We start from the raw sequence: 63,835 nt of genomic DNA, 5'->3' as shown, positions 1-63,835 counted from the left end.
TTCTGAGCGTGATCCGTTATCTTCTGCTGGCATCTGGGCATTTAGTCAGATTTCCCTGGGTGTTCGACCCCACAGGTTGAAAGATTTTTCTGTGCAATCTCTGGATTCTGTTTTTCTTATCCTGTCCAGTAGGTGGTGTCTACGGGTTCCACCAGTTAAAGTTGCTGTGGGTCCTTTAACTCTGGAAAATTCTCGCCGTAGGGGAGGTTCGGCAGCCGAAGTGTCTTGGAAGAGTGCCAGCCGGCCTGGGGTTCCGAATGTGGGGAGGGTCGCCGGCCGCCGCAGCACGGGAGAGCGTCCGGCCAAATTAGCTAGTCGGCCCGGGGCGCCAAGTGTGGCGGGAGGGCGCCAGCTGTCGCAGCCCACGAGAGTGCACTGTTCCCAGCCGGACGGGGGAGTCACGTGTTTGGAAGGGATCTCCCGGTCACTGTTCTCCGCAGTCTGGGGATTTCCGACCCAACTATCTCAGTTGGTCCGGGGGGCCTCGCATGATGGGGGCACCAGCCGCCGCGGCCTAAGAGGACCGCCTGTCCAATTCTACTAGCTGGCCTGGGAAGGTGGAAGGGAGGGACTCCGGTCACTTGCCGTCCCACCCAGGAAAGCCCGTGCCCCTTGGTGATCTTACTGGAGCTGGTTCTCCCAGATAGTCAGCCGTTCCAGGATGGGGTATGCCGTCCCTTTGATCTCCCTCGTGGCTCCGGGAGCTGCTCTGTATTATCTCCACTCCCCCAGTAGCTGTTCTGGAGGAGGAAAGGTGAGGGTGGCAAGGCTGTCGAGGCTGGTGGCGGAGGAGCCGGTGAAGGCAGAAGAGGGTGGGCCGGCGGACAAAAGAGGGGAGAGGAGGGTGGGCGGGTCTGCTGCTGTGGGGCGTGGGCCCATAAGTTTTTATATGATGCATTTTCATTTTCAACCACCTCAAGATATTTCCTAATTTTCCCCTGTCTTCTTTAATCAGTTAGTTGTTGAACAGTACATTAATTTGTGCATATTTGTGAATTTTCCATTTCTCCCACAGTTTTGACTTATGGATTCATTATATTGTGTTTGGAGAAGACATATTTTATGATTTCAATATTTTTTTAAATTTATTGAGACTTGTTTTGTGATCTAGTATATGGCCTATCCTGGAGAATGATCCTTGTATACTAATAAAGTGTGTTTATTTAGTCTTTGTTTGGGTGAAGGGTTCTGCGTATGTTTGTTAGTTCTAGTTGGTTTAGAGTATTGTTTAAATGTTCTGTTTCCTTACTGATCTTCAGTCTACATGTTCTATGCATTATTGGATGTGGTATGTGGAAGTTTCCTACCAATAATGTAGAACTGTTTATTTCTCCCTTCAAATTTGTTAACATTAGCTTAATATATTTTGAGGCTCTGCCATTAGAAGTAGATATATTTATAATTGTTGGGTTTTTTGCTGAATTGACCAAATTATCTCTATGTAAGCCTATTTTATTTGATGTTAGTATAGGTATTTCATCTGTCTATTGGATACTATTTATTTAGTATATTTTCCTTTAATTGTCAAACATTTTTTTCCTTGAATTTCAGGTGAGTCTTTCATAAACATCATATAATTAGGCCATGCTTTTTTTTTATCCATTCTGCCAATTCCTGCCTTTAGAACAGTTCAATCCATTTACATGTCAAGTAAATAACTACTGTTAATGCAGAACTTTCTTATGCTATTTTCCTATTTTGTCTTTTCAAGTTATATATTTTTTTCCTTAATTCTTTTATTGCTGCTTACTTTCATATTTGTTTTATTTTTTATTATATATTTTTAGTCACTTCTCAGTTTTTTCTGTATGTATTTTCATATATGTAATTTGTGGCTACCATTTAACACCTGAATTTGTAGCTAGAATTAAGAATCTTAAATCTACAACAATCACACTTGATATATCAACTTAACATCAATAGCATACACATACAATGTTCTTATGCACCTCCATTTCCCCACTTTTTTTATTTCACTTGTTGTAACTTCTAACTTTGACTAGGTTATGTCCACAACCACAGGTTTATCATTACTTTTATTATTTTTCATTTTACCACCATAAGAAGAAAAACAGTGGAATAAAATACAAAAAAACCCTACAATACAATAGTACTGGCATTTTTAATTATCAATACCTTGACTCTACCAGAGTTCTTTTTATTTCTTTGTGCTGCTTCAATCCACTGTGTATTGCCCTTTCCTTTCATTCTGAAGAGCTCCCTTTCACATTTCTTGTAGAGTAGATCTAATGCTGACAAACTCCCTCAGTTTTTGCTTAAGTGGGACCATTTTAATCTCTCCCTCATTTTTGAAATAATGTGTTACCAGATATACAATTCTCAGTTGGCAATTGTTTTCTTTCAACACTTTAAATATTTCATTCCACTGCCTTCTTGCCTCCATAGTTTATGATGAAAAATTGGTGCTTAATCCTGGGGGGATTTCTTTGTACATAACTCTGTTTTCTTCTTGCAACTTTCACAAGTCTCTCATTTTCTTTGACACTAGACAGTTTGATTACTATGTGTCTGGTATGGTTCTTTTTCAAGTCATCCTGCTTGGAGTGCATTGTGACTCTTGAGTGTACATAGTCATGCCTTCTATTAAATTTAGGTGGTTTTCTGCCATTATTTCTTTTGCCCTTTTCTCTTTTCTTCTCTTTCTGAGACTCCCATCACACATATATCAGTTTGGTTGATGATGTCTCATAGGTATCTTAGGCTCTGTTTTCTTTAATAAATTTCTTTTTCGTTCTGCTCTTCAATCTGAATCATTTTAATTATCTTGTGTCTAAAACCAATGATTCTCTCTTTTACCAGCAAAAATCTACTGTTGAAAGCCTCTAAGCAATTTTTTTTATTTCAGTTACTGCATTCTTCAACCCCAGTACTTCCATTTCATTCCTATTGATAATCCCAAAGAGATTCTGATATTGTTCATTCAAGGTTTCCCTTCTACACATTAGCTCTTTATCTGTTTTCTTTATCTTCTTGAGCATATCATGGATAATTTTAAAAACCTTTTTCCAATATGTCCAAAGTCTGGGCCTCTTCACTGATAGTTCCTGAATTTTTGTCATCTTCCTTTGGATGGGCCATCATTTTATATTCTTTGTTTGTCTTGTAATATTTTAATATACTCAATATAATTTAATAATTGTAAATTTTAGTTCTGCAATTTAGTCTCTCAGCTGTCTGTTCCCTAAGTTTTTATTCAGTTAATGATAGAGATTTCCTTGAGTGCTTAGAGATAACAAAAACAAAGAAACCAAATAAAAAATTACCTTCCATGGACTTTTAAAATTGACTCGGCTTTGATGGGTCCTTAGAGATTAACCTTCCTATAAAGAAGATAAACCCAAGATAAATATGAAGGGCTCGGTTATTTATGATTTATCTAATCCTGAGAGAAACCATGTAGAGTGTTTCTTTTCCTGGTCTTTGCATTATTGGTGCTTGAGGAATCCCCCATTTAAAGTTGATAGGTGTTGGAATGCTTTTCTCCACTTCCTTTTTTTTTTTTTTTTTTTTTTTTTTTAGACAGAGAGAAGGAAGGAAGGATAGAAGGAAGGAAGAGAGGAAGAAAGGGAAACATCTTTTAAACATTTTCTTGTTTTATTGTATTTTGTTTCTCCGTTTTCGTTACATGGGCTGGGGCCGGGAATCGAACCGAGGTCCTCCGGCATAGCAGGCAAGCACTTTGCCCGCTGAGCCACCGCGGCCCGCCCTCCACTTCCTTTTAAATGGGCTTGCACCCCCTGCTGTGTGCTCTATCATAGGATACAATGTACGTAGTTCTTTCCCCAAGTCACTTTGAGTTTGTTGTTTCTTAGCTGCTGTATTTGCCTGCAAGCTCCTTCTCTGCTTTGGACAAATTCTGGAAGGGTAAGCCCTAGACATTTTTCCTGCTTCAGTCTTTACAGCTTCCATCACATAGATTGGCACTAACATATAAGCAGCCCAGTTTGTGCATAAGGATTCTTCTACTCCTTCAGAAACAGGGACAGGAACTTACAATAAGAGTGTAGGCTAGCTCTATGCCATGCCGAAGAAGGGTTGGAGAAGTGGCTAGCAAGGACACTCTGAGCTTTACCTACCACTTTTCAGGCTGATTGTTATTGATTAAACACTTACCGAATTACTGAAACCTTTTAACTGTTTTCCAGAGTTTTGAGAAAATTGGCTCCGTCAGTTTACAGTACCTTGGGGCATCTTATACCTCTATCCTGGTTGAATGGAAGAAAAAAAAATCAATACTTTTGGAAGGAATATAACAGAAACCAAATTCTATATAAAATTATATTCTCAAACTTAGTATATAATTCAAAATTATTTGATATGCACATGTAACTAGGAAAATGTGAACCAATCTCAAGGAAAAAGGAAAATAACAAAGACCAACAATAACATAATATATATATATATATAAACAGATTTTTAAAACATATATCACAACTATGTTCAATAGTGGAAAGAAAAATAGTTAACAACAGGCTTGCAACACAAGAAAAAAAGGAAATGTTAGCAGGTAAATAGAAACAATGAAATAAAAACAATAGTAATTTTAGGAAAGAAGTAGAAACTATTACAAAAATTGAATGGAAACTTCACAAATGAAAAATAGAAAACCTGAAATAAAAATTCACTGGTGGAAATATAGGCAGAATGGAGATGAAAGAACAAGTCAGTGAAAACAATGAGAGATCAATAGGCATTATTCAATATTGGGGGGAATACAATAAAACCTCAGGGACAAGTGAAACTATATAAAACCTGCCTATGATATTTTGACTTGTAGTCTCAGAAGTAGAGCAGAGAAAGAATGGTGCAGAAAATATTTTAGAAAATATTTGCAAACATGATTAAACACATATTTACAGATTAAAAATTCTAGCAAATATCAAGCAAAGTACATATTAAAAAATCTTACTAAGACATTCTTAGTAAAATGGGTAAAAGCCATAGATATAGAGAAAAGCTTTAAAAAAGCCAGAGAAGAAGAACACATTTTGCATGGGGCAGATAATTATTCAAATAACTGCTGACTTCTCATCAGAAACTATGAAGGCCAGAAAACAGTGAAAGAGAGTAGAGCGTATAAGGACAGGGAACTCGGAGGAGACTTTTTTGGGAAAGAGACAACCATGTGATGTAGGTGGACACTGAGGTGTGAATTGTTAGCAAGCCACCACCAGAATCCTAGACTTCAGTGAAAACATGATCCTGCTGATACCTTGATTTTGAGCTTATAGCCTCTAAAACTGGGAGACAATAAATTCCTGTTAAGTCAACCAATATTCAATATTTGTTATAGCAGCCATAGCAAACTAAGACACAAATGCACTGCTTACAAAAGTTTTCAAAAAGAACAAAATTGAAGGATATACATAACCTAATTTCAAGATTTCTACAAAGCCAAAATAGTCATAATACTGTGATACTGACATAAGGTTTGAAAAATAGATTAAATGGATAGGATATGTATTCCAGAAACAGGCTAACAATTATATGGCATTTTACTTTTGATAATGCATGAGGAAAATGGATGAAGAAAAGTCTGTTTCAAAAAATGGTGCTGGAATATATCTGGATATCTATGTGGGGAAAAATGAACCTTACAACATATGCAAAAATTAGTTTGAAATAGATTCTAGACCTAAATGTAAATGTTAAAATGTTAGATCTTTAAAAGGTAAAATTTAGGTTTAGGTGATTGAATTTTAGATAGGTCATAGGATATAACTGATAAGTTAGACAATAAATTAAAAGCTTCCATCAAAATAAATGATTAAGAAAAAGCACAGGCAACAACAAACTGGAAGAAGATAGTAATAATACATACATCTGGCAAAAGATTACATCCAGAATATATAAAAAGTCATACTCACAGAATGACTATGATAAAAACAAATGACAACATGAAATGTTTACAAAAAAATGTAGAGCAACTGGGATTTCATACATCGTTGGTGAAAGTATAAACTCATTCAATTACTTTGGAAAACTTTCTCATGATTTCAAACTAAAAAATTTACTCCTAGGTATTTTTCCAACAATAATGAAATTAAGATGAGAAAAACTTTGTAAAGGAATTTTTACCCAATCTTTGTTTATAATAAGTAAGCAACTAGGTATAGTCTAAATGCCAAAAAAAAAAAAAAAAAGAAATGAGAATTGATATATTAACTGCAAATATGATTATAGGGCAACAAAGCATTCTGCCTACCGCATTGATATTCACTGTTTTGTTCTCTACCACCCTATTTGTATACGTTGGAAAAAAGAGGTTCGTAGTAATATCTGCCTTATCTAACCATAAATTTGTTATGAGGTACAAATAAAATAATGGGTAATAAATTGCTATGTAACTTGGTATTTAAGTAAAACTCAGACTACTGTTATGTTTTATAGTTAAAAGGTATTTGTTTTGTTGTTGTTGTTTTTCACATGGGCAGGCACCAGGAAGCGAATCTGGGTCTCCGGCATGACAGGCGAGAACTCTGCCTGTTGAGCCGCCAGGGCCCACCCTGTTAAAAGGTTTTGAACAAGATATTTGTTAAATTTGAAAAAGATTTATTTATTGGATTTAAAGTAAATTTTTAAATTTAATTTTTGACTTCTTCAATCTTATCCTTTCCCACTATCCTCAATACAACTTATGTCTCAGCCACGATCATCTTTTAATCCTCGAAAGGCCCTTCACACACACACATGCTCTCAGCTCTTGGGCACCCTATTCTCTGTGTCTGAAACATATTTCCTTCCCTTCCTTGGCTTTCTAAATTCTTCCCCTTTCTTCCTACTACTAGTTTAGCACCCTTCAGAAAACTTGACTTCTTTGGGTATGCCTTGCACCCAAAACTGAATTAAATTGTGTCTCCATGCTGCGTACTTCATATTTGTTGATTAAATAAATGAGATATTTATTTTCTCTATCTTCATACTTTATTCAAAATATTTTTTATTCTCTCTTTTCCGTGCTTGACTGTGAAGTCTGTGAAGGCAGGAACCTTGGCTGTCTCGCCCACCACTGTATACGCAATGCTTAGAACAAGACCAGAAGTCGTGGCTTCCCAGTGAATATTTATAAAATGAATTACTGAATGAGGACAATCAGAATTCTCTGAGCATCAGAATTGAAATTCAGGGTCTCCCACTGCTAGTGCAAGTCTTGCAAATGTTTTGTTATCCTGGATAAATCTTTCCTATGAGGTACCTAGCTAATCTTTTCTGCCTTAGCCAATTTCCCAAAATGTTCTCTCTGGCTTAGAAATACTTGTTTACTGCCTGATCCTTTCTGCCTTGTCTGGTCTTGATTTCGTATTTGACAAATAGAAAGTATTTGCCAAAACCATCTTGCAAAGCTGGATTTCTAGGTCTGGACTCTTCTCATCAGCCATGGAGAATTACCTCATATCTCGCTCTCAATTTTCCCAGGATATTTTTTGAAATAACAAAAAATAAAGCAAGACTTACCCATCACCATCCAGTGATATGACATCTTTATTAGAGTTCTTATTTATTTTTAATCTTTTCCCTTAAGCATTTAAACTCCCTCACATTACATCCTATTATATTCTATTATTGTAATTGTCCACTGAATAAATAAAGAAAATCACAGGATTGTCCCTAATATAAACACAATGAATATGCATTAGAGACAGATGTAAACTCTAACCATGCAGCTGCAGCTCACACAGAACAACATGGGGTGGGGAAATGCCAGGATGATCCAGCTTTAGGAAATGACTGACAAAACCACAAATAATCATTGCAGGGTAATCATGGCTCAGGGGCTGCTCCACACAATTGTTGGCATAGCTGCCTATGAAGATATGATTATAAGACAACAAAGTCCATGCAGCTGGACTCACAATAGACTTGAATTCTTTGCCGAAAATTAGTTAACTGTTGGCAGCTCTTAAATCCAAAGTAAATGAGGAAAGAAAGAAGATTTATTTTTTTAAGCTTATATAAAAGCAGTCCAACCACATTTTTGTGGCTTAGGCTGAGAAATGGAGCAAGATAGTTCAGAAGAGTGTTCCAATCTCTGGTTCCCAAGTATCTTCCTCTTATATAAATATGGTGGGGAATTGGGGTCTCCCCCAACTGGAAGTCATGATTAAAGCAACCTGTCAATGTACCTTATCTTCTCATGCAACCTTACTGACTCCAGCTTGAGATATATTTACCTTGGAATCTCTGAATATACTTGATCTGAATTGAAAAAGAAGTGACCATATAAGAAGTCTCCTAAACAATTTTTATATTGAAACAATGACATTATCTTGGAGTCCACAAATTTTGACAATGTTCTTCCTCAAAGTGTGATAAGTAAGTCAATTATATCAGAATTACCAATTATTTCTGAAGTGCACAGGTTCAGATTCCTAATCTAGTCCCAGTGAACTCTAATCTCTGGGAGTAGAGCCTATCATTTTGCATTTTAACAAGCACCTGTAAATACTCAAAGACTCACTGAAGGTTATGAAGCATTACAAACTGAACCCACTAATGGGCTTCAAAGGACTCTCAAATCTACCAAATTGAATGTAAAAATTTTATGCAGTTGCTGGGTGGGCCACCATGAATCAGCAGGCAGAGTTCTTGCCTGCCATGCTGGAGACTCAGGTTCAATTCCCAGTGCCTGACCAGGAAAAAAGAAAAAGAGAGGAAATTTTGTGCTGTTGCTGAAGAGAAGATCCATGGCTTTCATGAGAATTTCATAGGTGTTTGGGGTCCCCAAAATGTTCTTATTTGTGAAAAACAGAATTTAGTCTGGTGGTTTCAGTTCCAGTTATGGTGAAGTAGATTTTATTCAGTTAAACAAGCAACAATAACAGACTTTGAACAAAATAGAAATCAAACAGGAAAACTATATTAAGGAATACAAGAATGACCTAACTATGAGAGAGATGATCTTTAGATTAAAGGAAAGCCACAAGATTCACATTTGTATGTTGATTATTCTGAAGGTCCTCCCCCAATCTATTAATGAAAAGCCTCAGTACTACGGCCTGATGAGACAAAGGATGGTATTTAGCTGGAGAGTGAGAAAGGAGATCTTAGGAAAGAGAGAGCCAATGTAAGTGCAGGGGGTGCCCCAAAATATGCATATAAAAATCTCCTCAAATACTTGGCTACCTCTAATTGCATGCATGCATTAGTGTGTTGGAGGAAAATACCAACTAGAAGGCAAAAAATTCTGGACAGACATTTCAGCTAACGACCACCACAGAAAAGAGACAGTTTGGATTTGAAGTCCTGCAAAGTAGGAGTGGTAATAAATATATTGACTTTCTATTGAAACCCTAAGTGTACCACACTTTACAAGTAAAAACCATGTTCCAGGATTTATGTATTTTTCTAGAACTAAGAACAATACCAAAATACACCTCCCCTAAAAATGCCTAAAACTAAACATAGAAGTTCAAGGTGATATACAGACAGTGGTAAGTTAGAAATACATGTGTTTGTGTTGTACACACACATATATTTCTCTCCTCTCATATATATATATATATGCAAACCCTACAGAATCAACTAAAAAGTAAAACAACCATCAATAGCTAATAAGCCAGCAGTGGAGATAAAGTAGAAGCATTTAAAAGGGTTCATTTGCTCAAAAAAGAAAACAAAAATGTAGATCAATACCCAACCATATCAACAATTACACTAAATGTAAATGGGCTAAAAATTTTCAGTTAAAACATAGGATCAGATTTTATTAAAATTTTTCAAGAGCCAAGCTGAAGGATATGTCATAAAATATGTATTTTAAATATGAAAACATAAACAGGTTAATAGTAAATGATGGGGAGAAAGATAGCATATACAAAGTCTATACCTTAGAAAGTTGTGATGGCTATATTATTATCAGTTGATGTGGGCTTCAGAGGAAGAAATATTATGAGGGATAGAGTGGACTATTTGATAATATTAAAGGGGTGCATTTTAACAGGAAGGGATAGCAATTCTAATTTTATATGCATCTATTAACAGAACCTCAAAATACCTAAAGCAAAAACCGATAGAAAAGCACATTAACATTGTGCTTGGAGATTTCAGCAATCCTTTCCCATTAATTAATAGAACAAGTACAAAAATTATCAATAAAGGTGTTGAAGGCTTGAATAAATGCAATAAACACATTTCACCTAACTGAAATTTATAGAACATTTTACCGACCAATAGTGGGTACATATTCTTTTCAAGTGCTCATAATTCACCAAGATAGACCAAATTCTGGGCCATACAATAAGTATAATTAAATTTAAAAACAATGAAATCATACAGGGAGCCTTCTCTGAGCCCAGTGGAATTAAATTAGAAAAAAAGGATGCAAAATGTTGGGAAAATCTCCAAAGTTTTGGAAATTAAATAGCAAAATTCTATATAATATTATGAATCAAAAAATAAACCACAAGGGAAATTATATAATATTTGAATTGGATGAAAATGAAATATCTCACATTAAAATTTATGAAAAATTTATAAAATTTATAAATTTAGTCTTCTAATGCAAAATTGGAGGAAAATGTATAGCAGTAAATGTTATTTACATGTAGTAAATGTTCTAGCAATGGAAACAAAATACTTAAGTCATTGATCTAAGTGTTACCTATAAGATAAAAAAAATAAGAGAAACATAACTCTAAAATAAGCAAAATGGAAGAAATATAAAAGGTCAGAAAAGAAATCAATGAAATAGAACACAAGCAGTAGAGAAAAACCAATTAAAGAAAAGCTTGTTCATTGTAATATTAATAAAATTGATAAACTTCTAGCTATATTTATCAAGAGAAAAATAGAAAGCATGAATTAGCAAGAAAAAGAGAGGATATTACTATAGATTTAGGAGTAATTAAAATAGTAGTAAGGAAAGATGATCAACATTATGTCAATAAATTTAAAAATTTAGATAAAATGAGCAAATTCCCTGAAAGACACCAACTACTGAACTTCACACAAGAAAAAATAGATAATCTGAATAATGTCATATCTATTACAAAAATATAATTCATCAATAAAAACTTTCCCACAAATAAATGCAAGGCCTAGATGACTACACCATTGACTTGTAACAACTATTTAAAACAAAAAATATTATTACTGCAAAAGTTTTTCTAGAAATAGAGGAGGAGAAAAATACATTTCAATTATGCCAGCAAGATCATTATAACAAAATCAGACAAAGATATTACTAAAAAAGAAAATTCAGATTAACATTATGCACAAATATAGATGCAAAAATTTTAACCAAATTTTAGAAAATAGAGTTCAACAACATATAAAAAAGAAAACACATTCTGATCAAGTGAGAAAATCAGTCCAATTTCAATAAAAATGATGGTATCTTATTTGTGGAAACTGATAATATGACTAAAAATTTAGTAGGCCAAGAAAACAGACAAACAGTCCTTTGTTTTGAAAAAGGGCAAAGTTGAAGGACTCACACTACCTGATTCCAAGATTGCAAAAATTCTATGAAATTAGTACAATGTGATAATGCTTAATAAAACACATACAAATCAATGGCACATACTATGGGGTAGAGCATAAATAAATCCACAAATATATAGTCATTTGGCTTTCAACAAAAATGCCAACATAATTCAGTGAGTAAAGGATTGTGTTTTTAAAAAAACGACTCTGGAAAAACTGGAAATGCATAAGAGAAAAAATGATAAACTTGACCCTTTCATCATATCATATATATAATTTAACTGGAAATGCCCTTAAACATAAGAGTTAAAATGATAAAAGTTCCCTGGAGAAAACAGCAGAAGTTTTTGTGACCTTGTATTCATTAGGCAAAGTTTTTTTGTTTAAGACACAAAAAGCATGAACTATAAAAGAAAACATTTACAAATAGAACTTTCTCAAAGTTAAAAATGTTTTGCACTTCAAAAGAATTGTTAAGATGAAAAGGCAGGACAGAAACTGGGAAAAATATTTATAAATGGTATATCTGATAAAGGAATTGTGTACAGAAAATGTAATGAATATTTCAACTCAATTTAAATAGACAAAGTTTTAATATAGTAAAGATTCAATAGATCTTTTATTAAAGATGATTTATGAATGACATGCAAGTACACAGAAAGATGACCAACATCTTTAGTCATTCGGAAAATGAAAATTGAAACCACAGTGAATAAACTACAAACCACTGAAATGTCTAAAATTAAGAAGACTGTCAAATCAAATATTGGCAGGGATTTGGAGGAACTGGATCTCATATTACTGATGGAAATGAAAAATAGTGCACAAACTTTAAAAGACAGTTTGCAAGTTTTTTTGTGAGGTTAAATATCTATTTAGCAAATCCATTACTTGGTATTTTCCCAAGAGAAATGAAAACATTTGCACACACAAAGACTTGCATATAAAACATCTTTAATAATAATAGATTCAAACGAGAAGCAATTCAAATATAAAATTTGTGGTAAATGCACACAAAGAAATCATTCTCAGCAATAAAAGGGAATGAAATTGTATAGAAATATAAAATTTCCATCAACAAAAAAGTTCATTTGTACTCCCTTGCAGTCAGTATTCTCTCTCTACACTTAGTCTCAGGTGACCACTGATCTGCATCATGTATTTAAAGTTTTATCTTTTCTGGAATTTTTTATAAATGAAATTTTAATAGCACATAGCCTTTTGTGTCTTTTCATATGGCATACACAAAACAACAGATATGAAGCTGAAAAGCAAATACTAAGCATTGGAAAGCTGACATGGCTAAATTGCTATCAGACAAAATAAACATCAAGACAAAAAATATTTCCACAGAGAAAGAGGATGGCTTTATAATGATAAAAGGATTGCCTCATCAAGAAGACAAAATACTACTGAAAGTGTTTGAACCTAATAGTTCTAAAATACATTAAGCAAAAATTGACAAAAATAAGGGAATGAAGAATATTCTGCAATAATAGTTGGAGATTTTAACATCCTTTTCTCAGAAATTGATGGAATAAATAGGAAAAATCAGTAGCTATTTAAAAGACTTAAATCACTATAAATCAATTTGACCTGATTGGCATTTATACATTACTATAACTAACAAATGCAGAATACACATTATTTTCAAATGTTCATTAACAGTTACCAAATAGACTACATATCAGGCATAAGAGAAGTATTAATACATTTCAAAAAATTGAAATCACAGTTCACTGAACAAAACAAAATTAAATTAGAAATCAATTTGATTGAAATATCTATAAAATCTACAAATATTTATAAATTAAACAACACATTTTTAAATAACTCATTACCAAATTTAAAAAGAAATCACAAAGAATATTGCAAAATATTTCCAATTGGATAATAATGAACAATATATCAAAATTAGTGGGAGCCTGCTAGAGCAGTGCTTACCAGAAAACATTTAGTTTTAAATGCTATTATTAGAAAAGAAACAATGTTTAAAATCAATAATCTAGATTTCTAGCTTAAGAAGGAAGCTAAGAGAATATTAACCCCCAAAATTGTAGATGGAAGGAAATACTAAAATAAGAACAGAACGAATAACATAGTAAACAAGTAAACAATAGAGAAAATAAACAAAACCAAAAGCTGTTTGAATAAAATTAACAATATGAATAAACCTTTGGCTGGACTAAAGTTTTTTTTTTTAAAAAAACTGCTGATATCAGGAATGCCTTAGGAAGCATAACTACAGTGTCTATCAATGTTTTAGAAATAAAGAAATATCATTAACATCTTGTCAAAAAATTCTACAATTTCAATAAAGTGAAAAAATTCCTTGAAGACCACAAATTATGAAAACAGACATAGGAAAAAACAGAAAAACTGAATAGTCCCATATCTAGTAAAGAAATTAGAATTTATAGTTAAAAATCTTCCAAGAGCAAAACTCCAAACCCAGTTATCCTCACTGGGAATTTTACCAACATTGAAGGATGAAACACCCATCTTAAACAAACTGTTTCATAAAATAGAGGAATGAAAAATACTTCCCAAGAAACTGTGTAAGGCAAACATAATTTTGACACATAGCATAAATATAATATAGATATTTCATGAAACGAGTAACTTCAGGCCAATGTTACTCATAAGCATAGATGCAAAATTCCATAATATTAGCAAAGCAATATGCATATATATGCAAAGCAATATATCAAGAGGATTATACATCATGGGTCAATGTCTGGAATTCAAGGCTTTATTATAACTGTTTATATTTGACCACAGTAACATAACAAAAAAAGAAAATCTATATTATCTTCTAAAAAGATACAGAAAAGACATTTGGCAATCTTTAATACCCATTTATGATAGAGTTGAGCAAAATAGAAATAGAAGGAAATTTTTTCAACTTTATAAAGAACGTACTAAAAGCATAGGTAATATCAGACATAATGGTAAAATGTTGAGCACTTTCCCCACTAATATCAGAAATAAGGTAAGGATATCTACTCTTACCATTTCTATTCTACTTCATTTTGAAGAAGTATAATAAAGCAAGATAAATTAATAGATAGATAGATAGATAGATAGATAGATAGATAGATAGATAGATAGATAAACAAACAAACCTCCATTACCACTTGACCTTACTCAAGTAATGGCTGTTACCCTTGCACATTCTTGCCTCTCCTCTCCTGACTAGTATAATCCCTATAAAGGGTCAATATCAAAAAAGCCAGAAAGAGTAATTATCATAAGCAACTTTAGCTTTTGGGATTGCCACATAAATGCCCCTAAAACAACCTAGCACGTAAGGCCTAGAAACCTTCTAGACTAGGGATAAGAAAAAAATAGAGAGTAAAACAAACCTTTAACGAATCTCAATAGATTATTCCCCTAATTTTATTTTATTCTCCAAGTTCTACTGCAATCTCAGCCTTCTAGTCAACGTGTTGTTGAAAAACTGCTCTTCTTTCTTTTCTTTCAACTTCCTTTGCACTGGAGTCTAAGAAAAACTTGTTTTCCCCCAAATGTAGACCTTGGTTTTGCCATGCAAGAAACCAATCACTGAGGGCACGAACATACCTTCAAATCTTTGAGTATTGGCAGCAACCAAGACTTCCTTGTTGACAGACCATTCTCTCTGGATCTTATAGTGTTTGCTCACAAACAGGGGCACTGGCTGCCTTTGTTCTAGATTATCTTTTCAACAATTATTTGTGTAGAGAAGAGCTGTGGTAGATAAAGATAATGTCTCCCTATGAATTAAATAGTAGGTTTGCTTGTTTAGCAGTATAATAAAAATATTGTCTCTCTCTGAAACAAAGGGCAGATTTTCTTACAACCTTGAAATATAGAGATGTTGTCTCTCTCTGGAGTATTGAGGAGACATGCATAAGGTCCAACATAAAAAAAATACGGGTTGCCTAAATTCAGAGTTTCTCTCCTGTTACACAACCTGCTGCACGTGCACACCCAACCCTATTTTCACATCTCTGTGGGAACTGATGATTAGGGAGCCCAGCACAAATCTAACACTCAGCTCCTGCTATTGCTATAAGTAATAATGTCTTTTATTTGTCCCAGGTGTCTCGTGTCTTCGGCTACATCCATGTAACTTCATCTGGAATACGTATTAGCAAATAAAGTATCAAGATCTATAAAATTCTTGGCACCCCTGTGCTCTATCTGCTGAGTAGGACTCCACCCCTAAACCCAATAGCAATATTTGTTCCAAACAAGTCTAATTTTGCCAAATTCCTTGCACATACCACGTGGGATCTGCCAGTAGCCTCTATAGGGTCAGGGACAGATTCCCACGTATCTTTATGCCAAAACTTGGTATTACTGGCTCTCAAGTTCTTCCTATCATCTCTAGATCTTGGTGCTGAGATTCCAGCATGTACACCTAAGAGAGCCCACATTTAGAAAAATTAAATGTATAAATAGTATTTGATTAATATCATATATTTTTTCAGTGTACTTAGCAAATTCCATAAAGGTACAAACTTTGATATAAATTAAATATCTATTTGCTTTATCTTTTAGGAGCAGGTAATTGTTCATTAAGATAGGGAGGTTAGAGTTTTTTTTACATAAATTATTTTCTAAACTCAAATTCTGCTTTCCACTTTTCTATATTTTCTTGTTTACCACCAGGTGCTCCTCCTCTTCTCTACGTATTATTTTATGACCCAAATGGATCATTGGCCATGATAGCTCTCTTTCTGCTCATGCACAAAACCCAAACCACCATATAACTATGTTCTGTGGCTCAGGTAATTTTCCAGGCTGCAGCTGCTATCCCCTCTTCTATCGAAATATTTTTGTTCACAAGTGGTTCACTGGTTGCTGTACTTCAGTCTCATACATAAATGCATATACGTATACAAGCATACATGCACATATATTACATACAAAAAGCACATTAATGTGTTCTGCAGACCTGTGACAGGAGGAAAGACCTGTCTCTAGGTCTATCTAATCTAGATCTGCAGGGTACCTTACCCAAGTTTGGTTCCTGCATCCAAAATCTCTATTTTCTGTAAAGAAGGAAAAAAAGAATTCATATCTTCTTGTGAAAACCATGAAATGTCTTAGTCATTTATCTGCTCTACTGCTCAATGGGATTGTGGCAGCTTGTTGTAGCAACCACACAAGATGGTAGAAGGTATAAAATCTGCTTAATTCCTCTTACTCCTTCCGCATCTCCCTCATAGCAGGATGTATGTCACAGATACTCCAGCCTCTCATAGCACAGGAAAGTTACCCATCAAAGTTTACTCAGCTCAGCATCCCAGTTCAAGTAAGACTAAAAAACCAGGTGAGGAGATCAACATGCAAAATGGAAAACAGACTCAGTGAAAGTTAACAACAGAAACAACAAAAGTCTAGGCTATAAAGCTCAAGAATCAAAAACACATCCTAATATTGAATTTGGATTGGGAGAGGGCAATTGAATTGGCTATATAAAGACCATCTCATACTCTCTTATAGAAAGATCCTTTTCCTCTCCAGTCCTTCTATGGCTCCTTCTAATTCTCTCTTACTCTCTTCTGCTATCCTCATTACATGCCATGTATACATACAGATCAGGGAGGTCACTTGATATAGAGATAAATTAAGTAATTTAGTTAAGTAATTAAATAATTAAGTAGGTCAATACCTTTCTCTCTCTATTTTTTTCTGTTGAGCTTTACTTGATTTGGTCTGAGACGAATTGTCATGGTTTTCAATGAAGCCAAAAGTTGGTCCAGTTAGGCTAGGAGATTGTTGGGACAGAGCCTCAGAAATGTTGAAGAGAGGGAGGCATTGGCATTGATGAATTGGATAAAGTCAATGCCAACAAAATTTTGGCAGTTTTGACGCTTTTTGAAAATACATACAAGACTAGGTTAACACAATCTTCAAACTAGAAAAAGTTGGGGCCAACTTGTCTCTGATATAATGTTCAAGAGGGATGGCACTTTTAACACTGAATTCCTATTTTAGCGTCATCTGACTTTTATTCAATTTAATTCAATTCAATTCAACTCTACAACATTTATTGAAAGTTACTTTGCCAAGCCACTGCAGTAAAAGACTTAAAGCATATATTATTCAGTATTTAAGATTGTTCTAGACATTAATAAAAATATCTGAAGTAAAGAAAGAATAGCTCTCAAGGCTTCTCTCACCATCTATGGTTTCTGCATCTGACTTTCGTAAGCATGAATAGAAAAAACTACAGTATGTCAGAGTTAGAGAGAGAAAGGATGAAGGAAGAAAGGCAGAGGAAGAAAGAGTAGGAAAGGAGCAAAATAAAATGGGGGACAGATGGAAGAGTAAGATATGCAAGTGGTTCAGGAGTCATATTGGTGAAGATATTATGAGCCCCACTTTTGCCATTTTTTAATGAGAAGTGACATGATGCATGGCAATGTCTGCTGAATAGAAGTTGAAAGATCCTATTTGTCTTGGACAAGCAAACTCACCTTCTTTAGTTTTTCTTAACACTAAAATTGCATGATATGACCTTAGAATTGTTCTGTGAGTCGAATCAAGGAGCATTGTAAAGAGTGCTTTATTTATCAAAGGTTTACATTTGAAACTACTTTATAGTGATGTCTACATGCTCTTTTATTTCAATGATTCTCTTCTGCAAGAACCCTTCCTCAAGGAGCATCTTGGATACCAATAAAGATATTTTACCTCTCAAAGACCAAGTTTCCTCATATATAATATAAGGAAGATAACATTAATTATATCATCAGGTTATAGTGGAATTAAATGTATGTTAAATAATTAGTCCATGTAGTATGTCTTTGATGAATGTTAGCTATTATTTACTTTTCTTCATTAGAAAACTTTGGAGAATAAAAATGTACTCATAGAGTATTGTGAGAATACATAAATATATCCATACAAATAGTAGGTTTTTTGTTTTGTTTTTATTTGTTTCTGGCATAGTCAACATCAAACAAAGTATATTTTACATGATAAGTTCTCAGTAGATATTTGCTGAGTGAATGTCATATTTAGAACTTCATCAAATACTATTTCTTATGTCATCTTTGTCTTCCTTTTAATATTCTTTTCACTCCCTGCTTCCCCTTTCTCTCCTCTCTCCAATGAGAGTCATATTTCCTTGTGAGGACAGGATCTTAATAGTTCTTACTCTTTCACTTTGCAAACACATCTAGAGCTATTCTCGCCAACTTCTTTGGATTGGTTCCCTGATTCCAGTCAAATCATATCCTCTCTTTCTCTATACCCTTTGCTTAGGTGATATTTTTTTTCAGTCCTAGGTTTCTTTAGGGGGCTCACTATTTGTGTTTGCTGATTAGATTAATTCAGATTCTCTTGCAAAATTGGTTTTGTACTGAGCTGGATTCAGAAGCCACTGTGGTCGTAAGTTTGCTCCAAGATATTGAACAATCATGGCTCTTAAGGAAGTGGGTAATTTCAATGCACAGGAAGATGAGTTGAAAGTCAGGACAGTTTTAATCAAAATACATTCAATGGAAAAATTTCAGCTATCTATTAAAAGTAAAGTATTTCTGCAGATATTCAGGTTGTGTCATTTCATGATGATAAAGTCTTGACCCACTGATTTGCAAATACACAAAGGAGATACTTTGAATTGAAAAAAAAAATGTTTTTTTTTTCCTATTGAAAGAGACTTAACGGTTTTATCAACAATTTATGTCTGCCACTCACCAGTGTCCAAGCTTTAAGCTTGTGTACAAAAGCCCTCCTTGGGCAATGTCTCAAGTTAATAGTTAAGCATTTTATGCATTGTCTATGAGGCTCTGTGAACTGTATTTTATGAGATGCAGTTGAAATTTGACTTAATCAATTGCTCCACTAAACTTACAGATTGTGGTAGAAATGTCACTGGTGAATTCAAGCACATAAAAAATGGAATTACCAGGTCAATTGTGCAAACACTAAGAATGCCCAAATCATGAAGAGGTAGACACAGGTAATATCCAGAACCCTGCTGAAAAGGTAAACAAAATGAAAACACATGCCTCAATTATAAATGAATAGGAAAAGATCAAGTACTAGAGGCAGATGATCGAGGTCAACTGAAAACTTTAAGGTGGGAAAGTACCATCCCTAATCCCCACCTACTAACTCATAATTCATCTCTGTAAAACAAGAAACAAAAGACTGAAGAATGAGACATATTGCAGCTCCCAGGTGTCTCCAATAACCTAGTAGAATGTTGGAAACAACATTTATTGATATAATTTATTAGCTGCCCCAGTCAGTACTCGCTTGAGGATTTCTATATATGAGACATAAAAGTGAGAGTGGAAGATAAAAGTACTTGACCAATTGGAAATGTAAAATAACATTTGTATAGCACACAAAATAAGACTGAGAAAGCATCATTATTCCATATTTTAAAAAGGAAGTGGAGCTGAGGAAGATAATGGGATGCCAACTCCCTCCAATAATTTCCTTCCTTGGTGACAACTCCTTGTCAAGTCATGGTTACCTCCTGCTCAAAGCACCATCAGTGAAAGTCTCAAGGCCCAGACAGGAAGCCTCCTCTGGTAAGGACTTTAGATACCACCCATAAAACAAACACTTCTGTTTATCATCCTGACAATGAATTTAATACACATAAATTACATTTGTTTATTTTAATAATATTTATCAAGTGCTTATTTTGGGTTCAGACATATTCTAAAAGATGGTGCTACAAAGATAAATTATATGTGACTTCTTTCCTTAGATAGCACATAATTTTGTGAGATAGTCATGTAGGCAGCTATTCTCATATAATTTAATAAGGACACTGACAGAGTTACACATTGTCACTGAAACATGTGACAAGTTTTGTGCCAGTTGAATGAAAAAGTAAAGGAAAATCTAATTGAAAAACGGATAATGGATATATATATAAATCTTTTCATGTAAATAACACCTTTATTCACAAATAAAAAGGCATTTCACAGGAACTACCACATCTTGGAATCCTAATTTTCTAATCAGATTTTTAAATCTAGAAAAAGTTTCCTTCAGACTTTGAGGCAAAAATCATTCGTCTATACTATTATTTTAAAAAACTTTAACATCTGTATGTGTCAGTATCCAAAGGAGGCCAGCTACCTGTTTTATAATTGATCTTGGAAAAGTAACTTGAAGGCAATATGAACCTCCTCATCTGTAAATTGAGCATTGTAATTTTTATTTCACTTAGGTCATTGTAAGGATTAAGGGCCATACAGTGCTGCAAATACTTACACATTATTTATTACTGCAACTTGGCAAATTATATATACAAGAAGAAAATGCTCAGGAATACCCTAATTTTCTTTAATTCATAAAGCTTCCATCCCTCTACTCATTGTTATTTCAGAGTTCCTGGATACCTATTGATTCTCAATTATTAACTCCAAACTTGAAATAAAACCATATAGGAAACTGTAAGCTTCCACTTTAAATGTAGAAAAATGGAAAGAATGATGCTCCTATCCCAACAACAAGAAAATCTAGATAATCTGCAAAAGTATAACTTTTGTTGAATCCATCAGAGAGCTGAAGTACAAGACAATCAACCAGCTTGATATCCAAGTGAAAACAAGGGTCTCCAAGGAAAGCAAGATGCAAACACCTGCTTACCAGAGTACAACACAGGCAGAAGAGAACTTAGGCACCATACAAGCTAGTAAGAAAAATTTAACTTAATTTTTAATTAATTATTAAAAGTCGAGTGTGGACTATAGTGAAAGTATAAAACTCTTGGCTTCCACAGGCACAAAACAATCTGCACCAATCATAGGCTTTCGACCTTGCCAGGTTATGACAAGGAAGAATGAGAAGCAGAGAGAGAGTATCCTGCAGAACCCTGGTGCAGGTCTGGGAGGGGCAGCATGGTTGTTGCTGCAGGAAAAGATCCCCACATGGATCCTTCTCTCTTATAAACCCTATGTAACAAAGGAGTTAAGTCACTGGGGAAAGGACAAGAGACCCTGACACTCTCCGTGTGAATATCCATGACTTTGGGGGAAAGGGAACAAAACTACATCCTTCTACATCTGGGCAAAGATAGGAAATTATCCTGAGCACAGACCATTAGAGGTCTCCTATTTATTGCTCAAGGAAGGAAAGGATCTCTGAGAAAGACCCAGAAAGATGAAGAATACAGGGTCTTCTTAGCACTGAAGGCAGGCAGAGCAAAAAGACTGGCGCAAACCAAATCCCTCAAAACAGCACTGAGTAAGATTTAACACCAGTCTTCAAAGGGAGAGGCAAGTGCACAGAGAAACAACTTTGAAGTACAGGCTCAGAGTGGTTGTTGAAAACTGAGACTGAAACAGGAACAAAAGAAAAACTCTTTAGCAATAAAGAGCACTTGCATTGGTTTGCTAAAGCTGCAAGAATGCAATATACCAGAAATGGATCGACTTTTGCAATGGAGTATATTCGTTCACAAATTTACAACTGTAAGTCCATGAAAATGCCCTGATTAAGGCATTAACAGGATGATATCTTCTCTCAAGAAAGACATCTGGGGTTCCTCTGTCACATGGGAAGACACCTGTTCAGAGTTCATCAGTCCCTTCTTGCCCAGGTGAAGCTTATGGTTTCAGTGGCTTTCTCTCTCAGCTCCCATGGGTCCTTTCTTAGCATCTCCAGAGTGTTTCTTTCTAAGTACTTTGGAAAGAAGAGGATGCCTTTTATCCTCTTCATAAAGGACTACAGTAAAAATTAACGCCCACCTTTAATGGGCTGGATCACATAACTATTGAAGTAGACTAACCAAAAGGTGCTACCACAATATGTCTGCCCTCACAACAATGGATTAAAAGAAGGTGGTCTTCTCTGGGGTGCATAACAGTTTTAAACCAACACAGCACCTTATCCCACTAAGTCAAAGAACAAATTGAAGCTGGTGGTACAGTCAAGGTAACCATACCAACAACAAAGCCAACTGAGATGGATTCCTGACTAGATTAGCTCGATCATCCACACTACATACCTAGCAGAAGAAGATATGTACTCATTTCATAAAATAAACACTATTTACTCTACCCTACACTGACCTACGCAGGATATTCTGCTTTCAACAAAAATTTATGAGCAGGAAAATAAGTAAAATAAGTAGTAAAAAAACCCCACATTATTAAGAGATATAGTAATCACTAAAACTATATGACTGGGATGTTGGACCTATCAAATGGGAATAAGTAACTATGACTAACATAGTAAAGGCTCTAGTGGAATGGGCGATACTATATATAAATAGATGGAGATTTTCAGTAGAGAATGGATGCTATAAGTATTAAATGGTAATGCAATAAATAAATAGAACATATGCTAATGTATATAAAGAATGTCTCTAACAGGACATAAGTGAACTTAAATTTCAATAGATGAAATTGAAAAATGAAACCATACAAAGATGATTTATATAGATGAAACACTGAAATACAAAGCTGAAAGAGAAGAAGAATACATAGTTGAATACTGAAGAGCTATGAGATAATATCACACAGTCTGATATATGTATTATTTAAATCCTAGAATAAGAAGGGAGAAGAATAAAATAGAAAAAATGTTTGAACCTCAGAGTTCACACGGCGAGCTAAATCTAAATATGTGCACACCCTCAACAAACACACAGACATATTATATTCAAAATGTTGAAAACTAAAGATTAAAAGAAAATTTCGGCAACCAGACCAAAAATAAAACAAAACAAAACAGAACTATACATTGTCTACAGAGGAACAAAAAGAACCACGAGGAGACATCTCATCAGAAATTATGTAAGTGTAAAAAATAGGTGGTGATATCTTTCAGGTGCTGAAAGAAAGAAAATGTCCACCAAGAATAATACACCCACTGAAGATATCTTCTGAAATGAAGAGGAATTAAAAACCTTACTGGAAAAACAAAAATTAGGAAAATTCATTATTAAGAAGGCTCTATTGCAAGAACTCTTGAATTTTTCAGTCTGAAGGACTGTCATACTGGAGAGAAACCTGGAACTCAACAAAGAAATGAAGAATTCTGGAAATAGTATGAATAAAAGTAAACAAAAATTCATTGTTCCTTTTAAAAATTGTTTTACATTAAGATTATCTATAGAAAAAATAGTAAATAATGTTTATAGCACATGTAAAAGTGGAACATATGAAAGCAGTGGTAGAAAGGAAGACAGTGAGGTATTGTAAATATGGTCTTTAAGGTGTACTGTACTGTTTGTGAAGTGGTATATTATTTAGAGGTAGACTATGATTAACTAAGTATGCTTATTTTAAACTGTGGGACAACCTGTAAATATTTTTCAACAAGAGACATTTTTGATAAGTCAAAAGTGCACATGAAATGGAATTAAAAACAATACTCAATAATAAATAAGGTAGGAAAGAGATTAAAAGGAACAAAAAGCTAATGGGATAAAAAGAAAACACCTAGGAAGATGGTAGATTTTAATCCAAATATATCAATATTGTGTTAAATGTAAATGATCTAAACACATCAATTAAAAAAGATAAAGATAGCAGATAAGATTTTAAAAGTCAATACCCAACTACTTTTCCATTAAAAACACACTTTTAATACGACACACATAGATTAAAAATAAAAGAATGTAAAATATGCATATCATGCAACATTAATAAAAAAGTGCTGAAGAGAATATATTACCATCAAACAGAGTACAATTTAGAACAAAGACTATTACCAAGGTTAAAGAAGGATATTACATAATGATAATAATAGTCAAGTCTCAAGAGGCTATAACAATCCTAGAAATGCAGGTGCTTAAAACAGCTTAAAAATGCATGAAACAAGAACAGATAGAACAGAAAGAAGAAAATCCATGATTAATACTTGGAGACTTCAAAGCTCCTCTCTCAGTAGTAAAGACAACGAGTAGAAAGTCAGTAATATATAGAAAACTTCAACAACACTGTGAATCATGGTGATCTAATGACATTTGTAGGAATCCTCACCCAATAAAGAACATAATTTCTTTTCAAGTGCACATGGAACATTCAAACTTTCACCACAAAAGGTCATATTCTGTGTTATATAAAAGACCATAACAAATTTAAAAGAATTGAAATCATACAAAGCAGATTCTCTAGTATTATTATAATTAAACTAGAAATCAATAACAGAAATATATCTGGAAAATCCCCAAATATTTGGACATTAATCCCATGGGTCAAGAAAAATTCACAAGGTAAATTAGAAAATATTTGAATATACATAGAGGGAGCATTAAATGTCTGTATCAGAAAAGAAGAAATGTTTCATGATCTTAGATTTCACCTTAAGAAACCAGGAAAAGAAGAGCAAATTAAACAAGAGCAAACAGAAAGAAGACATAACGGAGATAAAGGCAGAACAAAAAAGAAATAGAAAAGAGAAAAACAATAGAGAAAATTCAACGAAATCAAGAGCTGGCTCTTTTAAGTGGTAAATAAAATGGGTAAAATTCTAATCAGAATAACTATGAAAAAAATTATAACCATCAGGACAGAAACAGATATGATTACTGACCTATAATAAATGGACCAATTCCATAAAAGACACAAACTACCAAAATGATTAAAAATAAATTTGTAACCAAAATACTCCTATATCTAGTAAATAAATTGAATTCATAGTTCAAAACTTTTGAATATGAAAAATCCCATCCCTGGATAACTTCACTGGTGAATTCTACCAAAATTTTAAGAAATTAGTACAACTTATTCATAGAGGGAATCTTCCTAATGTATCTTATGAGGCAAACATTACTCTGTTACCAAAACCAGCCAAAGACATATAACATAGTTCTGAACGATGAAAGACTAAAATAATTTCCTCCTGAGATCAGGAACAAAATAAGGATGGCTGCTTCAACACTACCTACTATCAACAATTACATAGAAGATCCTAGTCAGTACTTTAAGGCAAGAAAAATAAATGAAAAGAAAATAGCTTAGAAAGGATAAAACTGTCTTTATCTGCAGAAGGCATGATTATCTTCTCAAAAGTCTTAGAACTAATAAGTGAGTTGAACAAGATTATGGGATAAAAAAACAATGTGCAAAAATCAATTATAGTTCTAATATACTTGCAATGGACAATTGAAAGTCAATTTTTTAACTTTTTAAATTGTATAATATAACCTATATACAAAACAAAGAAAAAAGCAATAGTTTTCAAAACATTCTTCAATAAGTAGTTACAGGACAGATCCCAGAGTTTGTCATGGGCTCCCCTACCATCATTTCAGATTTTTCCTTCTAGCTGCTCCAGAACACTGGAGGCTAGAAGGAATATATATATATATATATCTTTCACTTTTTTGCGTGAAAAATAACATATATAGTAAAAAAATAAATAAATTTCAAAGCACAGCACAACAATTAGTTGTAGAACAGATTTCAGAGTTTGGATGGGTTACATTCCACCATTTTAGGATTTTACTCCTAGCTGTTCTAAGATACTGGAGACTAAAGGAAATATCAATGCAATCATTCAGCAATCATACTCATTTGTTAAACCCTACCTTCTCTGTATAACTCCATCATCACCTTTGATCTTTCTATCCCATTCTTTAGGGGTATTTGGGCTATGGCCAATCTAAATTTTTCATGTTGGAAGGGGCTGTCAATATTATGGGATAGGGAGATGGAACCACTGATATTCTGGAGAGGCTGGTTCCTCTAGGTCAGAAATTAAATTTTTAAAGTTACAATTATAACAGTGTCAATGAACTGAAACACTTAAATATAAAATCTTTAAAAATACATGAATTATAATTATTTTGAAAACTATAAAATACTGATAAAAGAAATCAAAGAAAACCTAAAGAAACAATATAAATACCATGTTTTGAAAGAGTCAATATTATTAAGGCATTAATTCTTCCAAAACTGATTTATAGATTTAATGCTGTCTCAGTCAAAATCCCAGGAAAATTTTTTGAGAAATGGATAACCACTTTTAAAATTTCCAGAGAAATATAAAGAAGCCAGAATAATCAAAACAGTTATAAAAAATGTGAAGTTCTCACATTATCAGATTTCAAGATTTAATATAAAAGTATAATAATTAGTATAGCATTGGCAAAAATGTGAACATTTAGATGAACTAGCATAGAGTCTAAAAATAGACATGCACATATATGGTCAAATGATTTTTCACAAGGGTGCAAAGAAAATTCAAAGGAGAGAGGATAGGCTCGTCAAGAATTGATGCTGTAACAACTGGAGGTCAATATTAAGAAAAATAACATTGACACACATTTCAATACTAACACAAAAATTAACTAAAAAACATCATAGACCTCAGTGCAAAATGTAAAGTATAAAATTTTTAGACAAAAACACAGGAAAAAATTTTTTCTAAACTTAAGTTCGGTATTGTATCTAAGATCTTATATATCTAAGCATGATACACAAAAGAAAAATCTGACCCATAGGACTTTATCAAAATTAAGGACAGCTGCTCTTAGAAATTGTTAAAGGAATCACCATACAAGCTAGAAGACTAGGAGAAAATATTTGCAAAGCACATGTCCAATAAAGGACTTGTATCTAAAACACATTTTAAAAAAACACTTAAAACTTAATGAGAAAGCAAATAATTTTTTAAATGTGCAAAAGGTTTGAAAAAGACTCTTCATTAAAGAAGATATATGGATGGAAAATAAGCACATGAAAAGATGTTCATCTTCATTAGTTATTAAGGAAATGCAAATTAAAACCATAATAAAATACCACTACATCATTTTACAGTGCTAAAGCAAAACAAAATAAAACTGATTAAACCAAATGGTGGTGAGGATTTGAAGTAACAGAAATCCTCATACACTGCTGCGGGAATGCAGTTCAGTAGTTTCTTAAAAAGTACGTGTACATTTACTATATAACACAGCATTCCTACCGCCAGGTATTTATTTAAGGAAAATAAAACTATGTTCATGCAATTTTATTCATAAACTCCAAAATCTGGAAGCAACCCAAATATCCTATATGTATGTTTTGCAGAGCATTATATATAAATTGAATAGTATATATAATGAAATTCTACTCAGCAATAAAAAGGAATGAAATATCAATGCATACAAAATGTATGAATCACAAATATGTTATACTAAGTGAAAGAAACTATGATCACAAAGTTTGGTCCTAAAGTCTGAAAGAAGGGTAGTTAATAAATCAATCAAAGCCACATTTGTATAATTTAATTTATATGACATTCTTGGAAAGGAAAAACTATAGAGAAGAACACATATTAACTACCAGACTCAAAGAAAGTGAAGGGGTTGACTCAAAGGGGCAATTTAGGGGACAATGGAACTGTTTTATATCTTGTCTGTGATGGTGGTTGCATTACAATACATTTTTATTCAAATTAATAGAAACTAATAATGGTGAATTTGACTGTATATATAGCACCTTAATAAAAATAATTTTAAAACATTAGTTCTTTCTAAATACCCACGAATACAACTTCTCATAAATATGACTTTTCTTCCTATTCTGATAGGATAATTTTAAAAGCAACATTATTCCCTGGTTCATGTTTCTCTAAATGGATTTCCGCCAGAAGAATATTTCCAGATTTCTTCTCAATATGTACTCACTCCTCCCAAATGGCAAAGAAACAATTTTCTGACACTCACTTGTCTGGGTTCTTGATTGAGTGGAGTTAGTATAATAAATCAGTGTAATAAAACTTCATCTGCCTATTGATGCTTGTTTTTCTGTGCTTTCTGTGTTCGAAAGATACAAAGCACTGGCCTCCCTTGCCATCATCTGGGTTTTAATGTCTGCCCTGCAGGTCATATCATCAAAAAGTCTGTTCTCAAAGTCTGGAGGAAGGTAGTTAATAAAGAATCCAAACCAAACCAAGTTCCCCATTGCAGCTTTACTAGTAATAAAGGTATTTGCACTTTTCTCGATGCACAGGCCTTTCTTCTGAGTTGGTTGAGCGCCAATAGGAGGAAAGGGCTCTTGAGAGAGAGAGTTGACACAAATGAGAGCACAGAAGAATTATGCCTGAGTCAATAAAATGGAAAAATAAAGATCAAAATTCAGTGACTACACATACTTCTTTCATTTGTACAGAATCCAACTTTTCAAAATATTCTCAACCGTGACCTACAGAAATATAAGAATTATATAGAAATCATGCTATCTCTGACTCTTCCAAGTAGAATCAGAAACTCTGAAGGCAAGGCCTGGGCACACATGATTTTAACAAATTTTACAGGTGGATCTGATGCAAACCAAACTAGGGATAACTTTCATTTAACAAATGAGGAAATTGAGAGAGCCTGAGAGATAAATGCTTTGTAAAAGTCACAGGGGCAGTTTATAGCAACGCAGGAACCTGAACCCAGGAGACCAGATTTCTACAGCAGTGCATTTCCACATAAGTTTATTCTGCTCTCTTAAGAAACACATGAGTTCACCATATGTATAATATATTTGTATATTTCCTTGTTTATTAAAAATACAGTTGAAAATGGTGAAATATACTATGGAATATAAAATCAGTCATATGATGCCAACTGAATTTAAATTCAGCTCAACAAAACATTTATTGAGTGCCTGCTATGAAAGCAATAAAACATAGACCCCACTTTCAAAGAATGAGGGTAGGATATATAACCACTTCTCAATTAGAGGAATCTTTCCTACTTTTGAATACCAATGGGGTTTAATCCTTATCTCTTAAAACTTACTACCTTATTATTGATAATAAAAGTAGTTTACATGTATCAAGTCTTATCAAGTACAAACTCCTCTTATGTAACTAGGATGTGCTAGCTACTTTATAAAAATTATATCATGTAATCCTCACAACACCCTCATGCATGGTACTATATCGTTTCTATTTTTTTGTGTGAGAAACCATATTTTGAAAGTTAAGAAATTATAAATACTACACAGCTATTAAGAAGTGAAGTAAAGATGTAAACAGCAATCTTTCTGTACCTTCTGAGGAATGGCATAAGAGGCTGCAAATGCAGAGGAAATGTACGTCACTGACTGGGTCCAGCCAATTCACTAAAAAATAAATAAGAAAATAACAATAAAGAATCCAAAGGGTAGAGAATCAGCATCCCCCAGAGTAACTGCAGTACGTTATCTAAAATGTCAAGTTTTCAACAAATAAAAGGGACATGCAAAAACAAACAAAAAAAATCAAGAAAATATGACCCATTCACAAGAAAAACACAGGCAATAGAACTGCCATGGAGGAGCAGTTGGATGTAGTAGGTGAAGACTTCAAACCAGCTATTATAAATATATTCAAAGATCTAAAAGGAACAATATCTAAAGAATTAAAGGAAGATATAATGACAATATCTCACCATATTGACAATATCAAGGAATAAATGGAAATTATTAAAAAGTACCAAATGGAAATTCTGGAGTTTAAAATACAATAACCAAAACAAGAAAGGTGGTAAGAAGCCCAACAGTAGATGTGAGTTGGCAGAAGAAGAAAATCAGTGAACTTGAAGATAGATTCATAGAGATTATGCAAGCTAAAGAAGAGGGAGAAAAAAAGAATAACTAAAAAGGAACTCAGAGAAATGCAGAGCCTCAGAGAAGTGCTGGACCCAGGTAAGCAGACCAACATTTGCACGTGGGAGTAGCAGGAGAAAAAGAAGGTAATAGTGTAGAAAAAATATTCAAGAAAACAATGACTAAAAATGTCCCAAATTTGATTAAAAATATTAATCTATAATAAAAGTATGATAAACACAAAAGGATGGATCCATATCCAGACACATCATAAACAAAAATGTTGAAAGGCAAAGTGAAAAAAAAGATCTGGAAAGAAGCAAGAGAAAAACAACTCATCACTTTGTTTCGTCTTTATACATGTCTACTGATTCCAGTGTAAATGCATTTGAAAACCCCTGTTCTGACGCTGTTGCTAATCTCCCTTTGTAATCAAGAGAGAGCAGCCTCTGAAGAGCATGTATTTGGTATTTAAAATAAAGGTAACTGAAGTATATTTTCTGAGACTATTTCCAAAATTTTGCAGTTAAATAAAGATACCCAGGGATATTTCATTATTGCATCATATGTCCATGCTGATCTACTGCAGCTATGTGGGAATTGGTTGCAAGACATTGTTTGACAAACTGCAATTCACATTGTCAAGGTCAAGGTATTCAGTTGGTGGCCCTTTCAATTGATGCCTGTTTTAGTTTTCTAATGTTGCTGGAATGCAATATACCAGAAATGGGTTGGCCTTTATAAAGGGGATTTATTATGTTACAAGTTTACAGTTTTAAGGCCATAAAAATGTCCAAACTAAGGCATCCAGAAAAAGATACGTTGACTCAAGAAAGGCCAGTGATGTGTGTAACACCTCTGTCGGCTGGAAAGGCATGTGGCTGGCATCTGCTAATCCTTTGGCTTCTGGTTTCAAACAGCTTTCCCCAGGGGTGTTTTCTCTCTACATCTCCAAGTTTCTCTCTCTGTGTCAGCTCTGAGCTTTTTCCAAAATGATTTCCTCTTACAGGACTCCAGTAAGTGGATTAAGACTTACCTTGAATGGGCAGAGTTTATCTCCATGGAAACCACCTAATCAAAATGTCCATAACTGGGTGGGTCACATCATCATGAAAACAACTTAATCAAAAAAGATCTTCCCAAACAATAAGTCTGCCCCAACAAGACTGGAGTAGGTAAAAGAACATGGTTTCCCTGGAGTACAAAATAGCCTCAAACCAGCATGATGTCTGTAATGAGATAATTCAAGATACCAGAGTAGGAATTCCTGTCAAAAAGAGTAGGAATTCATTTAATAGTTATTGTTATGCCACATGCCACATGCTGGATTTCTGACTCTGACTATAGCATTTAAATTGTTTCCAAGAACCTGGCATGACTACATTGCATTGTCATCCATTGAGATCCAGTTTGAGTTATCATTGTTCATTGCTGATACATGCTTAGAGGAATGAGGTGTTATTACTTTTGAGTAAGAAGTACATGTTATTCCTTTTGAGTTGTTACTGTTTTAGTATCAGTCAATATGCTAGCTAATTTCATGCATCAACTTGCTAGGTGATGTGTCTCGTTGTTGGTCAAGCAAGCACTGGCCTGCTTCTTACCATGAGGGTATTTCATAGAAGGGTGTAGATTATTAGTCATTCATTGCATCTGTGGCTGATTACATCTGCAGTCAAAAGTGAAGATTGCCTTCAGCAATGAGAGGAGTTCCCTCATCTAATCAATTGGAGGCCTTAATTAAGAACTGAAGATTTCAGCTGTCAGAATGAAGAATTTCAATCTTTATTTCAGCCAGCCTCTTTTCCTAGGGAATTCGACTTCACCTTCCTTGGGTCTCTAATTCATGGCTGTCTATGGAATTTGGATTTACCAATCCCCATGGCCACATGAGCCAATTCTTATAATAAATATCTTAATATTTACACACACACACACACATACACCCATATATCCCCATTGATTTGTTTCTCTGAAAAAACTTGACTAATACAGCTAAGATCTTCATTGCTCCATCCTGAGGGTTAAAGGAAATGTTCTAATTACATTTCAGATTTATTCCTTAATATGTACTCATTTTTATTGTGGAATATTTCAGAAAATAGGATCATACTCCAACTTCATGATAAGTTATTTCTTTCATTTCAGACCATGACATTTAGCACCTAAATTTAGCAATCCACAGAAATTCACAGATGTAAACAACAAATAAAAAGGTAAAGAAAAAAAAGACTACAGTTTATAGATAATATTTTTCAGATGTTTGATGAAATTAAATAGATGTATAAATTGACACACACTCCAGGGCATTCACATTCATCAAATAGAGATAGTATAAGCCATATTTCTTCATCTGCAAAGTGGGTCTAATAGTGTTTACCACCTGCTCATCTCACAGGGATGGTGAGCAGAAAAAGAAGTTCATTCAAGGAAAATTCTCTGAGCTGCTTAGAAGACAGGCAGCTCATTAACACAGAGATCACTTCGTTCTGAAGCAAAACAACTTCCCTGGAGGAGTAAGATCTTATTTCCTAAGTGTATGTCTTTGAAAAACTGAAAAATTTAAGAAATAACATCTTATGAGTAATAATCCCATATCTATCTGATCCAGTGAGGAATAGAGAACAATAATTTAACCAGCAGGGAAGCATACAATTGGAGTAGCTGTATGCTCTAACCTCACCTGCTCCCTAGATTCTCCCTTACTACTAAATAAAATTATCTCTTATCTGTTATCACAGTTTTAATCATTTGAAAGTACTGCAACCATTGGTTTTAGAAGAGAAGTGTCGTTGCTGTATCATCTGTGGATCAGAAGCTTGTACTGTGTTTCAAGGTAGTATGGTGTCATGGTTATGGAACTTGCTCTAGAGTCAGATCATGGCTTCTAATTCTGGCTTTTGGCCATAGTTAGCTTACCTCCTTGTGCCTTGGTTTCCTTGTATGTAAAATAGCATTGCTTACCTATAAATTGCTTAATGTGCCTAACACACAAAATAATCACTCTAGTACTGTCTGTTAGCTTTAGCTGACTTCCGAAAGGACTCAGGAATGGGAGTTAACTCCTTTGGACCATCCACTTCCATTCTCTGGAGCTGAGTGCATATAGGTCAAGGGAGAAAGAAGTTCTATCTAATTTTTCATTAGAAAGAGTAACAATAGAGATAAAACCAATGGACTAGGGGATAGAAAGTTTGCGTTCCTAGACCTACTCTTTCACCAAGTACCGAAAAGAGGTTAAATCACTTTAAGGCTCTATGCTTCCTCTTAAAGCAGACAAAAATTTAACAAAGCGTCCACAGAATCCCCACTCTTTTCTCTCAGCTATGACACCACAGAAAGGAATATCAATGCAAGTACTTTGATAGAGAAAGAACATAACCCCCTCATACAGGCATAAGATAGTTTTAAAAATCAAAGCTCCAGCTATGCTCATTCTCAAGGATAGGCAATTATTTTCAGTAAGGTTATTTTTCCTAAGAGAAAGAAAACAAAGGGGAGAGACTGTTTTTTTATTAATGGAGAATTTTCTAGGCAGTTTTTAGTACAGATGTATTCCTTTTCCCCATGTGAAGCCAGGGAGTTTTACAAATCCCTCTCATTGCAACAACAGAGTGTTCACTACCATCCTCACAACCCAAAGTGAGCTGCGCAGAGCTGTGCAACAGCAACTAGAAACAGAAATGAAGAATGCATGGTTATGGACATGCTTCTGATGATTTCTGTGTAGTCAGGAACAATGGTCTGTAGGGACAGAACTTGGAGCAATTACTGACAGAAAGTCTGAGTATTTATTGAACTTAGCACCTCTGATAAGGAAATGAACTGATGACTCAGGTAACACTAACAACAAAGTATCAAAAGAATCAAGTTCATGACCCATGTCAAAAGAATCAAGTTCATGACCCATGAGAAGACACAACATCAGACACCCTTGACTAAGCACTTGATCTAAACCAAGTGCAAGAGCTTGGGTATTTAACACAAGACCCATGTAGCATGTGTGTCTGTATATATCATTTTTGAATAGCTATGTGGTCGAATTTATAATGTTTCCAGTTTTAATAGCAATTTTGTGTGTGTCATTGCCATTAAAAGGTTTTTAGATATTATTAAGGAGAGAAATTGATTGGAATTTATCATGATCACCACTGAAGGGCTGATGGGGAAGGCTGGGTGAACCTGTCCCTTACACAGTATTATCTGCATAGAGACCAATCCTTACATCAGCACTAGCCCACTAAAACAATTGTTCTCATTATCAGTAGGAATGTTTTAATAAATAAGCAAAGGCAAAATTTTGCGCCACATAAAGAAGAATCTTCTATTTAATTTATGTAACTGTGAGAGAGCCTGTCTTATGAAATACCACATTTTTCATCATGTGGAGGTGCTTAAATAGAGGTAGGATAGTAATTTGTCATATCCTGCAGAAGGAGTCATATATAGGGGAGATATTCCTTCAATCATTCAGGAAATATTTATTAAGTGCCAACTACAGCTATGGTAAATAGGGTTCATGATGTATGCCAACTCCAGTGAATTTGCAGAATCTCCCTGGGGCAACGTTGAGAGGCTCTATAGAAGAAACTAACATAATAAATTAGTAATGCCTTTCATGGAATCAGGAGTGGGGAGAGGTACACTAAGTTCTAGATTGTTGTGTTCCAGATTCTCAAGTTTCCAAGCATTGTTAGATACTGAGAATACAACAGTAAACAGTAGAGGGATAATTTCTGCTGCCCTGAAACATAACAGATCTCATATTAGAACACATAAACAGAGTTATAAGCATTTCTACCAGTAGGTTTATTTAAGGTTACATTTGAAAGTTTTTGTTCTAATGGTTCTGCCCTAAACTATTTTGAAATAAAGTTTTCAAGCATGAAATAATGAGAAAGAATATATCACATAAGTATAGAAGTAGAAAATTTCTTTGGAGTTATTCAGAAGCTGTGTAGTATCATTTACTTCTGAAATGTTTTCAAGGTAATAACGACACCCAATGGGTGGGTGCCTAGGTCATAGAATATCTTCTCTGTCCACAATCATTGGGTCAGTAGCAGCCATTTCAGACATACTGGTTTGAAATTGTTATGTACCTGAGAAAAGCCACATTCTTTTAATCACAATCCAATCTTATGGGGCAGACCTATTGTTTGGGTGGGACTTTTTGATTAGGTTGTTTCCATGAAGACAGGACCCTGCCCACTCAAGTGGGTCTTAACTAGCCTATTGGAGTCCTTTAAGAGTGGGACATTTTGGAGAAAGCTTAGACACTAACTCTTGGAGATATTGAGAGAGCTGTTTGAAACCAGAAGCTGGGAGAGAAGGACAGCAGACATCACCATGTGTGTTCCCTGTGACAGAGAAACACTGGACTTGATCAGCCTTTCTTGGGTAAAGGTATCTTCTTGTTTGTGCCTTAATTTGGACATGTTCACAGCCTTAGAATTGTACCTTGTAATTTAATAAATCCCCTTTATAAAAGCCAATCCATTTCTGGTATGTTGTATTATGGGAGCTTTAACAAACCAACATACCAGATAACACTTTTATTTCTGAAAGGAGAGACTACAACAAATCATAGTCATGGGATAAGAAATAATGGTGTGAAGTATCTGAGAGGAAATATTCCTTGTTAATTTAAACAGAGTGATATGGAAACACCAGCTGAATACAGTAGTCTTGATTAAGGAGCTCTAGCTGCCTGGCATAAAACAACCAGGCAGGCCTGCAAAGAAGCAATTCCTGTGGGAAGAGATGCACTGCCAGGACTGTTCATGCAATGGATTCCCCAGAGGAAAGTTACAAAAGCAACAATATCAGAATGGTAGCAGAGCAAGTGAATCCTTGAGAAAGTCAGGGAAGAAGATGTCTGAAGCATTGACTGATGTCCTGAATTGTCAGTGAGAGGCTGGGAAGTCTTCCAAGCCTTCTCCTTACGTGATTTTACAGGGAAATGAAGGAAACCTTGGCTAAGTCATTTCATCTGATGTAAGAGTCCCCACATATAGCTCTCTGTTTAAAACTAACAGACACTCTCAAACCACCAGCAGAAGTCATATCTAAAATATCAGAGCGTTCCTACAGGGAATCACTCTAACATGTGCCATTGCTCCATGAGTATTAACTGGATATCATATAACCAGAAACAGAATAATAAAATAATATTTTAAATAATCTCTTTCTATGAAATTCTATTCTAGTTGGAGGGATAAGCCAGTTACTCAATAATAATATTATAAGAGTGAAGCAAATTTTGACAAAGCCCAAATGAGTAAGGAAAAGATTAAAATGATGCCTAAAGGCTTCGGGTGGATTTTTTAATTAGAGGAGGGAAGAAAACAGGTTATCTTCAATATTAACAGAAGACAGGAATTGAGAGCCAAAATCATTCATCATCATAATAACAACACTACCTAATCATCTCACGCTTATCTAAGTCTAGGGGCAAATTTCATATATATGTAGCATCTCATTTAAACGTTAGACCTTCACAGTCTTACTTACCAGGGAATCTCCAAGTCCCTGACCTTCCAGCCATGATGATCCACTCATAGAATACAACAAAACATGCATTTCATCACTTTATTCCATCTCTCTTCTCAGCCAGGAATACCCTTTCCCCATTTCCCTGCTTGAGCTTGTTCAATAGGGGACAGAGTTGACAATGCAACCACAACACCTTCACTTACTTTTTCCAACAAATACTATTTGTATTTGTGGGGTACAGCTTTGTTCACTGTTCATATAGAATAGAATATGATGTAGAGTATAGTTTTGGCCCAAGGTTTCAAATCAGACACTTAATAACTGTATGGCCTTAGATAAATTAATTAAGGTCCCTGTACTTCAGCTTCTTCATTTGTAAAGTGGGAATGATAACATTACTTACATTATAAGTAAGGTGTGAAGCTTAAATATTTTAATCCATGAAAAACCCTTAAAACAGAATGCCTTTCACTTACTAAGAACTCAATAAACATGAGAATTTATTTTCATTATTCCTTTCCTATCAAACTTAATTATTTAACTAGTGTTCTCCTGGACTGGTAAAATTATTGTATTTTCCATAAAAACTTAAAGTAGATGCCATTGTCTTCCCATTTAATCACATATCATTCTTTCTTGGGATTTGGATGATGATCCCCCTATGTGAAGCCATATGCTAACAGAAAATGAACTATCTCCAGCTAAAGGCAAGTCCTGAATAATCTAAGCCAAATATAGTAATTCTATTCTCCTAGGTTTAAAGGTGGGTAGTTCCAAAATGTAACAAAAGGATATATCTATTGAAGAATGTCTAAATTAGGTTTGTTTCCTTCATCACTCCCTTCTTCCCTCCCTTTTTTCCTACCATTTTTCTTGTTTTTTCCTTCCTTTCGTTCCCTCCCTCTTGTTCCTCCTCTTTCCCTTCCTTTCATCTTCATCCTTTCTTTTTCAGTGAAAGCACACAATACAAGAGAAAGTTTCTCTTCTGCCAAATGTGATAACAGGAGCAGTAGCCATTTTTTGACCAAGAGTGCCCTGGTCACACTGATGCTAGACACACCAGTGATGGCCTAGCAGATGGAACAAACTGGGGCCCGACTCAGGCCCAAGTTGACATTGATGGCTACATTTGCTTGTCAAACTTCTGCAAATATAATAAATACCTGTGGTGCCATTTTTTAAAAATACAAATTTCCAAGCTCTCCCAATCCTCAGAATCACAATATCTAGGGGTAGATTCTGGAAAGCTGTGATTTTAACAAATTCTTATCATCAAAGAAGTTTGAAAACACTAGTTTAATCTAATTTAGTTGCTTTCTATTATTTCATCTACAGCATCCCACCTGATATAACAATTCTAATCAGTTCTTTGCTTTCTTATATTAATATTGGAGTACTGCAGTGTTTAGATGGAATAACTCCTTGAACTTGGACAAGGGTAAAATAACCCATCACGTTCCAATTGCAGGGACCACGGTTAGTGTGTCTTCTCTGCTCTCCATGCTCTCCCATTCCTATACATTTGTCCTTAGTACAGCCAAGACATGAGAGAATGTTTAAAACACTTTGAAATGGTAAAATACACTCTGCTGCCCTAAGAGACACCCATCTAGCAGCAAGCAAATAAATCATGAAGTAAAATTCGTTTAACGAAACCACATCTCAACTGAACTCTTAAATAAGCACCTAGCTAGCTACCCTGTTGATGCCAGTTTGCTTTCATTTTAGCATTTGGGATTTCTGACTCTGTTAATTCCATTCTTGGTAACTTTTATGTTTTTATGCTGAGAACTAATCTCGTTTTTTACTCTTATATCGATCTCCTGATCATGGACAAAGCCTAGCACCTTACTTCATGGTTCTGCTAAGTCCACTTTAGGATTCTGTTTCTATTAAAAATCAATCATTCCTGGTATAACACTGAAATCTAAAAGAAAGACAACATTTTATTTTGTAATATTCTCTCTGCTGCTCAGTTTTGAACTCTTTGAGAATAGAGACTAGACTTTCTCCTTGTTCATATCTTATCAAAATCCACTTCCACATCCTTTCATTTTACAATTGCCTGCTTTTGTGACTTTCTCCACTGATTCTGTCTTGAGCATGAAAGTTGTTTAGCTTTCCTTTACTATTCTAGCACCTATAACAGTGCACATTATATGCACACCAAAATGCTTCTTAGAGAAGGAATAAATGACTGACTGAATGACTGAAGCTCAAATAACATGCAGCCCATAGAAACAGTACACTATTATGCACCAACTGGGCATTTGATAAATATGCTGACTAACTGGCTAACAGAGTAACCCTATAAAGATAACAAATTGCATCACTTTTCCCAAGCTAGATTGATTACACTTATTACCATGGCTATTTCTTTCCTGCATCATTTTTCATTATGGAGAATATTAATGAGTTAACAAGGACTCTATCTCTGTTTATCTCCTTTCCCATTTTAACAAGTAGTTCTGATGCTAATTGACATATCTCAGGATTTATAATAACCTGGCCACTGTGAAAATACTGTTGTGGGGCAGCTTTTTCCCCATTCTCTATACAGAATAATTATTGAAATTCCTAGATAGAATTTGAAAGCATATCAATAACAATTACTATCCATGTGTATGTATGCAAATTTTCCAAGATTTTCAGGTCACAACATTTTCATCATATCAATTTATATATATTTATTTAGCACCTAACATGTTCCATAAACTATGCCTGGTACTGGTGGAGAAAAATGATATAAAATACTGATCTCTTACTTTAAGTTACACACAACCTGATTGTTGAAAAGATAAATACAAGTGTAAAGTTTAAGTGAGGAAGTATATCACTGTAGGTTTTTGATTGCAAATAAGTTAATATAACACTATAGCTTTTGTGATTGCAAATAACTTATGATTAATGTATGATAAGTTTGATGTGAATAATTTATATTATATAAACTTCCCTGCAATGTATTTAATTTGGAAGACTATATGTGAAATACATTTATGTACATATATATGTGTATGTGTATATGTTTGTATATATATGCATGTGTGTTTATGTATGTATATATGAGAACATTATTGCAAGTAACAAAGAATATCAGACTAGAAAGACAAATGCCAAATTATTACAGTGGTTATCTCTGTATGGTAAGCATAAGGATTACTTTAAATGTGCTCTTTATGTTTGTATTATGTAAATATTTTTACAATTGTATGTATAATACCTTTATTTAAGGACTGCTTTAAATGTCCTCTTTATTTTGTATTATATGATTTTTTTTACAATGGTGTGTAAAATACCTTTATTTAATTAAAAATATGAAGCGATGAACTGTAGTTACCAAGTGAAGGGTCCAGAGGGTATTTAGGTTTGGTAAAGCTGATGCAGTGCAGTGTACCAGAAATGGGTTGGCTTTTAACAGTGGGGATTTATTGGCTTAAAAATTTACCATTCTGATTAGATAGTTCCATCTTCCTACCCCATATTATTAACAGACCCTTCCAACATGAAAAAGTTAAAATAGCCATAACCCAAACACCCCTAAAGAGAGGGATAGAAAGATCAAGGGTGATGGTGGAGTTATACAGAAAAGATAGGATTTAACAAATGAATATGAATGCTGAATCATTAAATTGATATCTCTTTTAGTCTCCAGTATCTTAGAGCAGCTAGAAGTAAAAACCTAAAATTATGGAATTGTAACCCAGGTCAAACTCTGAAATGTGTTTTACAACTAATTGTGGGGCTGTGCTTTGAAATTTATTGCTTTTTTGTATGTATGTTATTTTTCATGAAAAAAAAGTTGATTATAATGATAAAAAAAATATTTAAAACTTCTAGTCCCTATATGCTGGAGCAGCTAGAAGGAAAAATCTGAGAGGATCATATGGTAGCCCATGAGAAACTCTGGGACCTGTCCTGAAACTACTTATTGAAGAGTGCTTTGAAAACTACTGCTTTTTTCTTTCTTTGCTTTGTATATATGTTATATTATACAATTCAAAAGTTTAAAAGAATTTACTGTTCTAAAGCCATGAAAATGTCCCAAGTAAAGTATCAACAGGACTGTACCTTCTCTGAAGATGGGTTACCGGTGAACTTGGGCTCCTCTGTCAGATATTAATGCCTGCTGATCTTTCTCTCCTGGGTTTCATTGCTTCAACTTCTGGCTTTTCCATCTGTGACTTTTCCCTAAACTTCTCTGGGTGTTTCTCTCAGTTTTCTGTGTGTCCTTTATCCTTTTATAAAGAACTCCAGTAAGAAGATTAAGACCCATCCTGGGGCACTTCTTAACTGAAATAACCTACTCCAAATGCCCCACCCACAGTAGGTCTATCCCACAGGAATGGATTAAAAGACTTTCTGGGCATAAATAGCCTCCAAACTACCACAGAGGGCAAATGCTAAGAATTTGAAGGAAGGAAAGTTGACTGGCACTGGATTAGTCAGGGAAAGCTTTGTAAAGAGGTCAGAATTGAGTTAAACTTTGAACGAAGGGTAGAATGGGGTAGTTGAAGATAATGGAGGAGACTCATAGCTGCACATAATATTGCCTTTAAGTTTTTAACACACAGGAATGCCATTCGCTGGCCCATACAAAAGTGAGTAGTAAGTCCCTCAAGAAGAGTTGAGACTAATTCTTTAGAACACATTTTGTTTATTCCCTGCTTTTTTCCCATTGCCATATGGCCTCAGAATCTTGTTCTTGCCCTGTGTTTGTGATTCCATGACCGCTCTTTAGCCTAAAACTTTGCAATTGTTTTTTTCCTCTTTGGCTACTGCTCTTCATTAGGGACAATGACTCGGATTCCCCCCTCTTATTTCTTGCTTCAGCCCACAATAAATAGCATGACATACCATGACCAGCTCTAAAGACTTAACCCTCTGTTCTGGCACTTGGTAGCCCCCCAGTGAGGTGTGCCAGGTCCTTATCAATCCTAGAAGAAAAAGTGTTTAATTCCAGACATTGGGAATGGAATGAAAAAGTTTGGAATGCAAAGGATGTGTTTAGAGATGAGCCCATTCAGAGTTCAGAGACAGGGTTCATATACGGAAATTGAGGGCAATAGAAGATAACACTGTAAAAGACTTTGAAGGCCAATGTATTAGGTTTCTATTGCTGCTATAACAGATCACCCTAAGTATAGTGTTATAAACTGCACAAATTTATATTCTTACTGTTCTGTAGGTCAGAAGTCTGATGCAGGTAGGCTAAAATCCAGACATCAATAAGGCTGCATTCCTTTGGGACGCTCTAGGGGAGAATTCATTTCCTTGCCTCTTTTGGAGGCCACCCACATTTCTTGGCTTGTGGCCTCATTGCATTTCCAAAATAAGCAATGTCCAGTTGAGTCTTTCTAACATCACAGTTCTCTGACAGTGACTTTCCTTCTGTTTCCATTTCCCCTTTTTCTAAGGACCTTTATAATTGCATTGACCCCACCAGGATAACTCAGGATAATCTCCCTATTTTAAGATCACCTGACTAGTAAATGTAATTGCATTTACTACCTTAGTTTTCCTTTGCCATATAACATGACATGTGCACAGGTTCTGGGGACTGGGATGCAGACATCTTTGGAGCAGGTGGATATTTATTCTGCCTATAGCAGCCAGTAAAGATTTGAATGTTGTTCTCTAAATAGTGGATAATTTTTGAAAATTTTTAGTAAGTGACAATATAAAAGAAAGATTAAAGTGCATAGCATATAGTTTGGATCATTTTTCACAATATTTCCCCCTTAAAGAACAACTTTCAAACTCATATCACCAGGCGCTCCATATGTGCTTTTAACAACTTTATCTTAACAAAGAGAAACGGGATCATAGATATCTAAAAGTGGCAACTTGCACACTAGGTTGATTAAAAACTAAACCAATTAAAAAAATAAAGCATTAGAATTACCTGATGAAGTCAATGCTCTTTTTACCTCCCAGGCTGAGATAGTCCATGTCTATTTTCAGAATGATGCCTTCTTTTGCAGCAGATGGTAGTAGATTTGACTTAACTTATCTCAATTCTCCATCACACTACTTCTCTTCATCTTCCTTTGACTTTCTGCCACCCCCAAAATTAATTTCAGACAGGCATTTGTGCTTTGGCTGACATTCAAAACTGTCACCTCCATGCACACATTAACTCCAAGGCCTCTGTCATCCCTCACATTAAAATTCTATCACCGGGAGTCAGCACAGCTTGACTCAGCAAGCTAAGGGGCTGGTTCTGAGCAAGATGCAGTGACAGCAGGCTTCATGTGTGACATCCCCAGTCAATTTGACAGCAATAAGACACCCTCCTTAGAACCAGTTGGAGCTCTTGTTGACCCAAGTGGGAAGGTCATCTTTCTGAGCAATTCTCCCTCCTTCCCATGAGAGAGAAAGGCCAGGAGTTACAAGACTTAGGTTCTGAATATTTTAGGTTAAATGATCACAGTAGTGAAGAACAATGAGTAAATTCTGGAATCTATGATTACATTCTAATTGTGATGGATAAACATGTTGACTGAAAAGAGATTCTTTGAAATGATAGCCCAAAAGGAAACATAATCCATGGTATGGACAAAAAACTATTGGAAATTACCATCCTAGAATGGGAAATGATTTTGAAGTCCACTTGCTAGTCTTCCTCAATTTACAGATGATGCTTAGAGAGGTAACATGTTTTGCCTATGGTCACATTATTAATCACAGCCAAAGCAACTTTACATCCTTGTCCCACACCCTGATGCCTGCCTTTTCTCATGCAACCCAGATAGTACCATGACATTGTGACTGGGGAGAAAAAGGTCATGATGACCATAGTTTAGGTATTCATTTGCTCACTTGTCTATTTATACTAAGTAAAAACACACAAACAAAATATCACAAGCAACAAAAGCACTCTCTTCAAAATTCACTATCTCTATGAAGTCTTTTAAAATTTTTTTCCATTCCTTTCTTACCTCTATGCATCCCCACTGTAGTCTTTTATCTTAATTCAATTTAATTTTGTAATATGTAAAACATTTACACAATTTAAAAGTCAAAACTACATATATATATGTTCAGAAAACTCACCAAAATATCCTTGTCTACTCAACCTTATTCTCCCTGCTTTCTATTCATAGTCATTTTTATTCATCTCTGGTCTGTCTTTGCTCCACAATGGTCATTGGACACCTCAATCATAAGAGCTGGAATTCTTTAGTGACCTTAAGAGAGATATGTTTGCCTCTCCCACTAAATTGAAAGTCTCTTGATAGCAAGGAATATGCTTTGTCGTTAGCATGCCAGTGCCTAGCATGAATCTGGATCCATAGTAGGCACATTAAATGTTTGCTATAAAACACTGAGGGGCAATGTGATGGTAGCTCACTGGCAGAATTCTCGCCCACTATGCCAAAGACCTGGGGTCAATTCCCAGGGCCTTCCCATGCCAAAAAAACAGAAACAAAAACAACCCTTTGGACTCCCAACTCCTTGGGCACAAACACATCTCATTCAATTGGCTGGATTTTTATTCTTAAGTGACTGTCACAAACATAATGTCACAGTGCCTATCATTTAGGATGAAGGAGGCAGCAAATGAATATAGCAGACAGGAAATTATGCTCAAAAATGAGTCTGGGCTTGGTGCAAATCCCTTAAAATCTCCGAATCTATTTCATTATCTGTAAATCTTGGTTGGTAATAATGGTCTCCTCACCAAAGCTTTGTGAAGAAAAAATGCAATAACTGATGAAAAGGAGCTCTACAATTTTTTTTCTCCCTTTGGAATTGTTATACATTGTCTTGTTTTTCATGCCACCTTTGTTGAGATACAGTGTGGTCTACTTTGAACTCTTTCCTGGTGTATTGCTCTCAATCACAACAGCAGATTCCCTCCAAATCTGCTCTCAGAATTGTCTCTAGCTGCCTTTTCACCTGTTTCCCTCTTTGATAGAGATTCTAAGCAGAAGACATCACACAATCACCACTGGATGGGAGACTGGGATAAGGAATATAGTACAGTGGAGAAGAAACTGGGAGGTAAACAGAGGAAAATCATCAAGCTCAAGATGACCAAGACCTGATTTCTTCCAGACATTGTTCAAAGTCATCCTAGATTTCCAGCACTTAAAAGCACTAAAGTTGTTTTTGGAGTGCCTGGTACCATCCAGAATTTGTGTCAGCAAGAAACTGGCAAGTTTATAAATGAGTGGCAGAGAAGCATTTAGAAGAAATTTTTGTATAAAGCAGTTAAAGCAAGCACAGACTTAGGTAATTCCATTCTAACAAGACAGACCTGCTCTGTCATATATAGCTTGTTGCCCAGAAAGGATCACCATAAAAGCAGTGGAAAAGTTTCTCCTTTATTATCATAACAGTTAATGTCTCTATAACAAACATTTTAGACATCATAAAAAAATTTCACATACGTTATCTCATTTGAGTCTTTCCATGTCATGTAGGTGCTGTTCTCCCTCATTGCAGATGGAGAAGCAGGAGCTCAGAAAACTCAAGGGATTCGAGGAAATTCATGTACCCTTAAGTGGCAGAACCAGTATTCAAATGCAGCTCCTTTGACACTGCCTTTGAGGCTTTCTATCCAGGATTGCAGGGACTGCAATAGCAGAATGAAGTGTCTGGTGATGCTTATTTTCTTCTGGACTATGGTGGAGACATCCCCTTTCCTTCGGCTTCTGGTGCTCTACTACATCCATCCATTTTCTGGACCTCTTCACCCAGGCCCTCTGGCCTATATGAATCTCAGCTAAGTCAAGGCCACTTTTCTTGGAAAGTTATCTGACCATCCCAGCATTCACTCTTTCCCCTCTGAATACCTAATACTCCTGTCATGTATATTAATTTAGCTCTCACCTATTACTGACTTCCTCTGCTCTCTACTTTCATTGGGGCTGTCTCCCCAAAGCTGTTAAGCTTCTTCAAGGTCGGAATCTGTGTTGTACATCCTTGAACTATCCTTAACACCTGATGAAGTGTTTTGTATATAATAGACACCCAAGATTTTTTTTTTAACTAACCAAAAATGAATACCCTGGAAAGTAATTCATTAATAACCAAGACTGTATTTTCAATCAGAGCAAGATATAACTAGAGTAGATGAGGAATCAGGATATTCTAGCTACTACTATGACAGGAGCTTATTTTCTTGATTTCAGTTTCTTATTTGTAAAATGTTTGGTACGAAGGCAAACATCATGTGACTCAGAAATCATTTTGGAAGTTTGTGAAAGAACTCACCTCTACCATATAAAAACTGTACATCCTTATTCTTCCCCCCTGTCCTGGAAGAAAGCCAAATCTTATGCCTAACTATATTCAAGGTCTATTAGTTTTCAGGAGTTAGGACTCCAAAAAGTCAACTATCACTGAACTAGCAAAATACCTTCATTGGGCATCATATTTTGTCTTTAATAAAAGTTGGAGTAAAATGTTGGAGGCAACATTGTAGATATAAATCAGAAGACTCAAATTTAATTCATTCTTGTATTGTACCAGGCCCAAGTAGCCAATAATCCTATTCAATCATTCAACAGATTCATTCATTCATTCATTCATTCATTCATCTCTAAGTAAAAAATTAAAATTCAGTGTTCTTTGTATTGAAGTAGAGTATGTGCATGCAGAAAATGAGAACTGCCAGAGTCTGCAAATGAGGCTTTGTGAGGTTGTGGGGTGACCTCAGTCAATGAATTCCAGATGTCTAAGTATTTCCTTTTAATTTCTTTGGGTGAGGAAGAATTCTGGTAGTTGAGACAAGACCTGAGAGAACAGTACAGCTAAGACAGAGGACATGTCAAGGACCTTTTCTGTCTGGTTAAATTGTCCAGGGACTTTATTTTATAAGAATGTTTAATATACAAAAGGTCTGAGATATTTGTGAAGCATAACATACAGGGGTGGGGAGAGAGAGAGAAGGAGAAGAGAAAAACCAGGAACAAATCAACAGATTCCAAGCATTATGAAATGCTCTCTTATTAGTTTGCTAGTTTGTTTCAATGCTTGCAATATATTGGTAGGCAAGTTTGACAAATCTCTTGTGTATTGAAAGGTCATGTTAATTCAGTGAAAAATGTATAAAATATGAGCAATTATCACTATCAGCAATGGAAATTGATCTTGGAATTTGGAATCCCATTAGTCATCAATTTGTTTAACCATGGAAATCCCAACCTAAAGTAAAAGCAGATGCCACTCATTTAATTTTTGTTAAATGAATTATAAATGATTTATTTATTTATTTTTCATAAGGTCTTTTTATGTTAATATTCTGATTATTCCCCCATACCCAGTGTATGAAAATTTCAACTTTATTTTCCAGGTAATCCTCTTGTATCTAATTAAGAAGCAATGTGTTGAACATAAAACCTTAGCACTTTTGGGGGAAAAAAAACAATAAAATGACAGATGCATTTAATAGCCTGAAAAATCAATAATATTTCATATATAAAATGTGTATTGCATGAACATATCTGCATTCTGAATTTAATATGAGTCTCCAGGATGTCCAGAGTTATGTTACTTTTGTTAGGTTCTGTGAATCCTTAAAATCAGATGACCTGCATTTTGTTTTTTTAGTAACTTATCTACATGATAAATGTTGATAGTGTGAAGAATGTTTTTACATTTTATATCATTCTCAATTACATGTTAGGATTACACTTGATTCTAGAAGACACAGATGGTATTTGTGAGTCAGCTTTCTCTAGGATAAGCTGCAGTAACAACCCTAAAATTTCAATGACTTATAATAACAAAACTTTATTGCTCACTCATATTACATGTGGATGGCATTTTTATCCTTGCTCCATGAGTCTTCTTTATTCCAGATATAGAATAAGAGAGAAGTCCTTTTCTATTCAAACAGAAGGAAAGAGCTGGAAGATTAGCTGAAATAACATAATAAATGCTCAGAATTAATATTTTATTGTCCAAAACAGATCATTTAGCCTATTGATGTTAATGGGGGTAAATTCTTCTCCTAGGAAAGCACTATGTCACATGGTAAAAGATGGGACTGTATAAGCTTCCTATAAGGAAAGGAGAGGGAATAATTGAGAACAATAATTAAATCCATTACACCACCATACCACCTGTCCAATGCTTGAGAAAGATACATTTCCCATGGTATGGGAGAGATTATAATTGGCCTATACATAACCAAATTCATGGAATGGTGCTAAGAAAGTAGGACAGTTTCTTTCTTTACCCCTCCTTCCCTCCCTCCTTTCCTTTCTTCTTTCCTTCCCACCTCCCTTCCTCCCTCCCTTCCTTCTTTCCTTCCTTCCTATTCAAATACCCAGGAATTCTCTGAATGATTCATCCTTTCTTCCAAAATCCAATTTAGGCAGAGCCTGCCTCAAAGTAGCTGAAGTGGAATAAAGCTGTGCAGTAGAGAGTGGGTGTCAGGGAAAAGTGATAGACTTGAATACGTTTCATTACAGGATCCCAGCCCTTGGCTTCTGGAAATGTAGAGCAAATCTAAGATATCAGTGGCCTAGGTCAGGGCTTTGTTACATATGATGTCTACAGGGATCACCTGGGATCTTACTATGCAAATTCGGATTCAATAGCTCCAGGGTGGGTGAAAGATCCTACACTGATAACAAGCTTCCAGGCCAAGTCGATGTTGCTGGTCCAGGGACCACACATGAATAGCAATGACCAAGATGATCCCTGAATTTCTTTCTAACCTGGGTACTCTCTGAAATAATTTCAGTTAGTTTCCCACCATCACATAACATCACATTGTACATTTAATAGTACATAAAATTGTACATAATATGGGGTGGTTTTATTGTTATTAAGTGCTTCTTAAGGGCAGGATAGACTTTTACCCATCTTTGTGTCCTTGATAACCCATAGCACTGGAAGATATAAATAGCTGATACTTCATAGCAGTTGGATAAATGAAGTACTGAGCTAGGAGAAGGGGGAGGAAGGGATTTCAGAAAGGAAGGAGAGAGCTTTTTGATATCAGAAAAAATATCCTTCTAGAAGAGAGAGGCTTGCTCCCTTGGTAGGCCCTATAACCTTTGGGATTGTATGGATTTATCGAAGGCTTGACTTATATATACTTCAAGTAGATCTTTACCTCAGGGACTCCCCATGAGCATCTCAGTCTTGGGAATGGGCTTTATTTACTAGGAAGACAAGGCCGTACAATCCCAAGTAACTGTTCAGTTCTTGTGTAAAAATAAAAGCAAAAAAACAACCGTATACTTTTAGACTATTTAAAGAAAAGCAAAAGCCCCCACCCTTACTTTTTCATAAAACAAAATCATCCTGACAGGGCTTTCCTGTTCTTTTGAGTCAATAAGGCTCGAAGAGCTTAAAAATAGATGATGGTTTTACATTTATCATTTGCACAAACATGGGAAAGTCAGAAATTATTGCCGGGAATAAATTTTCCATTCCTGCAGTTGGCAAAATGGTTCTTAGGGAACAGTAGGCTACATAAATGTACATGCTGGGAATGTATTGGCTCTTAATCTCCTAAGACATAATGTCATTTGAGGCCAATCTCACTTGGAGGGTACACTAGTGATTTCAAAAATGCACAGTGATGTTTAGAAGCTCAATGAGACTCACTCTCCTGGGGACACCAAATGATACTCAAGACACCATACGGACTTCATTTTCAACTCATACAATTTCCTCCTATTCCCAAGTATATGTTGGAGAGAACTAAGGAGTTAATAGCTAAGGGGTAAACCAATATAGAGAAGCAAGGGATACCGAGAAGGCCACTGTTCTAGAAAATTTGGAGATAATGGATTCTAATTTAAGGTATAACACTAATTAGATGTATGACCTTGGACAAGTTATACTTCACAGCCCTTCCTTTCCTTATCTTTGAAAGGAGAGGATTAGATGGCATTTCTAAGGACTTTTTCAGTGCTAGCCTTCTAAAAGTAAAAAAGAAAAACAGGGCGGGCCGCGGTGGCTCAGCGGGCAAGCGTGCTTGCCTGCCATGCCGGAGGACCCCGGTTCGATTCCCGGCCCCAGCCCATGTAAACAACAAACAAACAAAATATAATAAAACAAGAAAATGTTTAAAGATGTTTCCCTTTCTTCCTCCTTTCCTTCCTTCTATCCTTCCTTCCTTCTCTGTCTTTCTTTAAAAAAAAAAAAAAAAAAAAAAAAGAAAAACAGTTAATATTTTTATTGATAGTTAAATGGGAGGCTTTATTGTGTAAGCATATAGGCTGTATAACTTATGCAATGTGGTACCTATACATATAAGGATGAATTAAATAGGGAGCAGGAAAAGTAAAGACCTTTCATGGAAAGAGACAGGAACTGGAAGTCAGAAGAACCAACTTCATTCATTCTTACATCATTCAGTCATACATCATTCACTTATTCAAGAAATAGTCATTAAGAGCCAACCATTTGCCCATCACTATACAACTATACCGGAGACTGGAATGTGACAGTGAAAAAGACAGCATTTCCTGCCCTTTTGGAATTTATATTCTCCTAGGAGAAACAGATAACAGATAAATAAACAGTGAAAAAACGAGTAATTGAAGATTGTTATAAATGTGACAGAGGAAATAAATAAGTCTAAGAATCCCTGAGTAGCAAAGGAACTTGATGTGTTTGAAGAATAGAAAAGAAGCCAGTGTGGTTAGAATACAGTGAGCAGTAGGGAGAATATATGAGATAAAGTTCTAGAGTTAGACAAGAGTCAGATGATGCAAGACCTCAGAGGTAAGTGTTTCAAATTTTAATTTAAGAGTAAAGGGAAATCACTGAAGGGTTTTAAAGAAGAAAGTGACGTCTTATGTACACTTTAAATCAATCTTCCTGGCTTTTGTGTGAAGAAAGAAAGGAGGATGGTGGACAGAAGAGAGCTAATCTCTATGGACATGTGGATTTTATTTATTTAATATTTTACTAGGAGCTAGAGTCAATATTCTGGCTCATGTTCAAATCCTACCCTCACTCACCCCCAAAAAAATGATCGGAGAAAGAGGGCTTCAAGGTGGCTGCTGTGACTTTGAACATGGCCCCTTTTGAATGTTCCTTTGCTTATATTTTTCCCCACAAAACAAAAGATCACCTTTGCATTTTCTTTGATCCAGACCTGGAATCAACCATCTCCAAGTGTCCTTACTTTGAGATCTTTTCACTAAATTTGTAGTCATATGTAGAAAGCCTTCTTCCATCCCCAGTTTATAGAGAAATTTACCCAAGTTTTTTAATAATTTGATGTTTTTCATTTTAGATCTCTGATTCATTTAAGATTTATTCTGATGAACAGTGTGAGGTTTGCCAATTTCATATTTTTCTAAATGACTGTCCAATTGTCTCAGCATTGTTTATGAATAACTCACTTCCCCTAATGATTTGATATACTACCTTTATCATTTAACAGATTTCCAGGATCTATTTCTGGACTGTCTCTATTATTCCATTGTTCTTTCTATTAATTAATGTGCCATGCTATCTTTATTTTAGAGTTTTTATAGTATGTTTTAATATCTGGTTGGGCTAGTCCCAATTTGATCATCCTTTTTTGCATGATGTTTCTGGCTATTATTGCTTATTTATTTTTTCATGTAAGATTTAAAATCAACTTATCCCACTTTAGAAAACAAATGCAGTTACTTTTGTTAGGATTTCTTTCATTTATAAGCTGTGAAGAAGTATCATCCTTGTTAGGTTGAATTATCAGAGAATATTGACTAACTTTCTGTTTGTTCAACTCTGCTATTGTTTCCTTTAAGAAGTTTTTTAAAGTTTCTATCATTTAGGTGTTGAACTGTTTTTATTACATTAACTCATGAATACTTTATATGTTTTCTTCTTCCATTATTTCTAATTGCTTATTATGTTTATGTATAAAAGCTATTGGTTTTTATATGTTAATTTAATGTTTTGCAATTTTGCTAAATCATTATTTTAGCATTTTTTCCTATGGATTTTTTTTGGGGGTGTGGTTTAAGATATACAGCTATATTATGTCATGTACAGATAGAGGTAATTTTAAGTCTTCCTTTCCAATTCTTATGCCCTAATTTTGTATATTGTCTGACCTGTGGGCCCAGAACTTGAGTACAATATTGAATGATAGTGGAGAAGTGGCCATCCTTGCATTGTGCCAGATGTTAGAGAGTATGGGTTTGGTGTTTTGCCATTAAACAGATGACAGTTTGGGTTGAGGCATATGTATTATATCATGTTAAGAAAATACTCACTGATTGCTTTTTTGTGTTTTTTTTTTAAGATATGTGTTCAATTTGCTGAATACATCAGTGTGTATCAAGATGCACATATGACTTTTCTCCATAGATCTATTAATATAGTGAAGGGTCTTAATGGACTTCTTATTATTGAGACATCCTGCATTTCTGGTATAAATTCTGCTTGATCCTGTGTTATTTTATTAATGTGCTATTAGGGTGCTGTTTGTCAGTACTTACTTTGGACTACTGCATCAATATTTAAACATGAGATTGATCTATAGATTTGAGGGACCCTTTTTAAAATTTCTTTTTTATTAGAGAAGTTATAGGTTTACAGAAAAATCATGCAGAAAATCCAGAGTTCCCATATACTGCCTCCTCCCCTCACACACACACACATGCAGTTTTTCCTCTTATTAACACTTTGCATTGGGTGATAATGTTACTACATTTAATGAAACACCATGATTATAAGTATATTATTAACTGTACTGCATGGTTTACATTAGGGTTCACTGTTTGTATTGAACAGTCCTATGATTTTTTTAAAATTTTCATTTTAGTAACTTATATGCCACCTAAAATTTCTCCTTTTAAACAGATTCAAATATATAATTCAGTAGTGCTAATTACATTCACAATGTTGTGCTTTGAGAACGGAAATTTTTTTTGTGGTTTTATCATTGTTATGTTATTTTTATCAGAAGGATTCAAAAGATTTCCTTTTATTTCCTCCCATGCTCTTAAAGAATTATGGTGATGTGGATTTTGAAGTTTTGGTAGAATTCCACTATGAAATCATCTTGACTTCCTGCTTACTTGGAACCTGGGGGTGGTGGAAGTAACTCTATAACTTTCTCCAGTTCTTTTACGGAAAGTGGTCTGTTTTCCTTGCTGAATCATTTTGGCAAATTATTTTTCTAGATAATTATGCATTTTTGCATTATTTATATCTGCTCTGTTTCAATGAGTATTTTTGGTGATTTTTTATCTTGTGAATTTGTGTTTTTTCCTACCCCAATTTTTTCTCATGCAAACCTCAGCTTTTTTCTCAATTTCATTAGTTAATGATTTACTATTTTGTTGCTTTTTAAAAACCAATTATTTTTATCATTTTATTTATTTATTGGTATGACTTTTTAATTCATTAATTTCTGCTTTTGTTCTTATTATTTCCTTTCTTTTGTCTTAATTATTAACATTGTTCTTTTCTTCCAAGTTTTTGCATCGGATATTTAATTTGTCTTCATTCTTCATTTTTATTGAGATATATATTTAAGATAATAAAATTTCCTCAGATTACTGCTTTAATTGTATCCCACAGATTCTAATACCTAAAATTTTTATCATTTTCTTTTAATGTCTGCAATATTGGTTATATTTCCACATTGGGATCCAGTTTGGTTATAAATAATCAGAGAACTTATTATATTGTTACTACTTTGTTTAAGTTATTGAGTTTTTTTCTTGTGACCTGGCATTGGTTAATTTTCATGAATGCTCTGCATACATTAAGAAAGAAGATTTATTCTTTATTGTCATGGTGCAAATAGTTCCACCTTATTTGTTATTTTTGTGTGTCTTCTATATCCTTACTGATTATTTGTCTGCTTTAGCTTTTCTAGTCTGAGCATGGTGTGTCAAAATCTCTTACTGTTTGTGTGTGTTTGTCTCTCTGCATTTCTTGTAGTTTCTATTTTAGGAAGTTGGTGGATGTACAGAAAGTTCTATCTCTGTTGAGAATTATGGTCTTTGCCTTTGTAGTTTTCCTCTTTGTCTTGTTTCTGTCTTTGTGTTGTGAATTCTACCTTGTCAGATAGCAAGATCAGAGCCCTGCTTTCATCTTGGTTGTATTTGCCTGGTGCACTTGGCCCATTTCTTTATTTTTCAGGCTTTCTGTACCGTTTCATTTTGGTGTATCTCTTATACACTGCACAGAGATGGTTTTGCTTTGTGAGCCAATCTGAAAATATTTCTCTTTTAATGCATGTTAATCTTATGTGTATTTGTAGATATAGGTGATATGTTTCATCACACCTCAGTCAAATATTTTGCTGTGTGTATTGTACAGTTTCATTGTAACTATAACTTTACACTGTGACCTGTTTTTTGGTCTTTTTTTTCCTCCTCTTTGTTTTGCTTGTTTAATTTATTCTTGCTTTGTTTTGTGTTTCTTTTTTTTTATTTTGGAAGGTTTACATTTGTAACTCAGTTACTACCTTATACTATACTAATGCTTTTCATAATAGCTAGAACCTCCTTTTACCTTATTTAGTTTTAACTAGTCTTTCAGCTTTAAGCGATATTCTCTGACTCAATCCTACCTTCTTCTCTCTTCTACATAGTCCCCACCTAACCCTCTGCTCTGGAGAGGACTTCAAGCTGATTCTGCTAGTTTATTTTGCTTATCTTCCCAGGTATATTAAAATGTGTAGAGTTCTTTGTCTCTGCGTTATGTTGTTAGGCAAGATGTGAGTGATTTTATTTGCTCTCTTTGTTGATATGTATTTTTTTTCTTTTGTTTTGGAGAGATTCTATTTTATACAGCTGCCATTATCCTATAGATGTGGAAGCTTCTCATAGATTTTTATGAGAATTAAATGAACTAATCTATGTAAAAGTAAAGATTCCTGATTACCTTTTGGTAGAGAGATTGTAGCAATTTGTTTACTTACATGAAGGAATGTGCATTTTTCTAACTACTGTCCATTAACCCTTGTCTTCTGAATTATCTTGCCCCCTTCAGCTTCCTAACATGTTCTAAGGGAAAAGTCTCAACAACCTTCTCTTTTGATAGGTAGAAAGGCTTAAAAGTAGGAGTGAGCTTTCATGAAGAATAGAAATAAAAGGAGGAGCTTGAAGAGAAAGGACCAAAGAAGAGGAGTGATTGGCAAGGAAAGAAAAGAGGGAGGAAACATCTTTAGTTCTTTTGTATATATATTAAGTGTTGACCTAGGCTGTGACCATGAAAGCAGCTGAATATTTCAATGGTTTCTCTTTAAAACAAAAAAATCCAACATCATTTTTTGTGGGGGGAGGGGCAGGGAGGGTGCATGGGCTGGAAATTCAACCCGGGTTTCCCAAATGGCAGGCCAGCATTCTACCACTGAAGAAGCCATGCACATTTGATAGTTTTTTCAGTGCATCATTCAGCTTAAGTTAAAAATGTGAGCTTTGGAGATCTTTTTGAGTGATAGATGCATTTACTGAGCATTTGCTATGAAGAAGGCATTGCACTTGGAGTCTGAAAAACAAAGATTCATGATGTATAGTCAATGACCTCAGTGAAAGTTTAAAAATACATGAGAAGATAAGCACTAATTTAACGGCTCAAGGACTCTGAAATTTTGTCATCTTGCTTTTAAACATGAGATAAATTAATATTTCCATTTGGAGAGTTTGAAAGAGCGGTTGAAAATGACATAACTGAAAAGGGGCAAAGGCTTCTTTGTTCAAATCCCATCCGCTCTCCATTATAGTAATTTAAGATGAAGAAGGGCAATAGGCATGGCTGCAAGAGACATATTCTAGAGGCTTCGATGAGAAAGTTACTTGTGGTCAGAATGGTCTGATATAACTTTCCTGAAAAGATTGGGTCTGATTTTGAATCCACCCCAACCCCACCCCCACCCCCAGTGCAGGGCAGGGTCTGTGCCCTTTATTCCTGTGCCTGGCTGCAGTAGCTATGGGAATAGACTTTTAGCCACTTGCTTGCTCTGTGACTTAATCAGGAACAGTTCCTTCTCCTTAAGAAAGAGGCTGTTTGCACAGAGAACTGTGCAGAAACTCCTTTTAAATCAGAGATTGTAATTAATATCACTGGGTCCTGAGATGGCGCTTGATTGAGAGTGCAAGAATAGAGAGTGACAAGATACAGATTGCCTGTTATCCAATCAGGAAGGCTAGTATTGGACTCCACTCAGAGGAACAAAGAAGGGCTGTGCACTGATCCTCAGAGCCAGATAAACCTCAGCGGGGTGTGAAGTGGTCTTGGAATGGCTTAAGGAGAAATTTGTTATGAGAACAAGGAAGGTTTATAAATATTAGAGCAGCAGGGGAGGGGAAGTCATTCTAATGGAATTAGGTGAGATTACTGACAGCGCCTGGCTCTGGAAGTGTGATTTCAGCTTTCCAGAGATGTTACCCCCCTGTTAAATACCTCATTTAGGATTGAGAATAAAGGAATAGGACCAAGGAATGCCAAAGAAAAAATGGCAAGCTCCAAATCCAAGGAAATCTTAAAATCTCCAACTTTATATTTAAGTGCATGACAACATCACAGGATATTCGAGCGGGAAGGTCTTAGAGGAAAATGACCCTAGTATTTTCCTTTCTAAAGATGAGGAAACTGAGAATTCTTACCACTCAACCCCCACCCACTCCCCCACAAAAAAAAAAAAAAACTGATTACTTGCCCAAGTGACAGAATTGAAACCAGACTCCAAAGCTATTGAAGGTCATTTTTCTTTCCTGTGCAGCTCTTTGTGGATTACTCCAAAAAAGGAAGGGAGGTAATAGAAGATAAAGAGCAAAATACCAGAGAGACTTGCATTTGAATCCCACCTTCCTTACCTATTTTGAGCCGTGCTGTTGTGAAAAAAAAAATCACCTATCTACCTGGTAGCAAAGTCTTTTCATCCATCAGGTCTAACCAATAATCCTTATCCCGTAGCAAAAACTGAAAGGAAGGAGCTATTAGCCGTACCTGGGGGAAGATCACAGGAAAAGAGTATTTTAAGCTGGTCATCACAGACTGGTTGAGACATCAGGAAAGAGGGAGTGGACAATAGACGTTTCAGGCAGAGTGAGTCAGAAACAAAGTCATGAGTAAGAGAAAACATGTCCTTTGGGGTGGTAGGCTGATGGAGTTGAGCTCTGAGTATTAAAATAAGCTTAGACTTTATCTGCTAGTAGCAGTAATCATTGTCATCATGATAGTAGTAGTAGGTAACATTGACTGAGTGCATTGGCCAGGCATTGTTCTAAGGATTTTCCTTTTATTGTCACATTTACTCCTCACAATAACATCAGGGAGATATTTTCATCAACTTCTAGATGAGAAAACTGAGCCAGAGAGATGGGTTACTTGCCCAAGTTAGCGTAGCAGCAGGTACAGAATCCAAGCTGCATGCAGTAGGCAATGGGAAGCCAATACAAGGTTCATAAGTGATTTAGGAGTCAAATCTTCTCTGTGCGTGTATAACCACACAATATCTATACACACATATGCACGTATACACACACACACACGTACACATACACATTCATATGGAGAAGGAGGTATGAACTTCAGAAAACACAGCCTGGACCTGGAAAGAACAGTCTATTTTAATAATCCAGGCAAGAGATGATGGGGATTTAAACAAACGTAATGGATGTGAAACTGATGAGATGAGTATCAGAGGATATATTTAGAAGTATCAAATATTAAGCTTGACAGACTTGAGAATGCAAAGTGAGAAAGAGGGAGCCAGTGAGGATCCCACGGAGATGAAGGCCTTGGGAGGATGGTGATGATGACTGGGCCATGGTGATCTCCTAAAACAGGTGTTCCCAAGTCTTTGATACAAATGTAAAGAAGCCTCACTACCAAAAGATAACTTTCAAGGCCCGTGCATAAAAAAAGTGTACAATAATAAACAAGTGAGTTTTCTTTTTTTTTTTTTTTATAGGCTAAGTCACTGAAAATCTCACAAGGAAGGATCATGGGTTTTTTTCCACTGACACCCTGAGAATCTACATTTGCAACTCTGGTGCTCTAATATTAATCAAAGGCAAAGAATGAGCACAGAGGTGGATAAGCATTTGGGGTCTGGATTAAAAATAATACATTACAGAATTATATCTTTTTTTTAACACATGTATGCCCACATTTATTCACTACACCACTGAAGTCAAACAGGAATATCAAAATTATCAGCACCAAAATGTGTTTATTCTGTCCATTTTTCCCAGTGAATTCTCTTCCTTCCCTGTTAATCTCCAGTCAATGTCAAAGAAATACAGTGAGAAAGACACTTTCTTTCTTTAGGGAAAAATCCAAATATCCCACCACAGGGAAATTATCAGCAGAATTTTATGTAATCATTAAAATAATATTTCCCAAAAGATAGGTGACTGCTTAAAGAACTGTTTCTTACATAAAATAAATAAAAACATAACAGGGGGTGCAAGAGTAATTCAGTGGCAGAATTCTTACCTGCCATGCTGGCGACCAAAGTTCGAGTCCCAGTCCATGCACTTCCCCAAAACAAACTAAACAAGCAAAACAAACAAATAAGCAAAAACCCAAACAAACAAAAACTCAACTCAATGGTGCTGCAATAATGGGATACTCACATGGAAAAATAATGAAATGTGACCCCATTATACAGCATACAAAAGAACCCAACCCATAAAAAAATGGTATATAGATTCTATAGAATACCTGACCAGTGCCCAGTGCTCCTTCACACTATCAAGGTCGTAAAAGACAAGAAAAGTCTGAGAAATGGTCATAGACAAGGCGAGTCTTGAAACATGTTGACTAAATGCAATGTAGTATCCTGGATGGAATCCTAAAAAAGAAAACAAACATTAGGTAAAGACTGAGGAAATATGAGTAAGGACTTTAGTTAATAATATATACTGTAAAATATTGGTTCATCAGTTGTGAAAAATGCACCAGACTAATGTAGCATATTGGCAAAAGGTGAAATTTGTTGTGGGGTACATTGGAACTCTCTGGACTATCTTCACAACTTTTCTATAAATCTAAAAGTATTCTAAAATTAAAAAAAATAGTTTAGAGAAGGTGCATAGAGTATAACGACAACTTTGTTAAAATAAAAATATAAAATACATTTAAATAAAAGTAAAAATATAAATACCAAAAGTAGCTTATTCTTTCCACAAGTATGAAATCTGATTATGTGCTGAACACTACAAGTCTCTGGGGAAGCAGCATAGAAAGAAGAATTAAACATACTTCTTTTTTCTTGAAGTTTAAAGCCTAGTGGTTATCTTTGGATGGTGGCACATTTAGTTTTTCTTTTTTTTAAGTGTTTTTCTTCACATGTGTATGTTTTTCAAATATTCCGTAAACTGTCACATCATCTTTATAAAAGGGAAATATTGACTTCCATTCTTTATCTGAAAGAATATACTCAAATCTTTAATAGTGACTAATAGCGAGGGTCTGGGGTTCTGAATAAATTTTTCATAGCGCGTAGTATTACTATTATAATTACAAAAAGCCTTTTGTAACAAAACCCAAAGCGATAAATAAATTAAACAATATTTGTTCAGTGATTTAAATATTCTAGTTTAAAAAAGCACATCAGTTATGGTGTTGGAAATTTTACAAGTGTATAAATTTCCAAATAGTATTTATTAAATAGATATGTATGTAACTACATAAGCTAAAGAAGAGAAAATGCCCCTATTTTATTAAACTTACATTTAAAATAGACTATAAGATGCAGGCACTAAGTAACAGAATCTATAAACATTTATTTCTATACAAAATTCTTACACATTGGAATAACTGAGAAAATTTCTCAAAGGCCTGAATTTTCATATGATGACTACTGAAGATAATATTTTTTTGAAATATCACATGTAAATTCTTTCAGAAAAAAATGTGGCTCTGTTAAAAAATAAAACAAACCCTTTAAGTGGCTTCTATTATATGTTTTGGTGTAAAAGCGGGTTAGTTACACCAGTGCTGAGCTACCCCAAAGGCAGACAAAGCACGTGATTGGAACAACAGCAGAGCAGGGCACCAAAAGCATGTATTTAAAATCAGCTGGTATTTCATGTTACTATAATTGGTAACAGTTAGGCACTATTTATATTTGGAATTAGTTTGTATCATATGAAATTGCTAATATTTGATTGCTTTGCCCTAAAAAAAAGGTAATTTCGTATGGTTCAATCTAATGCATTTGAGGGATGGGCAGCCTAGTCTTTTGTTGTTCTGAAGCATCTAAATAATTCACGCTGGCTCTTAATGAGCTGCATGTTTCTCCACATTTGAGAGGTCAACACAGTAAAACTTCTGCCAAGTGTGGGTCTTGACTCCCTTTTCTCACCTCATCCAATCCCACCTCCCACCGCAAAATAAGTTGAGACACAAAGATGGCTTGTTGAGACGCTCCAACTTGGCAAGAACACAAACACAGGAAAAGTGGATTTTGTGGAAAGTTTTCAAAACTTTGAAAAATCTCCACTTTCAATGTGCTCTCCAGGATTCAGTTTTGGCTTAGGGGTACTAGGACCTAGTAAATGGTATGATATTTCCTGACGGGGTTGGAATTTCAGAAAAGAGTGAGGAAACATTAGGGAATAAGGGTCTGGAAAAAGTATTTGGTTTACTAAAAGGCTCCCGCGCCCCGTATTTGACCTGCTTTGCAGAGTCCTCGGTAATAAGGCAGTATTTTATCCTGCCTTCCTCCTGCTCTCCACCCTCCTTCTTCCAAGGCCCGATTTTTTTTTTCCCCTTGAGTAGCAGCCACAGAGCATGGGGTGAAAAGTCGCTGGAAGGACAAGTTGACAGATAGCATTTAGGTTGCTGGGTCACTGAAAGGCGTCGTGATCTGGGCTCAGACCAAGCGATTTCCTCGGTGATTTTAATCTTTCGTCTGTTAACACGTCATGCCACCTGGACATAATGCAGAGAAATGTGGAGGCTTAAAAAACCTTTCCCCTTGCCCCCAAAAGCTCCCTTTGAAAAGAAAGAGAGAGAGAGAGAGAGAGAGAGAAAGTTAACTCTCTCCCTACCTTTCCCATCAACACCAGAAAACTGGGGAGAGGGACAGATCACGCTGACAATTAAGCACAGGGCTTTATGTGAGTCACCAGGGCCCCTTCTTTATGGAGACGGTAAATAATATAAGAGGTTATTCCTTTTACTGTCTTAGACAAATATAAGTGGCAGCTTTATCCTTTTTCGTTGACCTTTTGTCTAGGTTTTGATTAATTTTCAAACCTCTTGTCAGAGATTCTTGGAAAACATTTATTTTGGTGGTGGTGCGGTGGGGTGCAGAAAGTGGGAGAAAGGATGCAGAGAGAGAGAAAAGGCTATCCATGAAGGCAAATATTAATATCTTCCCTGTGACTCTGGCCAGACAGTCTGCTTTTCTTATTTCCCCATAAAGTTCTGAGCTATTTCTGACCAAGGGTGTTAAAGCTTAGAATTAATGGATTTCAGCAAAGTAGATGACAAAGCTACAGAGAAATGCTTCTGCCTAGCTTGTTAGAGATATGTCTCAGGCCACGCTTGATAGAATTGGGGGATGGGGGAAGAGGGAAAAAGGCAACCGTGGATTGCTGGGAAGATGGTCTTACAGGCTTCTTCCCTCAGGATAAATGGTGAAAAGAAAGGCTCCAAGACCCACCCCAGTTCTGAGAACACTCATCATACTTGTTGGGTGTTCATTAAACTTCATCATGGTTACCTGCTTAAATGTCAGCATGAGACTATAAACTGCTCAGAGACAAGGACAGGGACATTTGAAATGCCTTCTTGTTTATCAAACATGGTCTGAACACCTACTGCTGCCAAGATATAGAACTTGCCAATGAGGATACATTGAAGAATACCTAAAGGTCCCCTTTCATAAGTTGCTCATAGTTTGGTAGGTGAGACAGATGTACAAAGACAACATTTGCAATAAAATGTTACAGGTGCTGGCCTGGATATACAAGATTCCATGAGGAAAATAATTAAGGAAGGATCTATTCTACTGGGGAGGAGAAGGGAGGATCAAGAAAGATACCATATGTGAAATGAGGTGTAGAGATGCAATCCAGGAGACACTATATTAATAGCCTATGAGAGAAATACCAAGGCCTGATAAGGGCACTATTAGTGGGAGTGCAGCAGAGTGGTCAGTATCAAAAGACTTAAGGGCTGTGTACTGCACAGAATTACATCTGCTAGAACATAGCACAGAAAGGAAAAGAAGTTGAGAACTGTCTGCAGGTTTCTTGTAATGATGACTGGTCATTAATAGCATGGTTCACTGATATAAAGACAAGGAAAGAAGGACACACGTTCATGATATCCCAAGTCACGCAGAGGCATTATACAGCGGTGTCTACCCAATTCCAATAACCAATTTACCTGTGTTTTTTTGCCTAGATTATTCCACTTGCCTTGGCTTTGAGTAGGAGCAGCTTGCTTTGTTGCCGTGAACCCTGGAACAACTCCATTTACCTGTGCTGTATTACAATGGAAACGTCATAGGCAGGAAGTCTGGAAATCTGGATTTGAACTCTGGCTCTGAACTCTCTTGAGTCCCAATTTACTCACTTCTACACTGGAGATGCAAACTTCTCCCCTATCTTTCTCATTAGTTTGCTGTGAATGTTGAATGAGAATGCATCTGAAAGCTGTGCAAACAGAAGAAACGGAATGTGGCTAACTCACAAGCCCTTCCAACTCAAGAATTTGGAGGGGATACATTGGCCTTTTAACCAGACAGAAGCCTGAAAAAAATTATCATACCCGCTGCTTTGAAGTTAGCAGGCTTGGCTAATAAGGATGAAACTTCTCTGAAAAGGATATTTGCCGACTGGCACGATTCAAAGCAAAATATCCTGTCATTGGCTCCAGATTGCTGAGCTTTCAGGAGGTCCATTTATCAGATAAAAACTGCAACCAGTTCCCCTGCCAACTGACCCCCAACTTGCACAAGTGGAAGCCCGAAGTATTGGCCAAATTCCAGTTTGGATAATTCCATTCAGCTTCGCGTCATTCTTGCTTCAACTTCAACTGGGAACATTGCCCTTCCTTTCCTGTCCTACACTTGGAAATTTCCAGTAGTAAAGGGTATCTGTCTATATTTTTTCATGTGCTAAGTAGATTTTTCTTTACTTTGTAGTGGGAATATTTTTGTTGTTAGAATAACTTCCTTGTAGTTTATTCTGGGGATCTACTCCTCAGAAAGTTTTTCACTAACCAGGTAAGTTAGAGAAAGATGGATCATAATAGCTGTTTGGGAACTGGATTGCTTATAGGGACTGCAAATGCAAAAGCAAATGGTCAGGCAGGTAGCATAGATGTGTAAAGTGGCCAGTGGGCTGTGAGATAACTGGGAGTAATGAGGACCTGAGAACATATTCTTCACTGGGATTCATCCATATTTTTTATAAAAGTGAAACATTGGGTAGTCCAAATAAAATTTATTTGTGAGCCTCATTTATCTTGTAGTTCACCAGTTTGTAATCACTAATAGTCTGACCTTGAATCTTATAAGTTAAAAATATATGTATATATTTTTATATACAGATGCAGAGAAGTACAATTTATAGGCCCTGTTGATGGCAAATCTGCATTATTGATTGGCCTCTTCTACCTCTCAGTCCAAGGTCATTCTTCCATACCACATTGCCTTCTCTTCTAACCTTTACAAGGTTGTGTTGCCCTATGGTTTCTTCGCTCGTCTAATGTTCTTCTCTTACATCTCTTTTGCTGGAGATAGGTTCTTAGGTACAGATGAAAGAGTACTGGGATTTTGAATAAAAAGATATGGGTCCACTTAAGTTAAGCCATGGACTATAGTTAATAGTACAATATAGTAACAGTCTTTCATTAGCTTTAACAAAGATACCACACTCATGCAAAGTGTTAATAATTGGGGAGGGGATATGGAAACTGTATTTTTTGCACAGTTTTCTGTAAACCTACAAATTCTCTGATAGAAAAATACATACACACAGAAAAAAAAAAAAAAAGATATGTGTCCAGTCCTGTTTCTACTACAGACTGGCATATCAACCTGGACCAGCTTTTTAACTTTTATGAGTTATTCATTGGTGTGTACTGTAACAAACTGAAGATTGCTCACCTAATACATTTAGTTTAAAATTTTAATGTTATTCAAATTCATATTAAAAATAAATGTTTACTGTCTAAACAATTGTTCCATGGGTCCACTCTAAGATACTATTTGTATGAAACACAGCGTCCTCACTTACGTTTATTAAGCTACTAAAGTTTTCTGCAATTAGTACCCTTCCCACCAAAAAAATCTTGTCCCATATTTAATAGGCATACAATGAAAAATCAGAAAGCTATTTAATTTCCATTAGAACTATTTTAGAAACATTAGCTGTGTAATTGTTTAAGTGGAATTGGGTTTAGACAGACTTGGAATCAAAAGCTTGCTTTGCCATTTAAAATCTTTGTGACTGTGGGTAACCACTAAGTCTCAGTTTCCTGATGGGTAAAATGGGATAATTACTTGATCAACATAAGAG

General features: G+C 35.2%; 1 long non-coding RNA gene across 1 annotated transcript; it reads right to left on the bottom strand.

Moving 5' to 3' along the window:
- Positions 1–3,290: 3,290 nt before the first annotated feature.
- LOC143680193 (uncharacterized) lies at positions 3,291–42,873 on the bottom strand. The gene is made up of 4 exons (XR_013174041.1): positions 42,322–42,873; positions 40,488–40,654; positions 4,135–4,226; positions 3,291–3,341 (listed from the first exon to the last, which is right to left on the bottom strand). It is a non-coding gene; the product is annotated as an uncharacterized LOC143680193 (long non-coding RNA).
- Positions 42,874–63,835: the final 20,962 nt, after the last annotated feature.

The sequence above is a fragment of the Tamandua tetradactyla genome, chromosome 4 (assembly GCF_023851605.1).
Source record: "Tamandua tetradactyla isolate mTamTet1 chromosome 4, mTamTet1.pri, whole genome shotgun sequence".
Lineage (NCBI taxonomy): Eukaryota > Metazoa > Chordata > Mammalia > Pilosa > Myrmecophagidae > Tamandua > Tamandua tetradactyla.
Note: the sequence above shows the minus strand (reverse complement) of the source record. Positions and strands in the feature narration are given on the sequence as shown.